Source organism: Copidosoma floridanum, unplaced genomic scaffold (assembly GCF_036245765.1).
Source record: "Copidosoma floridanum isolate Cflo_tuat_1 unplaced genomic scaffold, Cflo_Japanese_pri ptg000031l, whole genome shotgun sequence".
NCBI classification, from domain to species: domain Eukaryota; kingdom Metazoa; phylum Arthropoda; class Insecta; order Hymenoptera; family Encyrtidae; genus Copidosoma; species Copidosoma floridanum.
This window is the reverse complement of record NW_028321908.1, coordinates 512,390-584,478: the sequence shown is the minus strand read 5'-3', so window position 1 is coordinate 584,478 and position 72,089 is coordinate 512,390. Positions and strand designations below refer to the sequence as shown.

General features: G+C 26.2%; 1 protein-coding gene across 1 annotated transcript; it reads left to right on the top strand.

The window, feature by feature from the left end:
* The first annotated feature begins 33,543 nt into the window (after nucleotides 1–33,543).
* On the top strand, nucleotides 33,544–38,796 carry LOC149373383 (uncharacterized). The gene is made up of 3 exons (XM_089597213.1): nucleotides 33,544–36,378; nucleotides 36,616–37,274; nucleotides 37,419–38,796. The coding sequence occupies exons 1-3, from the start codon at nucleotides 33,544–33,546 to the stop codon at nucleotides 38,794–38,796; spliced, it is 4,872 nt and encodes a 1,623-aa protein (XP_089453339.1).
* Nucleotides 38,797–72,089: the final 33,293 nt, after the last annotated feature.

The following is a 72,089-nucleotide window of genomic DNA, read 5'->3' as shown; positions in this document are numbered from 1 at the left end:
TAATTAATAAAATTAAAGATCCAATTGAGAAAATTATATTTTAACATACATATGAATCAGGATAGTCTCTATTTCGTCGTTGTATTTCACTTAAGCCTAAAAAATGTTGGGAAAATGAAGTTATATTTACTCCTGAGAATATTAAAAAAAACTGAATTTTTAGTATTATTTTATTTATCAAAACTCCAAAAATCAATGGATATCAATAAAAAAATCTTTCAAAAATTGCAAATACTGCTCCTATAGATAGAACATAATAAAAATAAGCTACTACGTAATAAGTAACATGTAGAACAATATCAATAGAAGAATTAGAAAATATGATTCCTGTTAATTCTCCTAAAGTGACTAAAAAAATTAATTTTAATAATAATAAATTTGTAATATTCAATTTAAGTTTTATTTTATTTAATAATGCCAATTATCTAAAAATTATAATTCCAGTAGAAATAGCAATAATTTTTGTTGCAAAAGTTAAATATGCTCGTGCATTTACATCTAGCCCAATAGTTAATATATGATGAGCTGAAACAATAAAATCTAATTGTCCAATAGAGATTATAGCATAAATTATTCCTATAATACCAAATACTTCTTTTTTTATTCTTTCATTACAAATTATATGAGAAATTAAACCAAATCCTAGTAAAATTAAAATATAAACTTCTAAATGACCAAAAAATCAAAATGAATGTCGATATAATACTGGATCTCCCCCTCCAACTGGATCAAAAATAGAAGTATTGAGATTACGATCAAATAATAATATAGTAATTGCTTCTGCTAAAACAGGAAGAGATAATAATAATAAAATTGCTGTTAATAATATTGCTCAAGCAAATAAAAGTGATATTTCTAATTTAAAAATTTTTATATTTAAAATTGTTAAAACAAAATAATTAGATTCTATAATAGATGAAGCTCCTGCAATATGTAAAGAAAAAATTGATAAATCTACTGATGTACCTATATGTAATAAATTAGAAGATAAAGGAGGATAAACAGTTTAACCTGTTCCTATTCCAGATGCAACAAATATTCTAGAAATTAATAGTATAATTCTTGGAGAAAGTAATCAAAATCTTATACTATTTATTCGAGAAAAAGCTATATCAGGAATTCCTATAATTATAGAAATTAAATAATTTCCAAAACCTCCTATTATAACAGGTATAACAAAAAAAAATTATAATAAATGCATGAGCTGTAACTAAAGAATTAAAAATTTTATCATTTGCAATTAAAGATCCAGGATTGTCCAATTTTAATTGAACTAAAATTCTTAGTCTTAAACCTTCAATTCCAGATTATATTTCAAAGATAAAATAAAATATTTCAATAATTTTATGATTATTAGAAAATATTCATGTTTTAATTTATTCATATAGTTTAAATTTTAAAAACATTATATTTTTAAAATAAAAATAAAATTAATTTTTATAAATATTTAAAAATATAAATATTTTCTCAATATTACAATTATTGAATTTTAAAATGTACTATTTGAATTTAAATTATTATTATTAATGAAAGGAATAATCTAATTATCATTATTTAATTTGTTATTTAACTATTAGAATAAATTTAAAAATTAATAAATTTTAAAATTTTAATTATTAAATTTTAAAAGATAAAATTAACTTTTTCTTTATCAATTTAAAAATAATATTTTTCTATTATTTTAAATAAAAAAAAATTTAAATAAAAAAAAAAAAAATATAAAAATATATTTTTTTAAAGAAAAATATTGTAAAATTATTTTTGACATGTTTAAATTTAAATAAATCGAATCATAGAATAATATTATTAAGACATAAAGACAAAAGTTTAATTTTCTTAAATTTTAATAAATAAATTTCTTCAATATTTATAAAAATTATTATAAAAAAATATTTTTTAAATACAATTGAATAAATTATTTAAATTATCAAAAAAAAATTTATAATTTCAGTATCATTACAATTAAAATAATTTATACTGTTAGAATAACTATATTGTTAGAATTAAATTTTATTGATTAACTATTTCATATTTCATGAAAACAGTATCAAAATGAATAAATGTTATAACATGCTCTAAAAAATATTCTTTAAATTAAAATTATTATCATTATTTTTCTTCATCTCAAAATAATTATAACGATTATGATTTCTCTTAATGAATTCAAAAAAATTGGTAAAGCTATATGATTTATACATAATGAAAATCGAAATACTATTATTGATGGTATTTAATACACTATTCCTTTATTTATTATTATATTTCGACTTTTAGATCATTAATAAAAATAATTTACTAAAACAAATATTTTTGATGAACATAACCAATGAGCGACTATTATTAATCCACCGTAAGACCCTTAAATTTTTATTAAAAATAATCCAATTAATATTATTTTTATATGGACGACAAATGAATAAGCAACAATAATTTTTATAACATAATGTTAAAGACATAAAAATCTTGAAAATTTCATTCAAAAAAATTTTAAAATTTTAATTCAATCATTAAAAATTAAAAAATCAATAATCATTATTACAATTATTCGATACAATCCGTATCCTCCTAATTTTGATATAATTCCTGCTAAAATTATAGAACCAATAACAGGAGCTTCTACATGAGCTTCAGGTAATTAATTATAGAATGAAAATATAGGTAATTTTACTAAAAATGCTCTAAATATTAAAAAAAAAATTATTATTCAAAATTAATTTTATAAATTAATTTCTAAAAATATAAAAAATCTTATTGAATTAAATATTTTTCAAAAAATTAATAACAAAATTAATAAAGGAAGAGAAAAAAATTATGTATAAAGTAATATATATAAAGAGGCTTTAAGTCGTTCAGGTTGGTATCCTTATCATATAATTAATAAAAAAGTAGGAATAAGACTGAATTTAGATATAAAACAAATATAAATAAATTAATTTATGTAAATCACATTAATAAAACTAACATTAAAATAATTATTAAAAATGAATAAATTAATATATTAAAATTATTTTTTCTCACTATAATTACTAATTTTATTAATAGTAATGTCAATATATTTATTATCAATCTAATTTTATTAATTATAAAATCAGAAAAAAATTTTCATAAAATAATTATTATAATTAAATAATGAAATTATAAGAAATTAAAACGTAAAAATTTTAATTTTTGAAAATAAATATATGCCAATATAAAAAAAATTATAAGTTAAAATTAATATAATTGAATAAATTAGAAACGTTATTATAAATTTATTAATAAGAATTAAAATCTGTCTCTTTTTTTATTTTAAATTTATAATAATATTAAAGTTAAACCTTAAACTCTTTAACAAACAACAAAAATTTAATAAAATAATATTAATTTTGAAAGATTTATTGTGTTTACTATTAATATTAAAAATATTATTAATCTTAATATTAAAAATTCTAATCTCATTAAATTTAAAATTAAATTTTTATATAAGCAAGAAAATAGTAACAATAGAATAATAAATACAAAAATATTTAAATGATAATTTAAAAAAATAATTAAAAAAAACAAAATTTATCATTAATCTTCAAAATTGATATTTTAAGATTAAACTATTTTTGAATAATTATTAATTTAAGTAAAATATTAATTTTGTTAATTAAATTAATAAAATTTAATTTTACACAATTGAACAAAAAAATTTCTAATCAATATATTTATGATAAATTTATTTTTATCAACTTTGATTTTAATAATCATTGATTTCTTACCTTCTTATTATAAAATATTTTATCCTGTCATTTTAGGGTCAATTTTTCTATTATACAATATAATATGTTTATTACATTTATCAGTTTTTAATAGAAATAATTGATGATCATACATTAGATTTTTGACTATTGTAGGAAGAAAATAATTTTTTTTTATATTCTACTAGATTTATTAATAATATAAATACTTTAATAAAAAAAAATTTTTCTGAAAATTTTATTGTTAAATTAATAATTATATTATTATTTTTCATCATTATGATTTTAAATGTTAATAATTTTTAATTTAATACAATAATTTTAAAGAAATTTTCAGAGTTTTCATATTAAATAAATTTAATTTAATTGATATAAATTCAATACATATACAAACAATATCAATTTAAATTTATTAATTTCTATTATTCATATTTTAATTGTTTTAAAATTAATTGTAAAATAAATTATTTTAAATAAATTTACTTTACGTAAAATATATTAAATGAAAAAATCAAATTTATAATTAAATGAATTATTGAGAATAATTAATTTAATAATTGTAATTTTACCTACTCCTTTAAATATTACTATGATATAAAATTTTGGTTCATTATTAAAATTTGTTCAATTATTTAATTAATTACAGGATTATTACTATCTTTACATTATTGCCCTGATATTTAATTAGCATTTAATAGAATTATTTATATTACGCAAGATGTAAATTATGGGTGATTTTTCCGATCATGCCATATGAATGGGGCTTCAATATTTCTAATTTGTTTGATTATTGATATTAGACGTGGAATTTATTATAATTCATTATCTTTATACAAAACTTGAAATTCAGGAATTTTTATTTTCTCAATTACTATAATAACAGCTTTTTTAGGTTACGTATTACCATGAGGACAAATATCTTTTTGAGGTACAACAGTAATTACAAATTTACTTTCAGTTATTTCTTACATTGAAAATTCTTCAGTTTTATGATTATGAGGAGGGTTTTCAATTAATAATGCTACATTAAAATCGATTTTATTCATTTTATTTCATCATACTATTCTTAGTGTTAGCTTTAGTTATTCTCCATTTAAAATTTCTTAATGAAACTTGTTCTTCTAATTCTTTAGGATTAAATAGAAATTTTTATAAAATTCCTTTTAATCCTTATTTTTCAGTTAAAGATATTTGAGAATTTATTTTATTTTTTTATTATTTTTTTATTACTTTGTTTATCAATACCTAATGGATTATCAGATCCTGAAAATTATAATAAAGCTAACCCTATAATTACTCCCATTCATATCCAACCTGAATGATATTTTTTATTTGCTTATGCAATTCTTCGTTTTATTCCTAACAAATTAGAAGAAGTTATTGCTTTATTATTGTCAATCTTAATTTTAATAACTATACCATTAAAATTCAAATATAAAATGAAATATTTTAAATTTTATTTTTTAAATCAAATTTAATTTTAAAATTTTGTTGGATTATTCATTATCTTAACTTGAATTGGAGCTCGTCCAGTTGAAAATCCATATATTTTTATTGGTCAAATTTCATAAATTTTCTATTTTTTATATATTTTTTTATATATTTTCATATTTCTAAAAAATCTGATTTATATTTAATTAAATAATTATTAAGTTTTCAAAACTATATGTTTTGAATACATACGTAAGAATATATTTTTTCTGATAATTAAAAATTTTAATTAATGAAATAAATATTAAATAATTTATTCTTACAGGTAAATAACTTATTCAAGTTGAATATATTAAATTATTATATCGAAATCGAGGAAATGTTACTTGAATTCAAATTACTAAAATTAAAATTATTGGACAAATTAAATAAAATTTTAATTAAAATAAATTTCCTACTATAAATATAAATATAAATAATACTATTATAAATATAATTATTTTGTATTCTGCAATAATAATTAATGCAAATCTTCCTCTTATATATTCAATGTTAAATCCTGATACTAATTCTGATTCTCCTCCAGAAAAATTAAAAAGTGTTCGATTCATTTCTGCTAATAGTCTAACAAAGAAAATTAAATTTTATGGAAAATTGAGAAAAATAAATCAAGAATATTTTTGTTAATTTATTAAATTAAATAATTAAATTATTTCCCTTAGTAATAAAATTGATAAAATTATTAAAATTATTCTTACTTCATAAGAAATATTTTGAGCAATTCTTCGCAACCCTCCTAAAAATTGATAAATTCCATTAGAAGATCATCCTTCAATTATTAAAGGATAGATTCTTGAACATATAAAACATAAAATTAATATTAAATTTATTTCACTCAAAATTATTATATTTAAGTAAGGAATTAAATATCATTAAACAAATATTAAAAATATTTTTGATAAAGGACTAATAAAATAAAATAAATAATAAGATTTAAAAATTAACGAGATTCCTCTATTAAATAATTCAATTGCATCACTAAAAGGTTTGAATAACCCTATTTTACCAACTTTATTCAGACCTTTTCGAATTTGAATATATCCTAGGACTTTACGTTCTAATAATGTAATAAAAGCTACTCTAAGTAAAACTATTAAAATTATATTTAATCTTCTATTAAAAATATTTAAATATATGTTTATATTTATATAATTATTATTTAAAAAAAATTTTTATTAATAAATTCTAAATTTATCACACTTATCTGTTAAAATTATTATTTTTATTTTTAATTAATTAATTATTAAAATAATTGAGTTATTTCGAACAGATATTTTTTTTAATTATGAAGATAGAATCCAATCTGGCTCACACTAATTTAAACTCAAATCATGTTAGATTTTAAAAGTTGAAAGGACTTAAATTATTAATTTTTTTATTAATAATTTATCTTCATTCGACATTAAGGTCGCAATCTTTTTTACCAATATAAACTTATATAAAAAATAACGCTGTTATCATCAAGGTAATTTATTTCAATTATTAGAATTAAATTTTTTAATATAATTTATTTATAATAAATTAATAAAAAATTTATTTGAATTTTTCTTAATCCCTTATATAATATTTTCAATTTATTAAAATTTTTATTTCCTAATTATAAATTAATAATATAAAATTCTTTGAGTACTTTTCGTTTTTTATAAATATTTAAGTCTTTTTACTTAAATATGGAATTTAATTATTTAATTTTAAAAAGATTTTATTGAATTTATTTTTTTATTCTAGACTTTATTAGAGAGCCAAGTGATTATGCTTCCTTAGTACAAAAAAGCAGCTATTTGAAAAAATTTTTCTAGAGCAGAAATTATTCATTATTATTTAAACATTAATCTATGTTTTTATTAAACAAATGAATAATAATTATTGCCGAATTTATTGAATTAATTTTTAAATTTTAAAATTTTTAATTTAATTTTTACTTATTTAATCATTAATAATTTAATTTTATTTTTAAATTAAATAATTTTATAGTATAACTTTAATAATTTAAATGTAATACAATTTTTGTTTTAAATTATAAGGAAATAATAATTTTTAATTATGTTTTTGAAATTAATTTATATTTATAATTATTAAAATAAGTTTTAAGCTTATCCTTAAAAATTTTTCAAATAAAATATATCCAAAATTTTTAATTAATTTAAATATTAATTTAAAACTAAATTAAATTGAATTATAAAATAATTAGATGGTAATAATTATAAATAACAAATAATTTTCATTAAAATATTTAAAATAATAATTTTTAATAATTTTAATATTTATTTAATTTAATCATTTAAAAAAAAATAAAATTAATTATTTAATTTTAATAAACCCTGATACAAAAAGTAAAAAATAATTAATTTATAAATTATTCAATTAAATCCATTTTCTTTCTCAATACCTAAAATATTTGATTATCTAATTTTTAAAAAATAAAATTACCTACATATTTATTAGCATTTTGAAAAAAGTTTAAACTAAAAATCTTTAAAATCTATTCGATTTATCATTTTAAAATAATATATTTAAATAATTTTTATTAGCAAAATAAATGTTATAAATTCAACTATATTTCTATTACTCAATACACTTTCCAGTATATTTACTCTGTTTAAACTTATTCTATATAATTTTTGAAAGTGACAGGCAAATTGTACATATTTAAAATTGAATTCAAGTAATATAATTTTTTTTTTAAATTTTAAATCTAATTTTAGAATAACAATTTTAATAATTTAAATAAATTTCATTTATTGTATTTTATTCATATTCTTATAAATAATAACATATTTATTAATAATTTTATCTGATAAATATTTCTATTATTGAATTAATTAAAAATAATTTTATTACAAACATACATAAATTTCATAATATAAGTATATTTAATTGTGGAATATTAAATTTAATAACAAAATTCTATTCTAAATTAAAATACCGTCATAATTTTTAATTTTTATTTTTTAATAATCAATAATTCATACAATTGTTTTTAAATAAAATAGTAGGGTATATAATCCTGGTTTTTATTATATTTCAAGAATTATCTTTATTAAATTTAATAAGAATATATTTTTATAAGAATTTAAAATTTTAATCTTAAAATTTTTATTTTAATTATTTATATTAATTAATATTCATTAATTATTTGTTATAAATTTATTCATTTATATGCTTTGTATAACCGAAAATGCTGGCAAAAGTAATTCGATATTAATTTTATATCTATTTATTTATTTATTAATAATTATTAATCCTATATATTAAGTTTAATATAAATTATCTCAATTTACTTATATCATGAAATTTAATACATACAAATTGGAAATCATAAATCTTTAACTTAATTAAAATTTATCAAATTTAATTTTAATATCTTTCTCTTTTATGTAAAGAAAGAATTTATAATAAACTAAAATTTTTATTTAAAAAGAAAATATTTTTATTTTTAAATTATGAATTTAAGGACTGAAACAAGTCTATTTATTAAAATTCAATCATTTAACTAATTAAAAATTAAATAACATGAAAATTTTTTATATATAATCCTGCCTCAACAGTACCTACCTTAGAATATTTTATACGGGTACATTAATGACATACCTTGTAAGAGGAATGATTAATATTTTGCAGTATACACTTCAAAATTTCTTTGTTTCATAATATTTTTTAGATAGAATCCTGCCATAACGGTACCTACCTTAGAATATTTTATACGGGTACATCGATGACATACCTTGTAAGGGGAATGATCAATATTTTGCTGTATACACTTCAAAATTTCTTCGTATACTAATATTTTCAAGATAAAATCCTGCCCCAACGGTACCTACCTTAAAATATTTTATACAGGTACATTGATGACATACCTTGTAAATGGAATAATCAATATTTTGCAGTATACACTTCAAAATTTCTTCGTTTAATAATATTTTTAAGATAGAATCCCGCACTGACGGTACCTACCTTAGAATATTTTATACGGGTACAGTGATGACATACCTTGTTAAAAAAATGATCAATATTTTGCAGTATACACTTAAAAATTTCTTCGTTTAATAATATTTTTAAGATAGAATCCTGCCCCAACGGTACCTACCTTAGAATATTTTATACAGGTTCATTAATGACATACCTTGTAAAAGGAATAATTAATATTTTTCAGTGAACACTTCAAAATCTCTTCGTTTATTAATATTTTTTAAATAGAATCCTGCCCCAATGGTACCTACCTTAGAATATTTTAAACGGGTACATTAAAGACATACCTTGTAAGAGGAATGATTAATATTTTGCTGTATACACTTTAAAATTTTTTCGTCTGATAATATTTCTTAGAGTGAATCCTGCCCCAACAGTACCTACCTTATAATATTTCTTACGTATACATTGATAATATACCTTGTTATAGGAATGATCAATGTTTTGCAGTATACACTTAAAAATTTCTTTGTTTAATAATATTCTTTAGATAGAATCCTGCCTCAACGGTACCGACCTTAGAATGTTTTATACGGGTACATTAATGACATACCTTGTAAGAGGAATAATCAATATTTTATATATATATATATATATATATCATGATAATAATAATTAATAGTAATGATAATAATAATTATAATAATAATAATAATAATAATGATTCTATTAATATCAATTAAATAATTAAAATATAAAAAATAATGATATATAAAATTTAAGATTTTTGTATATTATACATTTTTTATACTAATATTTTTTTTTTTTAAACAAATGTATATTTAATCAATATTTTATTAAATATTTAAATTATTCATTTTTAATTATATAAGTGTTCTTAATAAATGAATATTTTATAATTAATGAATTTATATATATATATACTATTTAACGTGAGAACATAGATTTAGATTTAAAAAAAAAAATTAATAGCTATTGAACTGGAATAGTTTAAATAAGTAATATTTTGTTTGAAAAGTTTATTTGATATAATTTAATAAATTTATAACAATATAAATATTATTTGAATTAAATTTATTTTTTATAATTTAAAAAAAAAAAAAAGATATTTATTATTATATATTATATAAATATTTTTAAATTTATATATGAGATTTATCAAATAAAAAAATTATTAATAATTTATGAATATTTCTAACAAGGTATGTCATCAATGTACCCAAATAAAATATTCTAAGGTAGGTATCGTTGAGGTAGGATTCTATCTAAAAAATATCAAACGAAGAAATTTCAAAGTGTATACTGCAAAATATTGATTACTCCTCTTACAAGGTATGTCATCAATGTACTCGTATAAAATTTTCTAAGGTAGGTACCGTTGGGGCAGGATTCTTTCTAAAAAATAATATTAAACGAAGAAATTTCGAAGTGTACACTGCAAAATATTGATTATTCCTTTTACAAGGTATCTTATTAATGTAATTAAATTTCATTAATTTTAATTAATATAGGTAAAATAAGTTGTATTACTTATTTAATTAAATTTATCAATAAATAAATAAAATTAATATTCAATAAATATATTTAAAACTTTAAAGGTTTTAAGTTAAATTCAACTTAAAATTTTTATACAATCTTATAAATCAAAATTAATATTGATATAAATAATAATATTATATTTACATTTTTAATATTAAATATTTTCAAATCAATAAATTTAAAATTTTAATTTATTGAATAAGAATATATTATAGAAAAATAATAAATGATTTGTCTGTAAAAAATTAAATTAAGTAGAGAAATTATTATTATTAATATTCTTAAATAAATTAATCTTGAATTGAAATAATTATTCGTTAATAATCATGTATTAATAAATCCAGTAAAAGAAGGATTTATTGCTAATGATAAAATTATTAATAATAAAAAATAAAATATAAAATAAAAAAATTCTACAATTTTTATTTTAAAAGTCAAATTTAAATATAAAATATAAGAATATATATATATATTTAAAGTAATAAAAATATAAAATAAAAAAAAATTATTTAAATTTTTTCATTTAAAAATATTAATATTTAAATTAAAAATACTTTTATTACTGAAGAAAAAGATATAATAATTTTTAAAGAATATTCATTAATTCTTATTAAAGGAATTCAAATTAAATTATATATAATTATGAAAAAGTAAATTTTTCTAATATAAATAAATAAAATTATCAAAGGAATAAATTTCGGTTTTAGAGAATTTCAATAAAAAAAATTCAATTTAAATATTTATTTATTTCAATATATTACATATAAAAAGGAGGGAGGCCTATTTTAATTATTATTCTTTTTATTAAAAATAATAATATTTCTTTATTGAGAAAATTTGAATTGATTATAAACAATGATCAAAATAAAAATAAATGAGAATTAAATGTTTGATTGAAAAAATAATTTATTAAAATTTCTATATTTATTTGATTAAATATATAAATAGAAAGAATAAAACATTATAAATATAAATTTATTACTATTTATATGAAAAAAGATAATTTAGGAAAAAAAATTAGAAAATTAGAAAAAAAAATTATAGAAAGAGATAAATAATAATATCTAAAACTTTAATGGAAAGCCTGAATAAAAAATTATTTTGATAGAATAACATATTTAATTATTAATTAATTAATTTTATTAATAATTAAAACCATAATAGAGGTAAATTATTGTTAATAATATTATTTAAATTAAATTTCCAATTAATATTGTAGCTAATTTAAGCGACTAAATTGTAAATTTATTGATAAATTTTATTTTATTATAATTTTATATAAAATTTGTTTTATACATTTAAATTTTTGAAATTCGAGAAAATAATTTATTTTAGTTCACATATTAATTAAGATATCAAGATATTTAAATTTCTCATTTATTATATAAATATAAAATTATTTATATCTTTAAATTTAAATTATTATAAAAATAATTTGTTTGAATTAGCAATTCATTATTTTAAGTATATTATTAGATATTTTTGAATAAATGGATAATATTTATTAAAATTTAAGGTCGAAATTAAAATCCAATTTTTTAGATTCATTTACTTATTTAAATCAAAGTAGAGCCCTTCAAATCATTCTATATATAATTCTTAAATTAAAATAAAAAAACAAAATTAAGTATTAATATTAAATAATAATGATTTAGAAAATTCATAAATAAAAATAGGAGTACAATTGCAATTTCAATATCAAAAATTAAAAAAATAATTAAAATTAAATAAAATTGTTAAGAAAAGGAAAGTCGATTACTTGTAATTTAATTAAAGCCACATTCAAATTTTTATATTTTTTCACGTTCTTTAAATATTTTTTTTGATAAAATAAAATTCAATCTTATTATCATTATAATAAATAGAATAATTAAGAATAAAAATAGAATTATTTTTATTATTATTTACATTAAAATCTAAACTTTTCAATTCAAAATTAAATATACTTATTTATATTATCTAAATTAAATTAATAAGATAAAAAATAAACAAAAATATTTTAAAATAATCAAACTACATCAACAAAATGTCAGTATCAAGCAGCAGCCTCAAATAAAAAATGATGAATTCTTAAAAAATTTTTTATATTTAATCGAAAAAAATTAATCAATAAAAAAATTGTTTCAATTAATACATGAAATCCATAAAATCCTGTAGATATAAAAAAAAATTGATTCGTATACTGAATCTCTAGAAGTAAAATAAGCAAATAAGTACTCTTTTAATTTATATAAAGAAAAAATCACCCCTAGAAAAATAGTAATAATTAATCTTAATTTTCTTTGCTTAAAATTCATATTAATTAATGAATGATAGCATCATGTAATAGAAATTCCTGAAGATAGAAAAATAATTGTATCTAACAAAGGGATTCTATAAGGATTAAATATTATTATATTTTTAAGAGGTCAATTTTCTCTAATCTCAATTCTTGGAGATAAAAATATATAGAAATAACATTAAAAAGTTCTAATAAAGGAAAAAATTTCAGAAATGATAAATAAGAATATTCCTAATTTTAATTCTCTTAATACTTTGAATGTATGATAACCTTGATATATTCTTTTTTGAACTACATCTCGTCATCACTGGTATGAAATAATAATAGATAAAATTAAACTTAAAAAAATTAATTTATATTCTATAAAATTAAATCAATATACATATCTAATTATTAAATTAAAAATTAAAAATAATATCAAAATAGGTCTAGGCCTTAAGGTGACTAAGTAGAAAGATTGGAATAAAATTTTTTTCAAAATTTGATTCTCTTCTATATAAAACTCTTAATACTGAAAATACATAAGCTTGGATTATTGAAACACTTAATTCTAAAATAATTAAGATTCTTTGTCTTATTAATATAATAATTAATAATATTATTCTTAATCAAGATTTAATTGAAGAAATTATGGTTATTAATAAATGTCCAGCAATTATATTAGCTAATAGCTGTACTCTTGTTGTTCCAAATCGAATAATATTTCTTAAGGATTCTACAATTACTATAAAAGGTATTAAAATATTTGGAGTTTCTTGAGGAACTAAATGAATAAATATATGATTAGTATTTTTAACTCATCCAATTAATATAAAAGATAATCATTTTCTTAATAATAATGATATTCTTATTACTAAGTGTCTGGATCTAGAAAAAATATAAGGAAATATTCCTATGAAGTTATTTGATAAAATTATTATAAATAATCTAATTTATATTAATAAATTTAGAAAATTCAATTTCTTATTTAATAATATTTTTAATTTAATATTTAAAATATTAATTACATTATTCAGTGCTCAATTTATTCTAGAAGGGATAAATCAATAAATCATAGAGATAAATAAAAAAATATTAATTCTTCTTATTGAATTTAATGAGTAATTTATAAATAAAGAAGGATCAAAAATTAAAAATAAATTATCTATCATTTATTTAAAAAAATAATTTTAGAATGTTCTTTCCTATTATTATCATTAATAGTATTAGAATTAATAATATAAAAAATAATAATTATCATTACAGCAAATAAAATTAAAAAGTATAAATTTAATGATAATCATATTATTAGTCTTATTTGAGGAATTAAAAATTATTAAATTAAATAATTATTTTAATTTAACAAATTCATGTTATAAGATTAACTAAATTTTTATTTCATTTGGTATCTTAATTTTAAAGAACTGATTTTTTAAATCACAGATAGTAAATATTACTTCAAATGAAATATTAATTATTATTTATTCAATTAATAAAATTTTTAAATGTATTCGATTCCAATACAATTAGTATAAATCTATGATTAACTTCACGAATTTCTGAACATGACCGTAAAATAATCCTGGACGATTTAAATTTATTCTAATTTGATTTAATCGTCCTGGGATTGCATCTACTTTTATCTCTTGTCTCGGAACAGTAAATTAATAAATTACATCCATCGATCTAATTATAAATCATAAATTTAAATTTTATAGAACAATAAATAAATTATCAACATCTAATAATTAAAAATTAAAATTTTCTATATTAGAAATTATGAAAGAATCAAATATTTAATCTTTGAAATCTGAGTATTCATATGATCAATATCATTGATGACCTTAAATTTTAATTGATATGCATGGATTAAAAATTTTATCTACTTAATATAAAATTTTTTAAAGATGGAATAGCTTAGATTAAAAAAAAAAAAATTGGAACGATAGTTCAAATAATTTTAATTAAATGACCTTCAAATATAAATTTATTTAAAAATTCATATAATAATTTAAAAATAAATATAAACATAATAAAAATAATAATCATTACAATAATAATTATTGCATGATCATGAAATATAATTAAATTTTCTATAATAAAAAAAATTGGAATCTTGAAATATAATGTTTGCTCATGAAGAAATCAATTAAAAATTTATTAATAATTTTATAACTTCTAAAAATAAAATAATTTATGTAAATAAATCATAAATTTATTGCACCAATCTGCCATATTAGAAATTTAATTTAAGTAAACAGAAATTTTTGGGATTTCATATAAAGAATAAGATCTAGGAGGATGAGAAAATATTCAATCAATTGAATTATTAGAAATTTTTATAAATAAAATCAAACGTATTCTTATAAATCTTTCTTAGATAATGTAAAAAAATATCAATTTTTTTAATTAATGAAATTAAAGATCCAATTGAGGAAATTATATTTCATTATACATATGAATCAGGATGGTCTCTATTTCGTCGTTGTATTCCACTTAAGCCTAAAAAATGTTGGGAAAATGAAGTTATATTTACTTCTGAGAATATTAAAAAAAACTGAATTTTTAATATTATATTATTTATTAAAACTCAGAAAATCAATGGATATCAATAAAAAAATCTTTTAAAAATTGCAAATACTGCTCCTATAGATAGAACATAATGAAAATGAGCTACTACATAACAAGTATCATGTAGAACAATATTAATAGAAGAATTAGAAAGTATAATTCCTGTTAATCCTCCTAAAGTAAATAAAAAAATAAATCCTAATAACCATAAATATGTAATATTTAATTTTAGTTTTATTTCATTAAATGATGCCAATCATCTAAAAATTTTAATTCCAGTAGGAATAGCAATACTTATTGTTGCAGAAGTAAAATATGCTCGTGTATCTACATCTAGTCCAATGGTAAATATATGATGAGCTTAAACAATAAAACCTAATAGTCCAATAGAGATTATAGCATAAATTATTTCTATAATACCAGATACTTCTTTTTTTATTCTTTTATTACAAATTACATGAGAAATTAAACCAAATCCTGGTAAAATTGAAATATAAACTTCTGGATGACCAAAAAATCAAAATAAATTTTGATATAATACTGAATCTCCCCCTTTACCTAGATCAAAAAAAGAAGTATTAAGATTACGATCAAATAATAATATAGTAATTGCTCCTGCTAAAACAAGAAGAGATAATAATAATAAAATTGCTGTTAATAATATTGCTCAAGCAAATAAAGGTGATATTTCTAATTTAAAAATTTTTATATTTAAAATTGTTGAAATAAAATTCATAGATCCTATAATAGATGAAGCTCCTGCAATATGTGAAGAAAAATTTGATAAATCTACTGATGTACCTATATGTAATAAATTAGAAGATATAGGAGGATAAACAGTTCAACCTGTTCCTGTTCCAGATCCAACAAATATTCTAGAAATCAATAGTATAATTCTTGGAGGAAGTAATCAAAATCTTATATTATTTATTAGAGAAAAAGCTATATCAGGAATTCCTATTATTATAAGAACTAAATAATTTCCAAATCCTCCTATTATAACAGGTATAACAAAAAAAAAATTATAATAAATGCATGAGCTGTAACTAAAGAATTATAAATTTGATCATTTCCAATTAAAGATCCAGGATTTTCTAATTCTAATCGAACTAGAATTCTTAGTCTTAAGCCTACAATTATGTATTGTTACGTACGATATGCTGGGCATATCATACTAACTCACCTTACAAGCCTACGCTAGTAAAGGACACCAATAGGGGAAACGAGCTTATATAAGGCCCTGCGAGACACGAATCGGGGCACTCGAGCGTCTTTTAGGCAAGAGACCGAACGATAAGTTGAAAACACCGCGCAAAACACACACGCCTCTGCCTCTAAGAAGCTAATAAATAATTGACCAACGAGTTGAGTTCTTTTCGTGACGCACCTCCTTACCAGTTTCTTTATCCTACGTAACAGTTTTGGTGCTAAGTGTGGGGTACGGTAAGAGTCGGAATTTTTTTTTCTCGCTTAGTTTACTCGTTTCAAAAAAAAATTCCGCCGAGAAGCACACATAGTGCAGTGCCACGAAAATCGAACTTGAGTGCCGGAACGGACCCAAACAGGACAGAGGTAAACGGGTAGCTGTTCATACGAGCGATTCTCGACATCAACGATCGGGAAGTCTACAAACAGAAGGTCAAAGCAACTTCGGGAAAGACCAGCAAGAAGGTAGCAGTTTTTAGCAGTCACATCTGTATTCCTGACGCTCAACGCCAAAAAGGGGAGTAGTTACCAGGGAAGGATGATATTCAGCACAATTATTCTGGCAATGGGAGTACTGTTGACTTGGTAAGTGAGTTGTTTAAATTTTTATATCGTTTTTTATTTTCCCTGACCCCGGTACAAAATATATAAAACTTTGCGTAACAAACATAAAACAAAGGGATCTTATTAGTGGGCTTGCACAGATATAGGAAATATTCGAAAATAATTATATAATAATAATAACCCGCACCTATATAGATCACTATTTTCAATACCATAATTTTTATTAACAAAAACAGACTACAGATATTCCCAAAAGAATATTTTGTCCTCTTTATCACTAAACAAAGAGAGAGTACAAAATTAAAAGAAACCGAGTAAAAGACACACGCCGCTCCTTTGCTTTCTTGTCTCGCATCTTACTATTCTTTTCGCGCGATTATTATTAAGCCACTCTATACGTAATTAAACGTCACCCTGTAATTAGGAAAATACATAAGCTTTGCAATAATCAAAAATAAAATACGGTTCGTGACACGTACATACAAAAGGAGGGAAAAAGTAGGAAAAAATGATTCATCTTGGCGGCATTACCCATGAGTCAGGGAGCGAGAACGAAGGCTTAGATAACACGATAATCAACACGTGCAGGTAGAACCCTAGTAATAAAAAGCAAAAGAAAAATATGGCGGAACAGATGTTAGGATTAGAATTCGAACCAGAAGGGTGCGAGAAACTAGACGCCCTCGATGAAGGAACGAAGGCAATAGTAATGGGCCTGTTTTCGAAAATTAGTGCAAAGCTAAAGAAGACAGAGGAAGTGGGCGTGCCATTCACAGCGACCGCAGGGCCCATCCGAAATTTGTCACCGACAAATAGGGACTTCGACTACATACAACGCGATGCAGGAGTAAGCATAGGACCTGAAAATAAAGAAGTGAGTCTTATCTCCAGCGAACGGGCCATTGGGAGCAATTTAAGAAGGGCCGAAGAAACACGCGGAGCTCGAACGGATAGAGTAGACACCCTACCGATACAATGGGGCATGCCGGGGAAACCAGAATGGCCGATTTCCGGTGCATCACAGTACGAAAGCGATGAGTCAAGAAAAATCGGGGTAAGCGACTTACACAACCAACAGCTATGGGATAGAATAAAGGATACGAGCGAAGAACTCGAAAAAATGATGAAAGCCGCGCGTATGGCAACGGCACCACCAACAACTAATTATCATACAGATCGGGTAGATTTTTACGCGAATAAGGATATACGATGGGGTGACATAATACCGACCATGACACCATACATAGGGAAGGAACAAGAGACACGCAATTACGATCACCTACGCAGACCGCAGTATACGCACCACAACATTCTGTCCATGCTCAGCAATATGACAAACAACATCCCGTTTTTCGATGGTGACCCGATCAACTTACCGCTGTTCGAAAGAATGGTGCGTATGGTTGCACGTACAATAGGCCCGGAAAACGAACTATTTTTTTTGGGCACCCTCGCAAATAGGCTAAAAGGGAAAGCAGCGGAACATTTTGCCCCGAGACTGACGCAGTTTAGTACAGTCGAAGAGTTCATCAAAGAGCTCTCAAACAGATACTGCAGTATTAATAATGCAGACTCGCTCATGGCAAAATTGAAAATAATAACGCAGCAAGATAGTGAAGCAATAGATGACTACGGGGGACGGGTACAACAATTATACAATAGACTAACAATGCTGTACGATTCAAACCCATACTTTCCCCCAATTCAAAAACAGGCGATGAAGGCAAACCTAGAATCCGAGGCGGTAAAACAATTTATTTACGGATTACTTCCAACTTTTAGTTGGAGGATGACAAGGTTTAACCCAGAAACTCTAGGGGAAGCAATAATTCAGGCGTTGAAAATTGAAAGTGACCTTAGTTTACGGCACGCAATACCGGTAAGCGCACTGCCCACATGCAATAGGACAACAACAGAGTGGGGACCACTCGTAAACCTAGCAATAAAAGAAGAAAAAACAGCAGAAAACACTAAGGGAGTACAAGGAACAGCAGCAGTAAAAGAAAAACGCTGTATATACTGCGACGGCCGAACCGGGCATTCAGTTGAGGAATGCCGAAGACTACTAGCGGTGATAAGTGATAGAAAAACTTCGAAAGAAAACGGAAGGGAACTGAGGGGCAATTGTAATTATTGTTAAAAACCGGGACACTATGCGAGAGACTGCCGCTCGCGCAAGCAAGACAGGGAGGAAGAAGAGAGACAGCGTAATGAGAAGCGTAACCAACCCGCAGATAATACTCCTACTGACAGTAATGCCTATAACTACAGGGGTAGGAATGATAACTATAACCACAATAATTATTATAATAATTACGACAGGGGTTATAACAATGGCCCAGCGGAGCCATACAATAGTAACAACAATCACAATTACAGGTATAATGATTATAACTCCAGAGGTTATAATTATTACGACAACCGTGGCAACGGTGACGCGTACAATAATTATAGCAGGGGCACATTCAACCGCTATGGTAACGGCTACAGAAATCAGGATAGCAGGGATGGCTATAATAGGGATTTAGTTAGGCATGGGCCGCCACAGGAGAGGGGCCCACAGCAGCGAGAAAGCGGCGCATACACTCCGGATAACAAGAGAGACCCTCCCGTAGCTTTAAACTCGCAAGATGTTCGACGTGGTCCCCAAACGTCGAGCATCAACTAGAGAAAGAGATAGAGAAAAGTGTGTCCGGTGAGGAAGAATGTGTGAGAGAGAGGCCACAAAAGGCGGAGAAAGAGATAGTAGAGAAGAAGACGCACAACAACAGTCCGAGTACTTACACAGCGCAAGGAAAAATAGAAAGTAATACGGTAGAGCAAGATGACACTCCGATACAACGGAGCGGAAAACGCACAAGAAAAGGCAGGAGAGCCCGCAAGAAGAGTAATCGGACAAAGGCGCCGGACACACATGTAGATCATGATGAACCCGAGCTTTCAGAGCGCGACGAAGAAATAAAGCAGCTTCCGAAGATAACTATAAAACTCGCGAGAACAGGGCATATGCCACCATCGGTCCAGTTACAGGGACCACAGTTAAAGAATGGAAAGGCGACTTTTTATGCGGATACAGGCGCAGAGATTTCGATTGTAAAGGTTAATTTTTTAAGCACAGACATGCTAATAGACAGTAGGTATCGAGTAGCTATCATTGGCGTGACTCACGGAGCACGCAAAACGTTGGGCACAGTACAGGCTCAGTTGCACGGATTAGAGTGCACATTACATGTAGTCCCCCATGACTTCCCAATTGACGCGGAAGGAATCATAGGGTGGGATATTTTTAAGCGATACCGGGGCCAGATAAGCGCCGCCGAGAATACGATTAAATTGGATAGCGTAGAGATACCGCTGGTAAGGCCGGAATGTTTTAAAATACCTGCGAGATCGAGGCAAATAATTTATGCGCGAATAAGAAAAAGCAAAAATAATTCAGAAAATGGCTGGATACCCCTCCAAGAAATAGAGGAAGGAATACTGTTCGGGAACTTTATAGCTAGGAGTGTTAATGGAAAAATAGTCGCGGAGTGCATTAATACAAGTAACGAAATAAAATATGTGCCTGTTCCGGAAGTAGAGCTGCTAGAATATGAGGAAATTTACCGGAAACGCGCAGAAGACGTCGAAGGGGACGACGTCGAAAGCTTGGGGGAAGCAATGATAAGATTATTTAATAAAGAAAAAAGAGATGACAAGAAAAAAATTGAAATTTTTACGAAAAACAAAGGGGAGCTAGAGAAACAAAAACGGTTGGATAAAATAATGCCACTCGTAGACACAGCTGGTTGCAACGAGGAAGAAAAAAAGCACGTGAGAAAACTAATCGAGTCAAACCCTTACGTATTTGGCCTCGACGGGGAACCCCTTAAGGCAACACACCTGCTGAAGCATCGGATTATTACAACATCAGATAAACCTATTGTGGCGAAAAGATTCAGATACCCTCCGGCAATAAGGGATCAAATGAAAATTGAAATAAAAAAAATGCTGGAGCAAGGAATAATTGAACCCTCCACCTCCCCCTATAGCTCAAACACCTGGATAGTGGCTAAGCAACCAGGGCCGAACAATGAAAAAAGGGTGAGGGTAGTCACAGATTTCCGACTACTTAACGAGGTTACAGTGGGCTCATGTTACCCGCTACCGTTTCAGAGCGATATCTTGGAAAACCTAGCCTCAGCACGGTACATCACGGTAGTGGACCTCAAATCAGGATTCTTTCAGGTAGAAATTCACAAAGACGACGCACACAAGACGGCATTTTCAGGCCCAGACGGGCATTACCAATACAAGAGAATGCCAATGGGGTGCAAGGACTCGCCAAATACTTTTCTGAGGGCGATTGCACTAGCACTCGCAGGGTTACAAGGCCATGAAATAGAAGTATATCTTGACGATATAATGGTCTTTGCCCCCGATCTAGAAGAACACGGAAGACGGTTTACGAAATTACTAAGACGGCTCGCAGCCGCAAACCTCACGATCGAGCCCAAGAAATGTAAATTCTTGAAAAAAGAGGCGAAAGTGCTCGGTCATATTGTAGGCAATGGGCAGATAATGACTGACCCAAAGAAACTCGAAGCGGCCAGAAATTACCCTCGACCGACAAACGCAAAGAAAATAAAACAATTTTTAGGATTCGTAGGCTACTACAGGCGGTTCATTAAAAACTATCCACAAATCGCCCAACCTCTTTCAAGACTTTTAAAAGCAGACACCGCATTTAAATGGGGAGAAGAGGAGGAACAGGCGTTCAATACCCTCGTGGATACACTGTGCAGTGGACCTGTACTCATCGCCCCGAATGTAGAAAAACCCTTTATCGTTACAACGGACGCATCAGATTACGCAATCGGAGCGATCCTTAGTCAGGGAGAAATCGGAAAAGATAGACCGTGCGAGTACGCGTCCCGCTGCCTTAAAGGGAGCGAACTCCGCTATCCGACATACGATAAGGAATTATTGGCGATCGTATTTGCAAAAAAGCAATTTAGACCATATCTATATGGACGCAAGTTTACGGTGGTCACAGACCACGAGCCGCTTAAACACTTTCACTCGTCTAAGAAACCAGACATTCGTTTCAACAGGCTCAAAGTGGAACTGAGAGGATATGAGTTTGAAGTCATATACCGTCCGGGCATAAACAACAGACCACCCGATGCATTATCGCGTAACCCAATACTACAGGAGGGAGAAGAGAATCCTGAACGGCCACGCCAAGAGCTATATCAACTGGCAGACGAACAAGAGAAAGAAGAACTGGCTGATAGCGATGGACCTCCGGCGCGCATCTTTAAGACACGGGCGACACGTAGTAAGCGTATTCAAGGGAACACAAAAAAAAGGAAAATTACCTATGCGGATTCAGAAGATTCAGATGAAAAAGTACAGAAAAAGAAACAAAATTTCAGTGGATGGGATGGAAATATGCGCGATATAAGAACAGACGGCCAAGCCGACGGCGACGGAGACTCCGAATCCGAGGGAAAAGTGGGAATAAGCGAAAAATTAAGCGAGATGAGGAAAACCGTAAAAAAACGGGGTCGCCCAAGGAAGAACATTATATTTAGCGATTTAAAAACGGAAACAGACACGGAAGCAACAGAAGAAATTATTTCGCAAGGGCCGATAAACGACAAATTAGCCTATATGCGAAGGGAGGACCGAATGCAACAAGGAATAAAATCGACGAGCACACCGGCAATCAAGAAAAACAAAATTGGACCAAAAGAACGGAAAACTCGTAAGCGTCAATTAGACACACTTACGAGGAAGCAAGCACCATTCTCTATCACAGAACACAACGAAAGTCCGTCAGGAGATATTATAATTGCAAACTGCGGGACACCAATAATAACAAATGATGATTCAGAAAACCATAGTCCAAAACTTGATGATTGGGGCCGGCAGCTGATACAAGCAAGCCTAGCAGCCGAAGCGGCGGAGAAAAAGAGAGGCAAAGAAGATGCAAGTGATATCCGAAAGCTGACGGAAATAAACGAAACAGCAGAAAAGACCGAGATCACGGAGAAAGGCGTTTTCGAAAGCAGGGAGGTCGAAGTGATGGAGAGAGCCGACCAAGCACGAAGCGAACCAAAGGAAAAAGAGAGCGAAGAGGAGATAGCACGGGATGAGCATGCAATGAATAGGCCGCTCACCGATGGCACCAACATATATAATAGTACTGAACGAGTAAACGGCGCAATCCGACATGACGCACACCTTTACGACCTAATAGATGGCCTTGGTGACGGATTTCGGGCAAAAGTCCTAATTGACGTTAAAAAACAAGCGGTTAAAGGTAAACAAGGATTAAGAATAGACCTATGGAAAGATGAAAATGACAGAGTAGAAAAATTAGAAAGTTCAACGAACGGTAAAAACCAAAAAGGAAATGAGAACACGAAAATTAGGGACGATTCGCCACCAACAAATGAGTTAAGGGAAAATTATGCAACATCGGTCGAAATGAGCGAAGGAGAAGATAGGGAGACTCGTGAATGTGGAGATTCTTGCGCAGAGCCGAATAAGAGGCTCACGTAAGTCGATGTACCCCGGGATGGAAGCTGTCTCTTTCATTGCCTCATACTTTTATACGGATTGGAAATGTCACAGGACAGACTGAGAAAAACACTCCTTAGCTCGGAATAGATAAATAAATGTAAAGACCCAGAGGGCACAAAAAATATTTTAAAGGAGAGCCACGCATTTGGGGACGGAGAATGCGCTTTTGTATTTTCTCAAATACATAAAGTAAACCTATGCATCCACTTTCAATTATCAAGAGAAAGAACAATCTTTCAACATTTTATAGGGAAAAAAGGGGAAACATTTAAACACATACGCCTCAAAAATGATCATTATCAGGCTTTGATAGAATACGATGAAGGCAGCCATCTGACTACAGACCACAAAGAAAATAGTGAAAAGGGCTCAGCTGGCGGGAAAGATTTGAACGATGCTAGAGTCAGCACTAGTGAGCAGGGCAATAGCGAAGAAGGACACGAAACAGGAGATAGTGATGTAAGACGCATGAGCAACGGAGAGAGCTCCAATGATGAGTCAGGAAAAGGAGAGAGACAAACGAGCAGTGAAAATTTCGCACAAAAAGAGGGAGAGAGCGCAACAGAGAAGGTGCACGAGGACAGGGATACACCACCACCCGACCCTCCACCACCACCTGATTCCGACAGCACATCGACAATAGCCTCGGAAAACGAAGAAGAGAGCAGGGGACTCAACCAAGCTCTAGTCGAGGGAAGCGAAAGCGATTCTAAGGAGGGGAGTGATCTCAAGAACTTAAGCGCGCTAGATAAATATAGGGTATGCAGAACCCGACTACCGCGTGATAAGCCACCATGGGTCCCAGGCGATGGATCAAACCCCCCTCCATTTCAAAAAGTAAAGAAAGTAGAAGATCACCCCTTCAGATACCTAGACAATCTAGCCTTCTGTACAGTGGTGGAAAACGTCCCGGATACAGAGACAATTGACGCGCTCTACGAGCGGGGATACATTGATCCAATAATCATGAATCACGAAGTAAGGGCGGTCGAAAATGCCATGCTTTCTAGAAAAAGGAAAGTATCGGTCATGCGCATGTACGTGAAAAAACACTTCGATGACAGGGCGTTAAGGACAGATATCAAGATATGCTTAAAATCACTCCAGGGATTAGTGAAAAGTAATAGTTTAAAAAACATTGGAATAATAAGGGACCTCGCGATTCTAGACATAAACCAATGGATGTATTTGATCGAGCAGCTAGAGGAAATTTTCAAGGAAATGAATATTGTAATTACTTTGTACACAGACACGCTTGTTGTGCCACCAGTAGATCAACGATTCAAAGTTATTAAAGAGTACCATGAGTCAACGGTGGGAGGCCATAGAGGGATCAACAAAACTTATAATAGGATAGCAAAGGATTTTTACTGGAGAAACATGAGACCTGAAGTTAGGCAATTTGTGGTGGGATGCGAATCGTGCCAAACGAAAAAACTGGTAAGAGTAAAAACCAAACAGGCAATGCTTATTACTGACACACTGAGCAGACCGTTTGAGAAAATTTCAATAGATTTTTATGGACCAATAAATAAGCCTTCAGACCATGGTAATACGCATATATTGTCAATCCAGGACTGGCTGACAAAATACATAGTATTAGCGCCGGTACAGCGAGCAACGGCGCAAGACACGGTCAAAGCTCTCTTAAACTACTTTATGGCATATTTTGGAGCCCCAGAAAAATTATTATCAGACAGGGGGACACACTTTATGAACAGAACAATGGAAGAGTTCGCAAGATTGTTCAAAATCAATAAAATCGGCAGCACAGCATTCCACCCACAGAGTAATGGAGCAATAGAAAGGATGCACTATGTGCTGTGCGAGTATCTCAAGGCGTACGTCGACAAAAACGAAAAATGGGATGAATTAATACCTTTATGCATGCTCGCATATAATACATCCGAGCATGAGAGCACAGGGTAAACTCCGTACGAGTTACTCTTCGGACAGAGAGCACGTATCCCCTCGAGCTTTAAACGGGTAGAAGCAGATCAAACGTATAGCAAATACTTTGAGCAAATCACAGATACCCTCACACAAATGCGAACAATAGCAGCGCTGAAACAGGTACAAAGCAAGTATAGATCCAAATATTACTACGACAGGAAACTTAACACCAAATTTTTTATGGAAGGAGAAATGGCGTACATATTAAAAGAGCCGTCGAAAGGGAAATATGATTGCCAGTACGAAGGCCCATACGAAATAACAGGGATTAATTATAAGAGTCATGATGTAAAGTTGCAGAGAAATGACGAAGTAAGGGTGGTGCATGTCGACAAAATCAAGAAAGCATGCGTCTTAAAAACTCAACACGAGGATAATAAGGAGAAAGTCTGAATCGGAGAGATATGGTGCGAGAAAAAAAAAGGGGAGGTAAGGTAACCATGCGGGCTCAACAGTAAACGTGACTCACGCAGTCGCCGAAGCCCATACGCATGTTCAAAACAGGGATATAGCTTCAAGGTCGGAACTCAAACGATGCAGGCTCACGTGGGTACCTACATACAAATACACAATTGTAGGGTTAGGGCATCAGCATGTATAAAATAGTTAGTGGAAACCAACAGTCAAAATAATCAAAGTTCGCCAAAATTTTCGCGGCCCCCGGACGGGCCACAAATATTTTTCTTCCTTTTCTTCCTCTGTCCCTTTTTTTTATCTTTCTCTTTAATACACGAAACAAGAAATTAAAATTTTTCGTTACCGAGTTTAACGCTTACTGATTATACAAAACTCTAACGACAACGGAAGAACGTTGCACCTAATAGCAAAAAAAAGAAGAAAAAAAAAATGAATTAAATAAAGAAATAAATAAACAAATCGAAATAAGGAACAAGAAACCAAAAAAAAAAAAAAGGAAAATTACCTGGATAACCGGTCGGTGATCGAGAGGATAGTTGACGGCGCCTTCCAGGGTGACGTCCACCACTAGCACCAGGATGGTACCATGACAGCTACAGCCGACGGCCAGAGAGTAGGAAGCCCCCCCTACCAAGGTGGGGCAGTGCAGCCACAACACTTTCCCAGTAAAATAGGGGACGGGCGCCCTCTCCTCCTCCCGCACAATCACGAGGAATGGAGTCCCCGAAGGGCATTGCACCTCGCAGGATCCTACCCCTCCTCGATAGGGGTAGCGCAAGGTTGGCAGTGGCATCGCGCCGGAAGGCCACCCCGGTAATAGTAGGGGAACCGGGACACCGAAAAAGGTGAAGGGATCCACTATCAGACGCACCCCAAGCTGAAAAAAAAAAAAAAAAAAAAAAATTGCATTAAGAAAATAGAGGAGCCATAAGAAAAAAAAAATATATGACAAAAGCCAAGAGCACTTACCGAACCATGCTGCTCACAATATATTGGCGCTAGCGCGGTCGACCCGTTTAGCACAACAATGTTTTGCCCAGGGGGCCGTCCCACAGTGGGGACATCCCGGCACGCATACAGTCGCGTAACCTACAATCCAATAAATGAAACACAAAAAAAAAAGAAAAAACTTCGCTTTCATACTTACGCTTTGGCAACCTGGCACGGCGCACGCGGCTTCCTCCTGGAGAACAGCCCCCAACAGTAATCCACACGCACCACCACCAGTGACAACGAAGCGCGTGGATCGCGAGTCACCTAAAGGCAACCGGACAAACCCAATGAGGCGATCAAAGAACTGACTGAAACCGGCCATGACTATCGAAGTTAATTTCAGAGATCGTGCACGTAAGGAGACGTAGAATACACTGACTTAGCAGCAACGATTGAGAAAAAGCAAACGCAGATTCGTACACCTATGTTAGCCCTTTCCCACTTTAGGTGAGTCACTTGAAGGAAATGGAAATAAGGGAAAAGAAGAATAACGTAGCATCAACGTCGGGAAACAGAGGTTTATAATGTAGAACAATAAAATTTTCCCCTTTTTCTTCTCCCTCTCATATCCACACTCGCCTCCGCTGGGAATTAACCGAATGAGTGAATGCGTGTAACGTAGCCTAGTATGTACAAACTTGTAATACACTTAGAGGAAAGGGCATAAGAAATGAAGTGACGAGAGACACGAAAATTGAACGGCATTAGATAAAGCTCAGCAAGGGAAAGTCGCACCCGAACAAATGCACGAGCAAACGTAATAGCATGTATATATACGTACCAATATATAAATTAAGTTATCACTTAAGAGCGCATAGGGAAATCCGTATGTAAAGGGAAAACCACACTCGCAGCTTAAAGCAATTACGCGAACGCGAATTATTAAATAGTCCTAATCACTGAATATAGGGACAAATCACCCGGGTGTATAAGAATGTATCCACATGTGGAAGAAAATGTATATAAAGAGAAGGAACGCAAGAATCATATAGAAAAGTATCCATTTTTTTTGTTGTTGTTTTGTTTTAGGGCAAAGGCCGCACAGGGAAATAAACAACTAGGGGAGGTAGAATTAATCAAGAAAAATCCGGGGATAATTGTAGAAAACCTGGGCTCAATCCAATCAGCCACATCAACGTGGAAAGTCATATGGTACGTAGATTGGAGCCAGCTAATTGTAGAATCGGAACAATTTTTACGGGCGCAGAAGCAAGCAAACTGGAAGTGCACGGTAACATCAAGAAAGAAAAGAGAATGCATGAGACATATTAGTCAGGCCACGTACGAGGTTCTACAAACGAAAGAAAAAGCACAAGAGGCACACAGAGCGGTAGTGGGCCAAGAAATCCTTAGTCAAACCGCAGCTGTGCAAGTAATTAAGGGTCAATTAACAGTAGCGGAAAAAGAAAAAATACTAAAATTGATAGCCTCAAAACCAAGTACCACAATCGACATAAATAAATATTTAGCGGAACAAATGACAGTTACAACGTTCGGTAATCATGAAAAAGAGCTACAAAATATTAAAAAATTTGAAGAAAAAGCGGGAAAAATAACGGAAGAAGGTTTAAAAATATTTGCAGACCTGATTACAGGAGAAGACAAAGTATCAAATATGGTAAAGGAATTTCAACAAATAGCCAACGAACTATCAGAAAAATTTAGGAAAACGGCCGATATAATATATTTGGCAAGTCAGGGCGTGATACACCAACCGGAGGAAGCATCGATAGCTATATCAGAGGCTAAAATATTAGCAGGACAGCTAAGGCCGGACCTCAAACCCCCAGGAGAAAATAATGCAACAACAAGGGAAAATATCGGAGAAGCGTTGGAGATAGCAACCGTAGCATTTAATGGGAAAATAGTATATTACATAGAAATACCCTTGGTAACAAGAGAGGATTTTGATCTTCTCAGAATATCACCACTACCAGTAGAACAGGAAGGGTTCAATATAACAAACATCGTGGCATATCTACAACCAACACACGAGTACGTGGCAGTCAGCATGAGCGCGAAAAGGTTCGCACCAATATCACAGCGAACGGTAGAAAAATGCAAGAAAATAGGACGAACACGCATCTGTACACTGATGGAACCGGCACATGAGATAGAGGAAGACCATCCTTGCGAAATAAAATTGATTTTGGGTTACACAATAAAAAATCCAGAGGAATGCCCAATTATACTAGCCAGATTAAATGGCACTTATTGGACGCGCCTACACGCAAGGAACCAGCACGCGTTTAGTACCATAGTGGAGGAGAAAATACACGTACAATGCGAGCATACAGAGCACGAAACACTGAAAGTTATAGATGCAGGGGTAATAAATTTATCAGATGATTGCATGGCTCAAGCATCAGAAACAAGATTGAGCCCAGGGTCAGAGGAGGGCACGAGCCAAATAGTTAAATTCAAAAACTCAAACTTAAATGTAGAGAAAATAATACAGAGTATAAAAGGAATAAGAACAGACAAGTTACAGGAACTAATAAGCACGATAATAAAAAGGGACGGGTTACAGGAACTCGGTAGTCAAGAACACGGGCCTGAGGAGAACTTAAAAACTGGCACAAAATTAATGGACATAGTCCAACGCGTGCGCGAACTCTTGCAGACACAAAGCGAATTATCCGACTGGAAGGAATACGCGTGGGTGGCAGCAGAGATAACTATAGGCATGGCAGCAGGGTCGTTCGGGTTCCTAAAATGGGGGGGCCCCTTAATATTAAATCTGGCTAGAATGTTCACAGGTAGACAACGCAGAGACAACGCAGAAAGGGAAGGGACTACAGCAACGAGTCCCTCAGCGCCTCAGCCGACATCTCTCGAAATGCAGAAGAGGACACCAAGACACCTTGCTAACATCCCGGTAACCATCACGGGAGCATCCCCCACGGGTCTTGGGCCCACATAAAACATACGACGTAACAAGTGATTCCTACTACAAAAAAAAAAAGAAAAATATATAAAATTAAGGAATATGGAATAACAAGTAAAATATAAGGAAAAATCATTGTAATAACGATAATAACAATAATAATTAAGATTAGGTAATAATAATAATGTATAATTTTATAGACACTATAGTAATAGTAATATCATAAGAATGAGCGCCGGGAGTCGCTCAACTATATCGGAGGGCGCAGTCCGAAGGATGAAACTATGAAACTATGAAAGAATTTTTTTTAAATATGTAGTATCAAAAAATCACTGTAAGTCAAAAAAAAAAAACTGGTAGCTGTAGCTATAATAATAATAATAATAATAATAATAATAATAATAATAATAGTAATATTCTAAAAATAATAACCACAAATAACATTTTAATTTGAAAAAGAGAATGAGCGTCGGGAGTCGCTCGACTATTTCGGAGGGCGCAGTCCGTAGGACGAGACTAAGAGAGAATTTTCTTTTCTCTAAAATATGTAATAACAAGAAAGATGTATTAAGTTTAATTATGTATAAAAAAAAAATGGTCGTTGATCATAATCTACAGTAATTGTAATAATAATAACAATCATGATAGTAAGAGAACGGAAATGAGCGCCGGGAGCCGCTCGGCTATATCGGAGGGCGCAGTCCGTGGGACAAGGATAAAGAATTTTTTTTACAAAATGACAAGTAGTTTGGAAAATAGGTAAAGGAAAAAAAAAGAAAAATCTCTAATGATAGATACTTCAGCGAACACGAACATGTAAAGTATAAATGTATTGATTAAGTACGAAAAACATCATTAAATGTAAACTAGTAGTGATCAGCTGACTAATTCACTAAATTTTTTTAAACAAAAATGTAACAGAAGGCAGAGCGCATACATAAACAGAATTGTCATACACAATTATACTCGAGTACAGGATGAAAAGGATGATTGAATGTGAAAATGTACAAAGAACGGCGGTTTTCTAAAAGTATGAAAGAAGGAGTGAACCACCGTATATGAGAAAAACAACACAAACAACATAACACACGCATTACACACACAATTATAGGTACAACGGCCACCAGACACAATTCAGCGTCGTCGAGGACGAACGACGTCGCGGCCTCGGACGTGTTACGTACGATATGCTGGGCATATCATACTAACTCACCCTACAAGCCTACGCTAGTAAAAGACACCAATAGGGGAAACGAGCTTATATAAGGCCCTGCGAGACACGAATCGGGGCACTCGAGCGTCTTTTAGGCAAGAGACCGAACGATAAGTTGAAAACACTGCGCGAAACACACACGCCTCTGCCTCTAATAAGCTAATAAATAATTGACCAACGAGTTGAGTTCTTCTCGTGGCGCACCTCCTTACCAGTTTCTTTATCCTACGTAACAGTTTCATATTCTAAAAATAAAATACAATATTCCAATATTTTTATGATTAGTAGAAAATATTCATGTTTTTATTCATTTATATAGTTTAAATTTTTAAAACATTATATTTTTAACATAAAAATAAAATTAATTTTTATAAACATTTAAAAATATAAATAATTTCTCAATATTTCCATTATTAAATTTTAAAATGAACTATTTAAATTTAAATTATTATTATTAATGAAATGATTAATCTAATTATCATTATTAAATTTATTATTTAACTATTAGAATAAATTTCAAAATTCATACATTTTAAGATTTTAATAATTAAATTATCAAAGATAAAATTGATTATTCCTTTATCAATTCAAAAATAATATTTTTTTATTATTTTTAATAAAAAAAAATTTAAATTAAAATTAGAATAATGTAAAAAATATAATTTTCAAAAAAAAAATATTGTAGAATTATTTTTAACATGTTTAAATTTAAATAAATCGAATCTCAGAATAATTCAGAAATAGAAATCAGACATAAAAATAAAATTTTAATTTTTTTAAATCTTAATAAATAAATTTCTTTAATATTTATAAAAATTATTATAAAAAAATATTTTTCAAATATAATTGAATTAATGATTAAAATTATCATAGAAAAATTTATAGTTTTAGTATCATTACAATTAAAATAATTTATAAAATTTTTTTTTATTTATTAAATAATAAATTAATTAAATAGAATATATAACTGGTAATAATGTTCTAATAAATAATATAAAATATAAGATAAAAAAAAATAATTCAAAAAAATTTTTTCTAAAATTAAATCTTTAAAATAAAATCCAGAAAAAAATAGCATACCACATAAAGAGAAATTAAAAAATTATCATTATTATGATAGTTATTGGCATTAAATTTATTAAATTTCCTATAAAACGAATATCTTGATAATTATTTATTAAATAAATTATAATTTCTGAACATAAAAATATTATTGATTCAACTATAGCATGAAAAATTAAATAAAAATAAGCTTAAAGATGGAATTTTATTCCATAAATTACTAGTATTTATTCTAATGTGATTATTATAAATCCAATTTTATTAATTATAAAATAAAAATAAATTATTATAAAATAATTATTTTAGTTAAATAATAGAATATTAATAAATTAAAATATAAAAATTGAAATTCTTAAAAATAAATATACATCAATATAAAAAAAATTATAATTTAAAATTAACATAATTAAATAAATTGTAAATTTTATTATAAATTTATTAATAAATCCCGTGGATAAATGTAGTTGAATTCTTTTATTAAAATTATAGTTGTTTGTCGATTTAAGATACGCATCCGACTTCTTATTTCGTCATTGCTTCCCTTTGGATAATCATTCATACCACATTACTAATTAAATCATAATCCTGCTGACGCTCTCTACTCGAGACTTTCTTCAATAAGTTTCGAGTGAGCTAAGCAGTTCAATAAACATTGGTAGCAGAGCTGCAGATACATGGTCTCCTGGAATCTCGTGGCCCCGCATCCATTTTCGACGACGTGGTTTAACACGTCGGCCATCTTTTCTTCGGCAATCGGTTCGGTGGCACGGGGAGGAGAGGAGAGAGGAAAATCTCGTCTACACTAGGCAGCCATTTCATCGTGCTGTCCTTTTCTATTACGTCACATCTGCACCTTCTCTTTCATCACCCCATCGTCGGCTTCGCGGCGGTAAGCGCCTATATCTCGACGATCGAGCGAGGTCGAGCGAGCGGGGGGAGAAGCTCTCTGCAGAAAGGTACTGTAAGTATACACACGTTCTCTCTCTCTCTTGCTCTCACATTCCAGTAGTGCTTTTTCCTTATTTTTTCGAAATCTTATACACCTTCAGGCTTGTTATTACGTTTTTGCTTGTTGTCTTGTTAAACAGTGCTTATCTTTGTTGTTATCCTAAATACATATTGTTCAGTTGTCTAAGTTAACCTTTGTTGGTTTTTGTTGTTCGTCATGGACAAGTTAATGAAAAAGCAGGTTAAGCTGTTCAACAACATAGTTAACTTTCTAGAAAACTCCACCTCTAAAGTAGGTGTTGAGAGACAAACCTTAGAACATTTTGAGACCCGTTTAGATATGCTGGAAAAATACTGGTCTCAGTTTTTCGAATCTCATGACGATCTTGACGAGGTTAACTTAGCAGAACACGTTTATTTCAAATCAATTTGTTACTCAAAAGCGGAAGATAGTTACACCCATGCCAAATCTGTCATTCGTAAGCGAATCAAAGATCTTTCGCCGGTCCCACGGCCAACTATTGACCCTATGCCTAATCCTGCGGTAGTTGATCAGATTTCTCTTCCTGCACTCTCGTTACCTACTTTCTCCGGTAATCACGAAGAGTGGGAATCTTTTAAACAACGCTTTACTTCGCTGGTTCATAACAAAACGAACCTCTCAAATGTCGCGAAACTATCACACCTGTTAGCTTCAGTACAGGGAAAAGCCGCGCACAGGTTGAAGGGTTTAGAAATCACTGATGCTAATTATACCATTGCTTGGGAAAAGCTTACTCGTCGGTACGACAAAATAAGACTCAGGCATTATAACAATATGGAAAAACTTATCCAACTTCCTAACGTTCGTGCACGGAACGCACAAGACCTGAACGATCTCTTAGATCAGGTCGAGGAAACAGTACGAGCTTTATTAGATTTAGAGTGTGAGGTCGCTCAGGCTGATTCTTTTATTGCTCATTGTATCATTCGGAAGTTAGATCCTATCTCACGAGAAAACTGGGAGATTTCACAAGAGGGAAAACAGGGATTCTCTTCAAATATGGATCTAACTAAGTTTCTCGAACGAAGAATTCAAAGTTTGGAGCAGTCGCGTACAACGGCAGAAAAATCCGATGCTCGGTCAGGTTTTCAGTCAGTCAGTAAAAAACAAGCGGCTGTCCATACAGCTCAAACTGTTGATTCTACTCCTAACAAGTCAAACCCGTTTTGCGTGTTGTGCTCTGGTACGCACTGGCTCTTCGGGTGCAAAAAGTTCAAAGACATGTCAATCCAACAAAGGGTTCAGTTTTGCAAGAAGGAGAAGCTCTGTCTGAACTGTCTTCAGGCTTCCCATTTTGCCGATAAATGTTCTTCGGCCAAACGGTGTTTTATATGTCAAGAAAAACATCATACTAGGCTTCATCCAGATAACCCAGGTGCTAACGTCACAAAACCAGGTTGCTCTTCAAAACCTGTGACTGGTTGCACTTCTTCTTCAGAACACAATGACTCGACACAGCAAGCTACGACGTCGTGTTCTGCCACGATCTCATCCATCGTAGCTAACTCAACTTCTGTGGAGAGTATGGTTTTACTAGCTACTGCTCAAGTGATGCTAGTCAACTCCAAGGGGAACTCAGTTTCCGTTCGTGCTTTGATCGATCCTGGCTCACAGCGATCGTTCGTTTCCAAACGAGTTGTTGAGCAACTCTCGTTAAAACCTACTAAGGTGGCTATTTCAGTTGTTGGGCTTGGTGGCGCTGTCACGTCGAAGTCACAAGCTGAAGTGCACCTATCTGTGAAATCCAAAGTCGATTCACAGTTCAGCTTAAACGTCGCGCTTTTAGTCTTGGATGAGTTGACGAAACTCATTCCTTCGAGAAGACTTGTGGTTCAGCTCTGGTCTCACATTCGAGGACTTTCTTTGGCTGACCCTCAGTTTTCTAAACCAGGCAGGGTTAATTGTGTGTTAGGAGCGGACATTTACGCATCAATCATTAAGGATGGTCTAAAGGTAGGACCGATTGGGACACCTGTTGCACAACAATCAGTGTTTGGGTGGCTGCTCACGGGTCAGGCCCATTCGAAAGTATTGTCTGAAACAAATAGATCAATTCAGGTTTTCCATACCTACACGGAACCGTCGATCTCAAGTCTTCTTACAAAATTCTGGGAGATAGAAGAGATTCGGTGCCAAAAGATTCTATCTCCAGAAGAAGAATTCTGTGAGCAACATTTCGTTGATACTCACTATCGTGATGAGCAGGATAGGTTTGTAGTGCGTCTTCCCTTCTCGCAAATACCCAGATTCACCGGCTCTCGAGAAATCGCTCACGCTTGTCTTCTGCGTCTAGAGAAACGGTTAGCGCACAATGAGAGCCTTTCGGACGCCTACAAGGCCTTCATGCTCGACTATTTGGATTCTAATCACATGGAATTGGTATTACCAAATGCCAGATCTCATGAGGGTTATTTCATGCCTCACCATGCCGTCGTCAAGCGAGACGATTCAAAAAAAATTCGCGTTGTATTTAACGCATCCCAGAAGGATTCAACTGGGCTCTCGTTGAATGATGTCCTAATGCCAGGTCCTAAGTTACAAACTGAAATTTCGGCTGTCTTAACTCAATGGTGTTTTTTCAGATATGCTTTTACTACGGACGTAGTCCAAATGTTTCGACAGATCAAGGTCCATCAAGACGACACCAAGTGGCAGTCCATCCTCTGGCGAGCTGAAGATTCACAGCCAGTTCAGGAGTTCAGGACTACGACAGTGACGTACGGGACGGCATCTGCTCCTTTTCTAGCTCTGCGAGTTATGAGGCAGCTTGAACTAGAGGGAGAAAAGACACACCCAGAAGCCGCAGCCATTCTTCAGTATCAGCTCTACGTCGATGATATCTTTGCTGGCTCGGATGATCTGGAAGGAGCTCGTCATATAAGGGATCAGCTCATCTCCCTACTTGCGTCTGCGGGTATGAAACTAAGCAAGTGGGCGTCCAATCAGCCCTACGTACTCGATGGACTCCTGTCAAGCAACACATTGAACGAGGAGGTGAAATTGAACGAGGTGATATCTACTCTTGGGTTGTTTTGGAATACAAAAACAGATCATTTCAATTTTCGGGTGTCAACGCCCAAACATGCAACTGAATCTACAAAACGTACAATGCTTTCTGAAATCGCAAGGTTGTTTGACCCTCTAGGTTTGTTAGCCCCAGTGCTTGTCGTCGCGAAAATACTGTTACAGGAACTTTGGCTTCACAAATTGGACTGGGATGAATCACTACCCGATCCATTGCTTTAGCGCTGGCTGCATTTTCGCGGCGATCTAGCTCAAGTGGCTGAAATTGCTATACCACGGTGGACCGGCTCAACTACCTCTAGCGAGTGGCATCTTCACGGGTTCGCCGACGCATCCAAACAAGCTTATGCAGCTTGCCTCTACTTCGTGCTACCTGGGAATAAAGCGACCCTGCTCATAGCAAAGTCGAAGGTGGCCCCACTAAGAGTAGTTTCGCTGCCAAGGTTAGAGTTGTGTGGAGGCTTACTTCTCACCAGGCTTGCTGCACAGCTTCTGGCAAGTCTACGTCGACCACCAACGACTGTTAATTTTTGGACCGACTTTCAAATCGTCTTGGAGTGGCTTAAGGGTCAGCCTTCCAAGTGGCCGACTTTCATCGCAAATAGGGCAAGCGAGATCATCTCCTCGTTTCCAGACGCCCCTTGGAGGCATGTAAGGTCGGCCCAGAACCCAGCGGACTGCGCAACTCGGGGATTCACAATATCAGAAATCTCAAACTCTGATCTTTGGTGGAATGGTCCTGCGTGGCTCACATCACCCGAGTTAGAGTGGCCACGCTCTCGAATGGACGAGCAAGAAGTTCATGCCCTCCTCGCCAAGGAACTGGTGGACACTCACGAACCTAGTAGACCACTCGAATCTCTTTGCTTACCCTCACTTAAGCAAACCACTAGTTTCTTAAAAATTCTACGAATTCTTGCCTACATCAAACGTTGGCAAATCAATGCCAAACTTTCTCGTGGCCAGAGAAATCACGGACCACCAACGGTGGATGAGATCAACGCTGCATGAATATTTTGCTTCAGAGCGGCTCAAATTTGTCACTTTGCCGATGATAGACGTCGCTTACTCGAGGACAAAGATCTGACCAAACGGAGCAGTTTAAGACGCTCACACCCGTTTATCTGTGAGCAAGGCTTGATCCGAGTTGGAGGTCGGCTTGATCACTCTACTCTAACCTACGGAGAAAAGCACCCGATCATACTCCCAGGAGGCTGTTTGCTGACCAAAAGACTCGTTCAGGAAGCTCATAGTTTAACCATTCATGGAGGCCCTCAGTTGATGCTCTCGGTTCTCAACTCGACGTTCTGGATAATTCGGGGTACGAGAGTCATCACGGCAGTTTTTCACCAGTGTGTCTCTTGCGCACGACACCAAGCCAAGAACGCAAGTCAACTAATGGGACAACTTCCAGCGTATCGTCTAACCCCAACTCGGCCTTTCACAGTTACAGGGCTTGACTACGCGGGGCCCCTGTCAATCCTGTTCTCTAAAGGCAGAGGGGCTAAAAGTACTAAAGGTTACGTGGTAATCTTTATATGTATGGTGGTTAAGCCCATACATATTGAGGTGGTATCAGATTTGACCGTTGACGCTTTCTTGGCAGCGTTTAGCCGTTTTTGTGCACGCAGAGGTACTTGCTCGACTTTAATTTCAGATAACGCCTCAACATTCAAGGGAGCTGCCTCGGAGCTCAACAAATTGTTCAACGAGTCATCTGCATTTGTCGAGGGCGTCAACAGCCAGCTAGCCATGAGAGGGATAAAGTGGACATTCATACCTCCTCGAGCGCCGCACTTTGGCGGCACATGGGAGTCAGCAGTCAAGTCCTTCAAGCACCACTTCAAGAGGGTGGTCAGAACATCAACCTTCACCTTTGAAGAATTGGCAACTTTATGTGCCAAGATAGAGGCCTGCTTGAACTCACGCCCTCTTTGTCCCCTCAGCTCCGACGAAGCTTTAGCTGTCGCTCTGACTCCAGCGCATTTTTTAGTGGGTTCTTCATTACTGGCCTACCCTGAGCCCTACTGTGAGAAGCCAACTTCGTCAAACAGAGTCAGCCGTTGGAGACTACTGACTAACCTCAGAGACTCCTTTTGGGCCAGGTGGAAAAAGGAGGTGCTGCATCACATGCAGCTCCGAAACAAGTGGCTGAAGCCCCAGCCAAATCTACAGGTCGGAGACATCGTTCTCTTAAAGGAGGACAGTATTCTGCCAAGCCATTGGCCATTGGGTCGGGTGACGATAACTCACAAAGGGGATGACAATTTGGTACGTGCAGTAACTGTACAGACGGCCACATCCACCTTTAAGCGACCAGTGGTCAAATTGGTGAAACTACCCACTGAATCGGAGCTTCAACGTTGTTATCAAGATCACTTCAAGAACCAAGCTAGTGACTAAGTGCAGTGAAGGTGACACTAACAGTTGACATATTAAAAGTTCTATAGTTTACTTTGTTTTTTTTTCATGATTCTGACCGTTAGTTTTTTCTACTAATTAGATGTTATTCGTAACTCTTCCCTTAATCATTCTGGATTGAACATTTTTTTTTTTTTTCTTTTCTTTTACATTTAAAGATTCAAATTTGACCTATTATTTCTATTAGCGATAGCTTATCTTTAGTACTTTTGCCTACCAAAGGACTTTTCAACTATTATGTTTACGTAAAATTTAGATAATTTCTTTTATTTTTTTTCTTTCTTACAAGCGAGTTTAATTGTTTTGAGTTGATTCCTCTCGTTTTTGACGCAAGCGGCGTCAAGGCGGGCGGCTATGGTCACGGGAGAATAGGATTGTAACACCAAGCCGACGGTGAGCCCAAGCAGCGGCGCTATTACATTCCTCCGCCCGTGGAGCGGCGGTGGAGAGCTCTCGTGGGTGTTACGAATGTAGTGGTTTGCTTACTACAGTTTCTATTTCCACTTCCAAGTTCCACTGTCCAAACACACATGCTCTCACGAGGGTATCCCCGCCCCGGCTCCTCGAGCGCTCGGGCTTCTCGACGCACTGAGGCCCCGCGCTTGCTCTCTTCGCCTACAGACCGGTGTGCGAGTAACACCTGCGGGAGAGCCTGTTTTCTGCTGCTGAGTCGGGACAGTTTTTGAAGCACACCATGCTATTCAATAATTATGTGCTGCCTCTCTACTTTTGCTGCTTGGGATGTAATTCTTCTCGTCCTCGGCTTGGTGAGCCTAGTTTTACATTCAAGACAGTTCCTCTCTTTATAAATCGAAAATCAGCGTTTTCTAGTTGTATTTAAACATTGATTGTGTTTCTTCCACGCAACTTAACAAAACTAAAGCAATGTAAATCGTATTTCTTTTGGATAAATGTAGTTGAATTCTTTTATTAAAATTATAGTTGTTTGTTGATTTAAGATACGCATCTGACTTCTTATTTCGTCATTGCTTCCCTTTGGATAATCATTCATACCACATTACTAATTAAATCATAATCCTGCTGACGCTCTCTACTCGAGACTTTCTTCAATAAGTTTCGAGTGAGCTAAGCAGTTCAATAAACATTGGTAGCAGAGCGGGCATCACCATACGCTGCTGCACGAGAATCCTGCCACTACAGTGCATCTTGCATCTTCTGCATGGCCTGCTACACTCACGAAAGGGAGTCGCGTATCCTGTCATTGGATGGCATCGCCAGACTCTTCAAACACTACGCTGTTGCCTACTGCGCTCGTCCGAATTCAAGGCCTGGACGGACGCACACTCATCGCTCGTGCCATGCTCGACAACTGCTCTCAGCGATCCTTTGTTGCAAAGAGCCTGCTAAGTAAACTTCGCCAGGAATATGAAGAGGCCAGCATGGAGGTCATTGGCATCGGTGGCATCAAGACTCCACGAGTTCATGGAAAAACTTACCTTACTCTCGCCTCCATGGTTAGCGACGGGAAGCTCACGTGCGAAGCTCTAGTGCTCTCGCTTATATCCAGCTACAGGTCAGGAAACTTCAAGCTTCCAGGCGACTGGAAGTATATACAGGGTTTGGAGCTTGCAGACGACTTTCGAGCTGATCTGACGGAAATTGAGTTGCTGCTAGGAGCTGATGTGCTTCCACGAGTTCTTCAAGAGGGCTTACGCATCGGACTACCTGGGACACCCATGGCCCAGCGCACCATATTCGGCTGGACGCTTTTCGGTCCATTACATTGTTGACATTTTCAAAATACAGACTCTAAGTTTGTTTTACATAAGTGCAGTGCTAATTGTTAATACTCCGTTTACCCCGAACCGTAGTATGGCGGGCAGAATGTTCAGTTTTGTACCTGAATATTTGCCGACAAACCTTTTCTAAATTCAAATTGCGTCACGTTCGTTATTCTAATATTAAAGTTGAAGTAATTTTCCGATCATACGCCTTTATCATCGCGTACATTTGCAATGCCCAAGAGACCGTTTTACCTTTACTCTTGTACCTTTATTTATCAATGTACTAGAATTTCTACTTTAACTTTTGTCTCTATAAATATTGCTCTGCGAGCATAGTATGTTAGTTAGCGCGCCGCGGCGGCAGAGAAAGCTTCTCTCCGCTTGCCTTTACTTGAGCACATTTTCATAACTTAAGCACTGTAAATATATTGTATATATTTTTATTGCACATTTGCGTTACATTTATTTTCCGCCGTAAACCACTTCCACCTCTACACAACTGAACTGGATTGGGAGCAGCATAAAACCCCTTCCCTCGTGAACATTTTTATAAAACATCAATATAAAAAAAATTATAATTTAAAATTAACATAATTAAATAAATTGAAAATTTTATCATAAATTTATTAATAAAAATTTAAATCTCTTTCTTTCTTTTCTTTTAATTAATAATAATAATAAAGTTAAACCTAAAACTCTTTCACAAACAACAAAAATTACATAAAATAATATTGCATTCAAAAGATTTATCAAGCTTACTATTAATATTTAAAATATTAATAATCTTAATATCAAGAATTCTAATCTTATTAAGTTTACTATTAAATTGTTATATAAGCAACAATATAGAAACAATGAAATAATAAATATAATAAAATATAAATGATAATTCAAAAAAATAATTTAAAAAAAAATAAATTAATCATTAATCTTTAAAATTAATATTTTAAGATTAAACTATTTTTAAATAATTATTATTTAAAGTAAAATAATAAATTTGTAAATTAAATTTATTAATTTCAATTTTATATAATGAAATAACAATAAAATTTTTAATCAATATATTTATGATGAATTTATTTTTATTAACTTTGATTTTATCAATTAATTATTCTTTACCTTCTTATTATAAAATGTTTTATCCTGTAATTTTAGGTCAATTTTTTTACTATACAATATGATGTTTATTAAATTAATCAATTTTTAATAAAAATAATTGATGATCATACATTAGATTTTTAATCATTGTAGAAGGAATAATAATTTTATTTTTATATTTTACTAAATTTATTAATAATATAATTACTTCAATAAAAAAAATATTTTTCAAAAATTTTATTATTTAATCAATAATTATATTATTATTTTTCATTATTATAATTTTAAATGGTAATAAATTTTTAATTTGGTACAATAATTTTAACAAAAATTTCAGAGTATTTATATTAAATAAATTAAATTTAATTGATACGAACTCAATATTATATATATATATATATATATACAACATAACTTTAAATTTATTGATTTTTATTGTTTATATTTTAATTGTTTCAAAATTAATTGTAGAATAAATTATTTTAAATAAATTTACTTTACGTAAAATAAATTAAATGAAAAAATCAAATCTAAAATCAAATGAATTATTGAGAATAATTAATTCAATAATTGTAATTTTACCTACTCCTTTAAATATTCCTATGATATGAAATTTTGGTTCATTATTAGGAATTTGTTTAATTATTCAATTAATCACAGGATTATTACTATACTTACATTATTGCCCTAATATCAAATCAGCATTTAATAGAATTATTTTTATTATGCAAGATGTAAATTATGGGTGATTTTTCCGATTATGCCATATAAATGGGGCTTCAATATTTTTAATTTAATTGTTTATTTATATTGGACGTGGAATTTATTATAATTCATTTTCTTTAAATAAAACTTGAAATTCTGAAATTTTTATTTTTTTAATTACTATAATAACAGCTTTTTTAGGTTACGTATTACTATGAGGACAAATATCTTTTTATGGTGCAACAGTAATTACAAATTTACTTTCAGCTATCTCATACATTGGAAATTCTTTAGTTTTCTGATTCTGAGAAGGGTTTTCAATTAATAATGCTACATTAAATCGATTTTATTCATTTTATTTTAGTATACTATTTGTAGTGTTAGCTTTAGTTATTTTCCATTAATTATTCCTTTATAAAACTTGTTCTTCTAATCCTTTAGAATTAAATAGAAATTTTTATAAAATTCCTTTTAAACCTTATTTTTTAGTTAAAGATATTTAAGGATTTATTTTATTTCTTATCATTATTTCATTTATCTGTTTATCAATACCTTATGGATTATCAGATCCTTAAAATTACAATAAAGATAACCCTATAATTACTTCTATTCATATCCAACCTAAATTATATTTTTTAATTGCTTATGCAATTTTTCGTTCTATTCCTAACAAATTAAAGGAAGTTTTTGCTTTATAATTATTAATTTTAATTCTATTAATTATACCATTGAATTTTAAATATAAAATTAAATTATTTAGATTTTATTTCTTAAATCAAATTTTATTTTAAAATTTTGTTGGATTATTTATTATCTTCACTTGAATGGGAGCCCGTCCAGTTAAAAATCCATATATTTTTATTAGAGAAATTTCATCATTTTTTTTTTTTTTATATTTTTATATATGTTTTTATATTTCTAAGAAATCTGATTTATATTAAAAAAGATAATTTTTAAATTTTTCAAATTGTATGATTTGAATACATATGTAAGAAATTGATTTTTCTAATAATTTAAAATATTAATTAATAAAATAAATAATAAATAATTTAATCTTACAGGTAAATAACTTATTCAAGTCAAATATATTAAATTATCATATTAAAATCGAGGAAATGTTCCTTAAATTCAAATAACTAAAAATACAATTATTAAAAAAATTAAATAAAATTTTATTTAAAATAAATTCCCTCCTATAGAAATAAATATAAAAAATATTATTATGAATATAATTATCCCGTATTCTACAATAGAAATTAATGCAAATCTTCCTCTTATATATTCAATGTTGAATCCTGATACTAATTCTGATTCTCCTTCAGAAAAATCGGAAAGTGTTCGATTTAATTCTGCTAATAGTCTAACAAAAAAAATTAATATCAATTGAAAAGTAAAAATAAAAATTAAAAATATTTTTGTTAATTTATCAAATTAAATAATTCAATTATTTTTCTTAACAATAAAATTGATAGAATTATTAAAATTATTCTTACTTCATGAAAAATAGTTTGAGCAATTCTTCGAAACCCTCCTAACGATGAATAAATTCTATTAGATGATCATCCTTCAATTATTAAAGGATATACTCTTAAACATATAAAACATAAAATTAATATTAAATTTATTTTACTTAAAATTATTATATTTAAGTAAGGAATTAAATTTTATAGAACTTATATTAAAAATATTCTTAATAAAGGACTAATTAAATAAAATTAATAATTAGATTAAAAAAATAACAGGATTTCTTTATTAAATAATTTAATTGCATCACTAAAAGGTTAGAATAACCCTATTTTACCAACTTTATTTGGACCTTTTCGAATTAAAATATATCCTAAAACTTTACGTTCTAATAATGTAATTAAAGCTACTCTAATTAAAACTTTAAAAATTATATTTAATCTTCTAATAAAAAAATTTAAATATATATATATGTATATAATTATTATTTTAAAAAAATTTTCATTAATAAATTTTAAATTTATCACACTTATCTGTTTAAATAATTATTTTTATTTTTAAATAAATCAATTATAAAAAAAATAAAGTCTTTTCGTACAGATATTATTTAAAATTATAAAAATAGAATCTAATCTGGCTAACACCGATTTAAACTCGAATCATGTAAGATTTTGAAAGTCGAACGGACTTAATATAATTATTTCTTCATTAATAATTTATCTTAATTTAACATCGAGGTCGCAATCTTTTTTACCAATATGAATTTATATAAAAAATAACGCTGTTATCCCCAAGGTAATTTATTTTAATTATTATAATTAAATTCTTAAATATCATTTATTAATAATAAATTAATAAAAAATTCATTTAAATTTTTTTATATGTCTAATACAATATTTTTAATTCATAAAAATTGTTATTTAATGATAATAGATTAATAATATAAAATTCTATGGGGTCTTCTCGTCTCTCATAAATATTTTAGATTTTTTACTTAAATCTAAAATTTTATTATTTAATTTAATAAAGATTTTATTTAATTTATTTTATCATTCTAGACTTTGTTAAAAAGCCAAGTAATTATGCTACCTTAGTTCAAAAATGCAGCTATTTAAAAAAATTTTAATGGAGCAGAAATTATTTATTATTATTGATACAATAAACTATGTTTTTATTAAGAAAATAAATCATAATTATTGCCGAATTTATATAATTATTTTATAAATTTTAAAATTTTCTTATTTAATTTTTACTAATTTAATTATTATTTATTTAATTTCTTTATTAAATTAAATAATTTTATAGATATTAAAATATAACTTATAAAATTTTTGTGTAATAAATTTATTATTATAAATTATAAGAAAATAAAAATTTTTAATTGTATTTTGAAAATTAATTTATTTTTATAATTATTTAAATAATTTTTAAGCTTATCCCTAAAAATTTTTTTAAAAAAAATATATTCGAAATTTTTAATTTCTTTGAATGTTATTTTTAAACTAAATAAAATTCAATTATAAAATAATTAAATATTAATAATTATAAATAACATATGATTTTTATAAAAATATTAAAAATAATAATTTTTAATAATTTTTATATTCATTTAATTTAATTATTTTCAAAAAAAGAAATTAATTATTTAATTCAAATTAACCCTGATAAAAAAGGTAAATAATAATTAATTTATAATTTATTTAATTGAGTTTATTTTCTTTCTAAATACTTAAAATAATAAATTATTTAATTTTTAATAAATAAATCACCTACATATTTATTATAAATTTAGAAAAAGTTAAAATTAAAAATCTTTAAAATTTATTTGAGTAATTTTTTTTTATTTATTTATTAAAATAATTTTTATCAGCAAAATAAATGTTATAAATTTAACTATATGTCTATTACTAAATACACTTTCCAGTATATTTACTCTGTTTTAACTTATTCTAAATAATTTTTGAAAGTGACAGGAAATCTGTACATATTTAAAATTAAATTCAGGAAAAATAATTTTTTTTTTTACTTTTAAATCTGATTTTGAAATGAAAATTTTATTAATTTGAATGAATTTAATTTATTGTATTTTATTTATATTCTTATATATAATTACATATTGATGGAAAATTTTATTTCATAAATATTTTAATTATTAAATTTTTTAAAATAGTTTTATAACAAACATACATAAATTTTATATTATAGGCTTATTTTATTGTGAAATATTAAATTAAATACCAAAATCCCCTAATAAATTAAAATACAGTCATGATTTTAAATTTTTATTTTTCAAAAATTAATAATTTATACAATTGTTTTTAAATAAAATAGAAGAGTATATAATCCTAGTTTTTATTATATTTTAAAAATTATCTTTATTAAATTAAATAAAAATAATTTTTCATAAAAATTTTAAATTTTATCTTGAAATTTTTAATTAAATAATTTATATTAATTAATATTTATTAATTTATCGTTATGAATTTATTTATTTATATGCTTTGTATAACTGCAAATGCTGGCACAAAGTAATTTCATATTAATTTTATATCTATTCATTAATTTAATAATAATTGAAGATTCTATGTATTAAGTTTAATATAAATTATTTAAATTTTCTTATATCATTAAATTTTATACATACAAATTAAAAACAATAAATTTTTAACTGAATTAAAATTTATCAAATTTAATTGTGATAATTTTCTTTTTTATATAAAAAAAAAAAATTAGATAAACTAAAATTTTTATTTAAGAAAAAAAATGTATTTATTTTAAAATCATAAATTTTAAAACTGAAAATTAGTCTATTTCTGGAAATTTTATTATTTAACTAATCAAAAATTTAATAACATTAAAATTTTTTTAATAGAATTCTGCCGCAACGGTACCTACCTTAGAATATTTTAGATGGGTACATTTATGACATACCTTGTAAGAGAAATTATCAATATTTTGCAATATACACTTCAAAATTTCTTTGTTTAATAATATTTTTTAATTAGAATCCTGCCCCAACGGTACCTACCTTGGAATATTTGATACGGATACATTGATGAGATACCTTGTAAGAGGAATGATCAATATTTTGCAGTATACACTTCAATATTTCTTTGTTTAATAATATTTTTTAGTTAGAATCCTGCTCCAACAGTACCTACCTTGATATATTTTTTACGGGTACATTGATGACATACCTTGTAAGAGGAATGATCAATATTTTGCAGTATACACTTCAAAATTTCTTCGTTAAATAATATTTTTTACATAGAATCCTTTTCCGACGGTACCTACCTTAGAATGTTTTATACTGGTACATTGATGACATACCTTGTACGAGGAATGATCAATATTTTATACATATATATATTTATATCATAATAATAATAATTAATAATAATAATAATAACAATTATAATAATAATGATAGTAACAATAATAATAATAATAAAAAATCTATTTATATTAATAAAATCATTAAAACATAGAAAATAATAATATATAAATTTTAAGATTTCTTTCTATTATGAATTTCTTACGTTAAAATTTTTTTTTTTAACAAATGGATATTTAATCATTATTAAATTAAATTTTTAAATTACTTATTCTTAATTATATTCGTGTTTTTAATAAATTAATATTTTATAATTATTGAATTTATTCATATGTATACTATTAAACGTAATCACATGAATTTAGATTAAAAAAAAAAAAATTAATAGTAATTCAACTAAAATAGTTAAAATCAGTCAAATTTTATTTTAAAAGATAATTTCATAATATTTAGTGAATTTATAAAAATAAGAATAATATTTAGATTAAATTTATTTTTAATAATTTTTCTTTCAAAAAATAGATATTTATTATTATATTATATAAATATTTTCAAAATTATAAATCAAATTTCTTCATTATATAAATAAATAATAAATTATAAATCTTTCTAATAAGGTATGTCATCAATGTACCCGTATAGACTATTCTAAGGATAGTACCGTTGAGGCAGGATTCTATCTAAAAAATATTATTAAACGAAGAAATTTTGAAGCGTATACTGCAAAATATTGATCATATCTCTTACAAGGTATGTCATCAATGTACCCGTATAGACTATTCTAAGGTTAGTTTCGTTGAGGCAGGATTCTATCTAAAAAATATTATTAAACAAAGAAATTTTGAAGCGTATACTGCAAAATATTGATCATATCTCTTACAAGGTATGTTATTAATGTAATTAAATTTTATTAATTTTAATAAATATTACAAGAATTAATTTTATTATTTATTCTATTAAATTTATTAATTAATTTATAAAATTCATATTTATTAAATATATTCAATTTTAAAAGGTTTTTAATTTAATTTAACTTAAAATTTGTATACAATCTTATAAATCAAAATAAATATTAATATAAATAAAAATATTAAATTCAAATCATTAATATTGAATATCTCAAAATTATCAGATTTAAATTTCAAATTTATTAAATAAAAATATATTATAGAAAAATAATGAATGATTTGTCCGTAGAATAATAAATTAGGTAGAAAAAATTATTTTTATTATATTAGTAAATAAATTGATCTTATATTAAAGTAATTATTTATAAATATTTATTTTTAAATAATTCTAGTGAAAGAAGAAATTATTGCTAATGATAAAATTGATAAAAATAAAAAAAAAAATATAAAATCAGAAAATTTCGTATTTCTTATTTCATAAGTAAAATTTAAATTAAAAATTTAAAAATATGTATACATATTTAAAGTCATAAAGTTATAAAAAAAAAAAAATTATTTAAATTCTTCAATTGAAAAATATTAATATAAAAGTTCAAAATACTTGGATTTTTAAAGAAAAAGATATAATAATTTTGAAAAAATATTTATTAATTCTTATTAAAGGAATTCAAATTAAATTATTTATAACTATTTAAAAGTAAATTTCTCTAATATAAATAAATAAAATTATTAAAGGAATGAATTTTTGTACTAAAAAATTTAAATAAAAAAAATTCAATTAATTTATTTATTTATTTTGATATATTACACATAAAAAGGAGGAAGGCCTATTTCAATTATTATTTTTATTGTTAAAAATAATATTTTTTAATTAAGAAGTTAAAATTAATCATAAACAATGATAAAAATAAAAATAAAACAAAATAAAATAATTGCATTAAAAAATAATAGATAAAAATTTGTATATTTATTTGATTAAATATATAAATGAAAAGAATAAAACATAATAAATTTAATTTTATTACTATTTATATAAAAAAAGATGATGTAGAAAAAAAATTAGATAATTAGGAAAAAAAATTATAGGAATAGAAAAATAATAATATCCAAAAATTAAATGGAAATCCCAAATAAAAGATTATTTCAATGAAATAACATATTTAATTATTAATTAGTTGATTTCATTATTAATTAAAACCGAAATAGAGGAAAATTGTTGTTAATAATTTTATTAAACTTTCATTTTTAGTTAATAATGTAGTTAATTAAAGCAAATGAATTGTAAATTTATTGATAAATTTTATTTTATTATTATATTATATAAAATTGTTTTATACATTTAAATTATTAAAACTTAAGAAAATAATTTATTTTATTTTATATATTGATTAAGATATTAAGATATTTAAATTTCTTATTGATTGTATAAATATCAAATTATTTATATCTTTGAATCTAAATTATTTTAAAAATAATGTATTTAAATTTGCAAACTAATATTTTAAATAAATTATTTTATATTTTTTAATGAATAGATGATATTTATCAAAATTTTAAGTCAAAATTAAAATCTTATTCTCAAGATTTATTTATTTATTTAAATCAAAGTAAAGCCGCTTCAAATTATTCTATAAATAATCCTGAAATTAAAATAAAAATAACAAAATTAACTAATAAAATAAAATTATAATGATTAATAAATTTATAAATAAAAATTGGAGTATAATTGCAATTTTAATATCAAAAATTAAAAAAATTATTAACATTAAATAAAATTGTAAAGAAAAAGTTAGTCGATAATTTGTTATTAAATTAAAGCCACATTTAAATTTTGATATTTTTTTACGTTTTTTTAATATTTTTTTTGATAAAATAAAATTTAATCTAAATATGATTATAATATCTCAAATAATTGAAAACGAAAATAAAATTATTTTAATTATTATTTACATTGAATTTTAAACTTTTTAATTGGAAATAAAATATATTTATTTATATTATCTAAATTCAATTAATCAGATGAGAAATAAACTAAAATATATTAAAATAATTAAACTACATTAACGAAATGTCAGTATCAAGCAGCAGCCTCAAATCCAAAATGATGGATTCTTGAAAAATTTTTTATATTTAATCAAAAAAAATTTATTAATAGAAAAATGAAATCCATGAAATCTTGTAGATATGAAAAAAATTGATCCGTATACTGAATCTCTGAAAGTAAAATAAGCAGACAAGTACTCTTTCAATTGAAATAAAGAAAAAATCACCCCTAGAAAAATAGTAGTAATTAATCTTAATTTTCTTTGCTTAAAATTTATATTAATTAATAAATAATGGCATCATGTAATAGAAATCCCTGGAAATAAAAAAATAATTGTATTAAACAAAGGAATTCCATAAGGATTAAATATTATAATTTTTTGAGGAGGTCAATTTACTCTAATCTCAATTCTTGGAGATGTTTATATATAAAAATAACATCAAATAGATCGAATAAAGAAGAAAATTTTAGAAATAGTAAATAAAATTATTCCTAATTTTAATCCTCTTAATACTTTAAATGTATGATAACCTTGATAAATTCTTTTTTGAACTACATCTCGTCATCACTGGTATAAAATAATAGTAGATAAAATTAAACTTAAAAAAATTAATTTATATGCAATAAAATTAAATCAATATACATATCTTATTAATAAATTTAAAATTCAAAATAATATTAAAATAGGTCAGGGCCTTAAAGTGACTAAGTGGAAAGGTTAAAATAATACTTTTTTTATAATTTGATTTTCTTCTATATAAAACTCTTAATACTAAAAATACATAAGCTTTGATTATTAAAAAACTTAATTCTAAAACAACTAATAATCTTTGTGTTACTAATATAATAATTAATATTATTATTCTTAATGAAGATTCAGTTGAGAAAATTAAGGTTATTAATAAATGTCCAGCAATTATATTAGCTGATGGCCGTACTCTTAATGTTCTAAATCGAATAATATTTCTTGAGGATTCTACAATTACTATAAAAGGTATTAAAATATTAGGAGTTTCTTGAGAAACTAAATGAATAAATATATGATTAGTATTTTTAACTCATCCAATAAATATGAAAGATAATCATAATCTTAATGAAAATGATATTCTTATTACTAAGTGTCTTGATCTAGTAAAAACATAAGAAAATATTACTATAAAGTTATTTAATAACATTATTATAAATAATCTAATTAAAATTAATAAATCTATAAATTTTAATTTCCTATTTGATAATATTTCAAATTAAATATTTTAGATATTAATTACATTATTCAGTGCTCAATTTATTTGAGAAGGGTTAAATCAATAAATCATAGGGAAAAATAAAAAAATTTAAATTCTTCTTATTTAATTTAATGAGTAATTTGTAGATGAAGAAGGATCGAAAATTAAAAATAAATCATTTATCATTTATTTTAAAAAATAATTTTAGAATGTTTTTCCCTATTATTATTATTAATACTATTAAAATTAATAATATGAAAAATATTAATTATTATTATAGCAAATAAATTTAAAAAGTATAAATTTAATGATAATTATGTTATTAGTCTTATTTGAGGGATCAAAAATTATTAAATTAAATAATTATTTTTTAATGTCAAATTCATGTTATGAGATTAACTAAATTTTTATTTTATTTGGTATCCTAATTTTAAAGAACTAATTTTTCAAATAACAGATAGTAAATATTACTTCAAATGAAATATTAATTATTATTAATTCAATTTATAAAATTTTTAAATGTATTTGATTGGTATAAATTTATGATTAACTTTACAAATTTCTGAACATTGACCGTAAAATAATTCTAGACGATTTGAATTTATTTTAATTTGATTTAATCGTCCTGGGATTGCATCTACTTTTATCTCTAATCTCGGAACAGTAAATGAATATATTACATTTATCGATCTAATTATGAATCGTGAATTTAAATTTATGAGAACAATTAATCAATTATCAACATCTTATAATCAAAAATTAAAATTTTCTATATTAGAAATTATAAATGAATCAAATATTAAATCTTTGAAATCTGAGTATTCATATGATCAATATCATTGATGACCTTAAATTATAATTGATAAGTATGGATTAAAAATTTTATCTCCTAAATATAGAATTTATGAAGATGGAATAGATAAGAAAAAAAAAAAAAAATTGGAACGATAGTTCAAATAATTTTAATTAAATGACCTTTGAATATAAATTTATTTAAAAATTTATTCAATAATATAAAAATTAATGTATACATAATTAAAATTATAATTCTTACAATAATAATTATTGCATGATCATAAAATATAGTTAAATTTTTTATGATAAAAGAATTAGAATCTTAAAATATAATGTTTGCTCATTAAGAAATTAATTGAAAATTTATTAAAAATTTTGTAACTTCTAAAAATAAAATGATTTATGTTATTAAATCTTAAATTTATTGCACTAATCTGCCATATTAGAAATTTAATTAATTTGAACAGAAATTTTTGGGATTTCATGAAAAGAATGAGATCTAGAAGGATAAGAAAATATTTAATTAACTGAATTATAAGAAATTTTTATACATAAAATTAAACGTATTTTTATAAATCTTTCTAAGGTAATGTAAGAAAATATCAATGTTCTAATAAATAAAATTAAAGATCCAATTGAGGAAATTATATTTTAACATACATATGAATCAGGATAGTCTCTATTTCGTCGTGGTACTCCACTTAAGACTAAAAAATGTTGGGAAAAAAAAATTATATTTACTCCTAAGAATATTAAAAAAAATTAAATTTTTAATATTATTTTATTTATTAAAACTCCAAAACTCAAGGGATATCAATAAAAAAATATTCCAAAAATTGCAAATACTGCTTCTATAGATAGAACATAATGAAAATGAGCTACTACATAATAAGTATCATGTAGAACAATATCAATAGAAGAATTAGAAAGTATAATTCCTGTTAATCCTCCTAAAGTAAATAAAAAAATAAATCCTAATAACCATAAATATGTAATATTTAATTTAAATTTTATTTCATTCAATGATGCCAATCATCTAAAAATTTCAATTTTAGTAGGAATAGCAATAATCATTGTTGCAGAAGTCAAATATGCTCGTGTATCTACATCTAGCCCAATAATAAATATATGATGAGCTCAAACAATAAAACCTAATAGTCCAATAAAGATTATCGCATAAATTATTCCTGTAATACCAAATACTTTTTTTTTTATTCTTTCATTACAAATTATATGAGAAATTAAACCAAATCCTGGTAAAATTAAAATATGAACTTCTGGATGACTAAAAATGAAAAGAAATGTCGATATAATACTGGATCTCCCCCTAAAACTGGATCAAAAAAAGAAGTATTAAGATGACGATTAAAAAATATTATAGTAATTGCTCCTGCTAAAACATGCAGAGATAAATAAAACTGCTGTTAATAATATTGCTCAAGCAAATGAAGGTGATATTTTTAATTTAAAAATTTTTATATTTGAAATTGTTGAAATAAAATTAATAGATCCTATAAAAGATAAAGCTCCTGCAATATGTAAAGAAAAAAATGATAAATCTACTGATGGACCTATACGTGATAAATTAAAAGATAAAGAAGGATAAACAGTTCAACCTGTTCTTGTTATAGAAACAACAAATATTCTAGAAATTAATAGTATAATTCTTGGAGAAAGTAATCAAAATCTCATATTATTTATTCGAGAAAAAGCTATATCAGGAATTCCTATATTTATAAGAATTAAATAACTTCTAAATCCTCTTATTATAACAGGTATAACAAAAAAAAAAAGTTATAATAAATGCATGAGCTGTTACTAAAGAATTATAAATTTGATCATTTCTAATTAAAGATCCAGGATTCCCCAATTCTAATCGAACTAAAATTCTTAGTCTTAAACCTACAATATCAGATCATATCCTAAAAATAAAATATATTATTCCAATATTTTTATAATAAGTAGAAAATATTCATGTTTTCATTCATTCATATAGTTTAAATTTTTAAAACATTATATTTTTAATATAAAAATAAAATTAATTCTTATAAATATTTAAAAATATAAATATTTTCACAACATTTTTTCTATTACATTTTAAAATGAACTATTTGAATTTAAATTATTATTATTAAAAAAATGAAAAATCTAATTATCATTATTAAATATGTTATTCAACTATTAAAATAAATTCAAAAATTAATAAATTTTAAAATTTTAACAATTAAATTTTCAAAGATAAAATTAATCACTCCTTTATCAATTTAAAAATAATATTTTTTTATTTTTTTAAATAAAAAAAAATTCAAATGAAAATTAAAATAATATAAAAATGTATTTTTTCAAAAAAAAATATTGTAAAATTATTTTTGACATGTTTAAATTTAAACAAATTAAATCTTAGAATAATTTAAATCAGTTATAAAGATAAAATTTGAATTTTCTTAAATTTTGATAAATAAATTTTTTCAATATTCATAAAAATTATTAAAAAAAAAATTTTTCAAATACAATTGGATAAATTATTAAAATTATAATAGAAAAATTAATAATTTTAGTATCATTACATTTGAAATAATAATTACTGTTAGAATAACTATATTTATAAAGTTAAATTTTATTAATTTATTATTTCATTTTTCATGACAACAGTATAAAAAAAAAAAAATATTATAACATGCTCCAAAAAATGTTCTTAAAATTAAAATTATCATTATTATTTTTCTTCATCTTCAAATAATTATAACGATTATGATTTCTCTTAATGAATTCAAAAAAATTAGTGAAGCTATATTATTTATACATAATGAGAATCAAAACACTATTATTTATGTTATAACATACACTATTTCTTTATTTATTATTATATTTTGACTTTAAGATCATTAATAAAAATAATTTACTAAAACAAATATTCTTGATGAACATAACCCATGAGCAATAATTATTAATTCACCATAATACCCTTAAATTTTTATTGAAAATAATCCAATTAATATTATTTTTATATGGACGACAGATGAATGAGCTACAATAATTTTTATAACATAATGTTAAAGACATAAAAATCTTAAAAATTTTATACAAAAAAATCTTAAAATTATAATTTATTCAATAAAAATTAAAAAATCAAGAGTCATTATTACAATTATTCGATACAATCCGTATCCTCCTGATTTTTATATAATTCCTGCTAAAATTATACAACCAATAACAGGAGCTTCTACATGAGCTTTAGGTAATCAATTATAGAATAAAAATATAGGTAATTTTACTAAAAATGCTCTCAATATTAAAAAAAAAAATTATTATTCAAAATTTATTTAATAAAATAATTTCTGAAAATATAAAAAATCTTATTGAATTAAATATTTGAAAAAAAATTAATAACAAAATTAATAAAGGAAGAAAAAAAAATTATGTACAAAATAATATATATAAAGATGCTTTAAGTCGTTCAGGTTGGTATCCTTATCCTATAATTAATAAAAAAGTAGGAATAAGACTAAATTTAGATATAAAATAAAATATAAATTAATTAATTAATGTAAATCTTATTGATAAAACTAACATTTAAATAATTATCAAAAATAAATTAATTAATATATTAAAATTATTTTTTCTCACTATAATTACTAATTTTATTAATAGTAATGTCAATATAATTACTATCAATCTTATTTTATTAATTACAAATTTAGAAGAAATTTACATCAAATAATTATTATAATTAAATAATAAAATATTGATAAATTAAAACATAAAAATTAAAATTCTTGAAAATAAATATATATGTCAATATAAAAAAAATTATAAGTTAGAATTAATTTGATTAAATAAATTAGAAATTTCATTATAAATTTATCAGTAATAATTTAAATCCGTTTCTTTCTTTATTTCAAATTTATGATAATAATAAAGTTGAACCTCAAACTCTTAAACAAACAACAAGAATGTTATAAAATAATACTAAATTTAAAAGATTTATTGTGTTTACTATTAATATTAAAAATATTAATAATCTTAATATTAAAAATTCTAATCTCATTAAATGTAATATTAAATTTTTATATAAGCAAGAAAATAGTATTAATAAAATAATAAATATAAAAATATATAAATGATAATTTAAAAAAATAATTAAAAAAAAAACAAATTAATCATTAATCTCCAAAATTAATATTTTAAGATTAAACTATTTTTAAATAATTATAAATTTAAGTTAAATATTAATTTTGTAAATTGAATTGATAAATTTCAATTTTGTACAATAAAACAATTAAATTTCTAATCAATATATTTATAATAAATTTATTTTTATTAATTTTGATTTCATTAATTATTAATTTCTTACTTTCTTATCATAAAATATTTTATTCTGTAATTTAAGGATTAATTTTTCTATTATACAATATTATATGTTTATTAAATTTATCAGTTTTCAATAGAAATAATAGATGATCATACATTAGATTTTTGAATATTGTAGAAGAAATAATTATTTTATTTTTATATTCTACTAGACTTAATAATAATATAAATACTTTAATAAAAAAAATTTTTCTTAAAAATTTTATCATTAAATCAATAATTATATCATTATTTTTCATCATTATGATTTAAAATGATAATAAATTTTAAATTCAATACTATAGTTTTAACGAAATTTTTAGAGTTCTTATATTGAATAAATTAAATTTAATTGATATAAATTCAATATATATAAAAACAATATAAATTTAAATTCATCAATTTCTATTATTTATATTTTAATTGTTTCAAGATTAATTGTAAAATAAATTATTCTAAATAAATTTACTTTACGTAAAATATATTAAATGAAGAAATCAAATTTAAAATTAAATGAATTATAAAAAATAATTGATTCAATAATTGTAATTTTACCTACTCCTTTAAATATTAATATGATATAAAATTTGGGTTCATTATTGAAATTTGTTTAATTATTTAATTAATTACAGGATTATTACTATCTTTACATTATTGCCCTGATATTTAATTAGCATTAAATAGAATTATTGATATTATACAAGATGTAAATTATGAGTGATTTTTCCGATTATGCCATATGAATGGGGCTTCAATATTTTTAATTTGTTTGTTTATTTATATTAGACGTGAAATTTATTATAATTCATTTTCTTTATATAAAACTTGAAATTCAGGAATTTTTATTTTTTTAATTACTATAACAACAGCTTTTTTAGGTTACGTATTACCATGAGGACAAATATCTTTTTGAGGAGCAACAGTAATTTCAGTTATCCTTTACATTGGAAATTCTTTAGTTTTATGATTATGAGGAGGGTTTTCAATGAATAATGCTACATTAAATCGATTTTATTCATTTTATTTTATCATACCATTTGTAGTGTAAGCTTTAGTTATTCTCCATTTAATATTTCTTAATGAAACTTGTTCTTATAATCCTTTAGGATTAAATAGAAATTTTTATAAAATTCCTTTTAATCCTTATTTTTCAGTTAAAAATATTTAAGAATTTTTTTTATTTTTTATTATTTTTTTATTACTTTGTTTATTAATACCTCATGGATTATCAGATCCTAAAAATTACAATAAAGCTAACCCTATAATTACTCCCATTCATATCTAACCTAAATGTTATTTTTCATTTGCTTATGCAATTTTTCGTTTTATTTCTAACAAATTAGGAGGAGTTTTTGCTTTATTATTATTAATTTTAATTTAATTAATTATACCATCGAATTTTAAATATAAAATTAAATTATTTAGATTTAATTTTTTAAATCAAATTTTATTTTAAAATCTTGTTGGATTATTCATTATCTTTACTAAATTGGAAGCCCGTCCATTTGAAAATCCCTATATTTTTTTCGGACAAATTTCATCATTTTTTTTTTTTTATATTTTTATATATGTTTTTATATTTCTAAAAAATCTGATTTATATTAAAATAAATAATTTTTTAGTTTTTCAAATTGTATGATTTGAATACATATGTAAAAAATTAATTTTTCTAATAATTTGAAATATTAATTAATGAAATAAATATTGAATAATTCAATCTTACAGGTAAATAACTTATTCAAGTCAAATATATCAAATTATCATATCAAAATCAAGGAAATGTTCCTCGAATTCAAATTATTAACAATACAATTATCAAAAAAATTAAATGAAATTTTATTCCAAATAAATTTCCCCCTATAAATATGAATATAAATAATATTATTATAAATATAGTCATCCCGTATTCGGCAATAGAAATTAATGCAAATCTTCCTCTTATATATTCAATGTTAAATCCTGATACTAATTCTGATTCTCCTTCAGAAAAATCGAAAAGTGTTCGATTCAATTTTGCTAATAGTCTAACAAAAAAAATTAATATTAATTAAAAAGTAAAAAAAAAAATCAAGAATATTTCTGTTTATTTATCAAATTAAACAATTCAATTATTTTTCTCAATAATAAAATTGATAGAATTATTAATATTATTCTTACTTCATGAAAAATAGTTTGAGCAATTCTTCGAAACCCTCCTAACGATGAATAAATTCAATTAGATGATCATCCTCCAATTATTAAAGGATTGACTCTTAAACAAATAAAACATAAAATCAATATTAAATTTATTTCACTTGAAATTATTATATTTAAGTAAGGAATTAAATTTTATAGAACTTATATCAAAAATATTCTTAATAAAGGACTAATTAAATAAAATTAATAATTAGATTAAAAAAATAACAGGATTTCTTTATTAAATAATTTAATTGCATCACTAAAAGGTTAGAATAACCCTATTTTACCAACTTTATTTGGACCTTTTCGAATTTAAATATATCCTAAAACTTTACGTTCTAATAATGTAATTAAAGCTTCTCTAATTAAAACTATTAAAATTATATTTAATCTTCTAAAAAAAAAAATTTTAATATATATATATGTATATAATTATTATTTAAGAAACATTTTTATTAATAAATTTTTAATTTATTACACTTATCTGTTAAAATAATTATTTTTATTTTAAAATAAATTAATTATAAAAAAAATAAAGTTCTTTCGTACAAATATTATTTAAAATTATAAAGATAGAATCCAATCTGGCTCACACCGATTTAAACTCAAATCATGTGAGATTTTGAAAGTCGAACAGACCTAATATAATTATTTCTCCATTAATATTTACTCTTAATTTAACATCGAGGTCGAAATTTTTTTTACCAATATGAACTTATGTTAAAAATAACGCTGTTATTCCTAAGGTAATTAATAATAATTGTTATAATAAAATTCTTAAATATCATTTATTTATAATAAATTTATGAAAAATTTATTTAAATTTTTTTATATATCCAATACAATATTTTTAATTTATAAAAATTGTTATTTATTGATTATGAATTAATTATATAAAATTCTATGGGGTCTTTTCATTTTTCATAAATATTTAAGATTTTTCACTTGAATATAAAATTTTATTATTTAATTTCATAAAGATTTCATTTCATTCATTTCATCATTCTAGTCTTTGTTAAAAAGCTAAGTAATTATGCTACCTTAGTACAAAAATGCAGCTATTTAAAAAAATTTTTATGGAGCAGAAATTATTTATTATTATTGATACAAAAACTATTTTCCATTAAACAAATAAATAATAATTATCGCCGAATTTATTCAATTAATTTTTAAATTTTATAATTTTCTAATTCAATTTTTACTAATTTAATCATAATTAATTCAATTTTTTTATTAAATTTAATAATTTTATAGATATTAAAATATAACTTAAATAATTTATATCAAATAAATTTATTATTATAAATTATAAGGAAATGAAAATTTTTCATTATATTTTTCAAACTTATTTGTTTTTATAATTGTTAAAATATTTTTTAAGCTCATCCCTAAAAATTTTTTTAAAAAAAATGTATTCGGAATTTTTAATTGATTTGAATTATAGTTTTAAACTAAATTAAATTAAATTATAAAATAATTAAATATAAATAATTATTGATAACATATGATTTTTATAAAAATATTCAAAATAATTTTTAATAATTTTTATAATTATTTAATTTAATTATTTAAAAAAAAAAATAAATTGTTTAATTTAAATTAACCCTGATACAAAAGGTAAAAAATAATAAATTTATAATTTATTTAATTAGGTTCATTTTTTTTCTAAATACTTAAAATAATAAATTATTTAATTTTTAATAAATAAATCACCTACATATTCATTATAAATTAAAAAAAAAATAAAATTAAAAATCTATACGTCTATTACTGAATACACTTTTCAGTATATTTACTCTGTTTTGACTTATTCTGAATAATTTTTAAAAGTGACAGGCTATCTGTACATATTTAAAATTAAATTCAGGAAAAATAACTTTTTTTTTTACTTTTAAATCTAATTTTGGAATAATAATTTTATTAATTTGAATGAATTCAATTTATTGTATTTCATTTATATTCTTATATATAATCACATATTAATTGATAATTTTATTTTATAAATATTTTAATTATTAAATTTCTAAAAAATAATTTTATAACAAACATACATAAATTTTATAATATCAGCTTATTTTATTGTGAAATATCAAATTCAATACCAAAATCCCCTAATAAATTAAAAAACCGTCAAAATTTTAAATTTTTATTTTTTAAAAATTAATAATTTATATAATTGTTTTTTAATTAAAATATAAGGGTATATAATCCTAGTTTTTATTATATTTTAATAATTATCTTTATTAAATTTAATAAAAATAATTTTTCATAAAAATTTAAAATTTTATCTTAAAATTTTTATTTAAATAATTTATATAAATAAGTATTTATCAATCTATCGTTATGAATTTATTCATTTATATGCTTTGTATAACTGCAAATGCTGGCACAAAGTAATTTCATATTAATTTTATATCTATTCATTAATTTAATAATAATCAATAATTTTATATATTAAGTTTAATATAAATTATTTAAATTTTTTTATATCATTAAATTTTATACATACAAATTAAAAACAATATATTTTTAACTAAATTAAAATTTATCACATTTAATTGTGATAATTTTTTTTTTATGTAAAGAAAAAAAATTTGATGAACTAAAATTTTTATTTAAGAAAAAAAATGTATTTATTTTAAACTCATAAATTTTTAGACTAAAAATTAGTCTATTTCTCAAAATTTTATTTAACTAATCAAAAATTTAATAACATTAAAATTTTTCAAATAGGATTCTGCCTCAACGGTACCTACCTTAGAATGTTTTATACTGGTACATTAATGACATACCTTGTACGAGGAATGATCAATATTTTATATATATATATATATGTATTTATATCACAAAAATAATAATTAATAATAATGATAATAATAATAATAATAATCATGATAATAACAATAATAATAATAATAATAAATCTATTAATATTTATAAAATTATTAAAATATAGAAAATAATAATAAATAGATTTTAAGATTTCTTTCTATTATAAATGTTTTATACTAAAAATTTTTTTTTTAACAAATGGATATTTAATCATTATTAAATTGAATTTTCAAATTATTTATTTTGAGTTATATTTGTGTTTTTAATAAATGAATATTTTATAATTTAAAAATTTATTTATATATATACTATTTAACGTAATCACATGAATTTAGATTAAAAAAAAAAGAAAATTAATAGTAATTTAACTAAAACAGTTAAAATCAATAAAATTTTATTTTAAAAGTAAATTTAATAATATTCAGTGAATTTATGAAAATAAGAATAATATTTAAATTAAAATTATTTTTAATAATTTATCTTCTGAAAAGTAGATATTCATTATTATGTTATATTTATTTATTTATTTATTTATTTATAAATTTACGGGACCAAGTCCCATTACATGTAATTGTATAACTTAAACAATAAAGTAATGTAAGGCGAGAGATCAATATTAAAATAAGTGCTATGATGGACAGTGCTCGGGTATCGCAGTATGAATAGTACAAAAAAGTCAACATAATATACCACTGTCATCAGGCAACATAAAAACGCCATTTCAATAGAGAAAATGAAAAATGACAACTTAAAATTATAAATTAAGAAACAAAAAAAAAAAAAAAAAAAAAATTAGAAATTATAAATTATAAATTAATACGTAGTAATCACAGCTTTGGGCCGCTACATGAATTTTAGCATAAGTGGGGCGATAAATGACTTGAACCGGTAAACATTATCGAACACACCGAGGCCACAGCATAATGACGCGATATAGTTCCATACTCTTCTCAGTCTTGCAGTAGGTGTGAAAAATGAAAAATTGTTAGCGTAGGTACGCTCAACGACCGGCGCATAGTGTCTCAAATTATATGGGATTGATCGTGCGGCGAAGAGACATGTCAGATTGGGGCAATTAACGAGGTCGCGTGCAATTTTATAAATAAAACAACAGTCAATGAGATCATGACCAGACTTTACAGAACACACATTCAACATTGACGCAATAGCAGTGTAGTCATGACTCAGATACGACATCGGACACCGTAACTTATAAGACATGAATCTTAAAAAACGATGATTGACTCTTTCCAAGACTTCTACACGATTTTGGTAATGGGGGGTCCATACGACCGAACAGTAATTTACAATAGGCAGAACCGACGTTTTGTATAAGTATATCAGCGTCCTGGGGTCCCTGAAGTCGGACGTATTTCTAATCAAGAAATCCAAACTATTGTAAGCCCTAGACGTGACCTTAACCAAGTGCTCGTCAAAAGAGAGCTTGTCATTCAGGGTTACACCCAGATCGCCGATAGACTTAACTGTATTTATAACACTACCATTGAAGTTGTAATCGTAAACAAATGGGTCTCTATGTTTACAAAATCTAACAATATTGCACTTGCGTATATTCAACGGCAAATTATTAATTAAAGCCCATTTATTGAAAGAGTTTAGATCATATTGAAGTCTGAAAGAGTCAAATGGTGACTTAATTGTGGTAAATAGCTTAACGTCGTCTGCGTAAATCAAAAACTGTGCAAAGCTCAAGTAGCGGGGTAAGTCATTTATGAATAAAACAAACAGTATTGGGCCAATATGTGAGCCCTGCGGGACGCCAGACAGCGCCTCAATGGGTCCGGACAAAGCATCACGGTAACGAACAAACTGAACCCTACCCATAAGGTACGACGAGAGCCACGCATGCAACCTGCCCCTGATCCCGAGGTTCCACAGCTTGCAGAGCAAAAGCTCATGGTTAATCTTATCGAAGGCCTCAGAAAAATCCGTAAATACAGCGTCAACTTGATAAGAATCATTAAGTGATCCGGAGACATAATTGACAAAAGACAAAAGATTCGTAGTGGTCGATCTAGCCCTCACGAAGCCGTGCTGCTGCTCTATGATTACAGTACTAAAGCAGTCAGAGATCCTACTTGCAACTATGGCATCAAGGACCTTAGGGATCGCACTTATAACAGATATGGGTCGATAATTCAAAATATCACTCTTAATGCCTCCCTTGTGAATAGGCTGAACATACGAATCCTTCCAACAGTCAGGGAAGACACCCGTGCTAACAGATTGATTATATAACAGAACAAGTGGATCGCATAAAAACATGTGGCAATTTTTTAGAAAGGCTGAGGGGATCCCGTCGGGGCCCGGACACACAGCGCTCTTCAAACGAGAGATAGCTCTCTCAGCATCCCCGACCTCAATATGAATGACATTCATGCGGTCGATATTATCAAAACTATAATTACAAACACAACTAGAATCACTGTACACCGAACCGAAATACTGTGCAAAAGCATTAGCAATTAAGTGGGGATCACTGAGAGAGCTACCATTCAATATCATAGTGCCCGAATCAGTTCTGTCTTTACGCAGTCCATTAACATAAGACCAAAAAGCTTTAACATTACGCAACGCAGATTTTTCGACACTAATAATATAATTTTTATAACACGACTTTAAGTGGCGCAAACACACTGCACGTAGTCTCTTAAATTCAATATAGTCATACAACTGACTCGAGGCCTTATACCTAGCATGTGCTAGCTTTTTATCCAATATAAGCTGTTTGAGCTCAGAGCTGTACCACCTTGGAAATACGCCAGAATGTGGAACACCGAAGGGAACAAAAAGATCAACACACTCATTTGAAACATTATAAAATACACTCGCATTAGCGTTCACATCACCATGCACAAGACGGGCCTTCCAGTCGATCCCTGACAAATAAGATGATATAGCCGTATAGTCTGCTCTACCGAAGTTCCTCACAGCCGGGCCAGCCCCAACGGACACTGGCAGTTCGAGCTTCACTTCAAAGACCGCGGCAACATGATGAGCATCACTCGACAACAGCACGTCGAAGTTGTCGATCAAGCAGACAATATCGTAATTGCCGAAGAGAAGGTCCAGGGTGTAGTTTTTATGAGGGTGCACAGGAAAAAGCTGGGTCAGACCGTGGAAGGAGAATACTTCAGTTATTACAGATGCAGCACTCAATAAACTCGGCGGCACATAATCCAAAGCAGTGAAACCAAGGGGGTCAGACGCCCAGTCCAGGTTCCTCAAGTTAAAATCACCAACGTAGATCAACTCAGCATGCATGTTCGACGCCATCACTCTATCAAGATTTATAAGAGCATCACTATAAACCGCACACGACGCATCGGGGGGGATGTAGGAAGCCCCAAGTATCACTGCACCAGACGAACAAAATATCTTCAGTATTATCTGGTCAATCACGTCGTCACAGTGACACAACGTTGAACGAAGACGCGAGTGAACGGCGATCAGTACTCCTCCACCCCGAGATAGGCCAGTGTGTTGCGCATTACGATCCGAGCGATATACAGTATAGTCAAGCAGGCCAAGCTCCGTGTCCAGAATGCAGGGTCTGAGCCAAGTCTCAGTCAGAACAATGATGTCATATGGGGGACTGACACTACTCACACCACTCCGAAACAGACTCAGCTTTCTAGCACCCCCAATGCTCCTCACATTCTGGTAGTAGATTGTGATGGAGGATCGTTTTTTGAACCCCTGGGCCGTCCCCGTCCCCTCTTGTGCAGTGGCTCAGTGCCGCACCTAGGCACGACAGCCTGAGCTTTACGTTTTTTTATATAAATATTTTTAAAATTATAAATCAAATTTATTTAATAAATAAATAAATAATAAATTTAAAAATTTTCTAACAAGGTATGTCATCAATGTACCCGTATAGAATATTCTAAGGTTGGTACTGTTGAGGCAGGATTCTATCTAAAAAATATTATTAAACGAAGAAATTTTGAAGTGTTTACTGCAAAATATTGATCATATCTTTTACAAGGTGTCATCAATGTACCTGTATTAAATATTTTAAGGTCGGTACCGTTGGGGCAGGATTGTATCTGAAAAATATTGAACGAAAAAATTTTTTAAATGTATACAGCAAAATATTGATCATTTCTCTTACAAGGTATGTTATTAATGTAATTAAATTTTATTAATTTTAATGAATATTACAAGAATTAATTTTATTATTGATTTTATTAAATTTATTAATTAATTTATGAAATTTATAATATTTATATTATTTATTAAATATACTTAACTTTTAAAAGGTTTTAAATTAGATTCAATTAAAAATTTTTATAAAATCTCATTAATCAAAATAAATATTAATATAAATAAAAATATTAAATTCAAATTATTGATATTAAATATTTCAAAATTTTTAGATTTTAAATATAAATTTATTAAATAAGAATATATTATAGAAAAATAATGAATGATTTGTCTGTAAAATAATAAATTAATTAAAAAAAATTATTTTTATAATTATTAGTGAATGAATTGATCTTATATTAAAGTAATTATTTATTATTATTTATTTTTTTAAAATTCCAGTGAAAGGAGAAATTATTGCTAATGATAAAATTGATAATAATAAAAAATAAAATATACAATTAGAAAATTTCGTATTTCTCATTTCAAAAGTAAAATTTAAATTAAAAATTCTAAAATATATATACATACATAAGGTCATAAAATTATAAAAAAAAAAAATTATTTAAATTCTTTAATTAAAAAATATGAATATAAAAATTAAAAATACTTGAATTTTCAAAGAAAAAGATATAATAATTTTAAAAGAATATTTATTAATTCTTAATAAAGGAATTGAAATTAAATTATTTATAGTTATTAAAAAGTGAATTTTTCTAATATTAATCAATAAAATTATTAAAGGAATAAATTTTTGTACTGAAGAATTTAAATACACAAAATTCAATTTATATATCTATTTATTTATATATATTACACATAAATAGGAGGAAGGCCTGTTTTAATTATTATTTTTATTATTAAAAATAAAATTTTTTTTTTAAGCAGTTTAAATTAATTATAAACAATAATAAAAATAGAAATAAATAAGAATTATATGATTGAATTAAAAAATAATGGATAAAAATTTCTATATTTATTTAATTAAATATATAAATAGAAAAAATAAAACATGATGAATTTCATTTTATTACTATTTATACAGAAAAAGATAATTTAGAAAAAAAAACTAGACAATTAGGAAAAAAAATTATAGGAATAGAAAAATAATAATATCTAAAAATTAAATGGGAATCACAAATAAAGGATTATTTTAATAGAATAACATATTTAAATATTAATTAATTGATTTGATTGTTAATTAAAACTAAAATAGAGGTAAATTGTTGTTATTAATTTTATGAAACTTTAATTTTTATTTATTAATGTAGCTAATTAAAGCAAATAAATTGTAAATTTATTGATAAATTTTATTTTATTATTATTTCATATAAAATTGTTTTATACATTAAAATTTTTTAAATTTAAGAAAATAATTTATTTTATTTTATATATTAATTAAGATATTAAGATATTTAAATTTCTTATTTATTATATAAATATCAAATTATTTATATCTTTGAATCTAAATTATTATAAAAATAATTTATTCAAATTTGCAATTCAATATTTTTAATAAATTATTATATATTTTAAAATAAATGGATAATATTTATTAAAATTTTAAGTTGAAATTCAAATCTAATTCTTAAGATTTATTTATTTATTTGAATCAAAGTAAAGCCCCTTTAAATTATTCTATATATAATCCTAAAATTAAAAAAAAAAAAAAAAAAATTAACTAATGAAATTTAATACTTATAATTTGAAAATTCATAAAAAAAAATGGGAGTACAATTGCAATTTCAATATTCAAAATTGAAAAAATTATTGAAATTAAATAAAATTGTAAAGAAAAGAGTAGTCGATTATTTGTAATTGGATTAAAGCCACATTTAAATTTTGATATTTTTTTACATTTTTTTAATATTTTTTATGATAAAATAAATTTTAATCTTAATATGATGATAATAATTAGAATAATTGAAAATAAAAATAAAATTATTTTTATTATTATTTACATTAAATTTTAAACTTTTTAATTGGAAATTAAGAATACTTATTTATATTATTTAAATTCAATTGATAAAATGAAAAATAAACTAAAATATATTAAAATAATTAAACTACATTAACAAAATGTCAGTATCAAGCAGCAGCCTCAAATCCAAAATGATGGATTCTTGAAGAATTTTTTATATTCAATCGAAAAAAATTAATTAATAAAAAAATTGTTCCAATTGATACATGAAATCCATTAAATCCTGTAGATATGAAATAAATTGATCCGTATACTGAATCTCTAAGAGCAAAATAAGCAGACAAGTACTCTTTCAATTGGAATAAAGAAAAAATCACCCCTAGAAAAATAGTAATAATTAATCTTAATGTTCTTTGCTTGAAATTTATATTTATTAATGAATGATTGCATTATGTAATAGAAATCCCTTAAGATAAAAGAATAATTGTATTTAACAAAGAGATTCTATAGGGATTAAATATTATAATATTTTGAGGAGGTCAATTTTCTTTAATCTCAATTCTTGAAGTTAAAAATATATGAAAATAACATCAAATAGATCTAATAATGAAAAAAATTTCCAAAATAATGAATAAAATTATTCCTTATTTTAATCCTCTTAATACTTTGAATGTATGATAACCTTGATATATTCTTTTTTCAACTACATCTCGTCATCACTGGTATGAAATAATAATAGATAAAATTAAACTTAAAAAAATTAATTTATATTCTATAAAATTAAATCAATATACATATCTAATTATGAAATTAAAAATTTAAAATAATATCAAAATAGGTCAAGGCCTTAAGGTGACTGAGTGGAAAGGTTGGAATAATATTTTTTTCATAATTTGATTCTCTTCTATATTAAACTCTTAATACTGAAAATACATAAGCTTTGATTATTAAAACACTTTATTCTAAAATAATTATTTATCTTTGTCTTATTAACATAATAATTAATATTATTATTTTTAATGAAGATTTGATTGGAGAAATTAAGCTTATTAAAAAATGTCTAGCAATTATATCAGCTGATAGCCGTACTCTTGATGTTCCAAATCGAATAATATTTCTTGAGGATTTTACAATTACTATAAAAGGTATTAAAATATTAGGAGTTCCTTGAGGAACTAAATGAATAAATATATGATTAGTATTTTTAACTCATCTAATTAATATAAAAGATAATCATAATTTTAATAATAATGATATTTTCATTACAAAGTGTCTTGATCTAGTAAAAATACAAGGAAATATTCCTATAAAGTTGTTTAATAAAATTATTATAAATAATCTAATTAAAATAAGGAAACTTATAAAATTCAATTTCATATTTAATAATATTTTAAATTAAATATTTAAAATATTAATTACATTATTCAAAGCTTTATTTATTCTAAAAGGAATGAATCAATAAATCATAGGAATAAATAAAAAAATATAAATTTTTCTTATACAATATAATAAGTTAATCATAGATAAAAAAAGATCAAAAATTAAAAATAAATTATTTATCATTCATTTAAGAAAATAATTTTAGAATGTTTTTCCTTATTATTATGATTAATAGTATTAAAATTAATAATATAAAAAATAATAATCATTATTATAGCAAATTAAATTTAAAAAGTATAAATTTAATGATAATCATATTATTGGTCTTATTTGAGGAATTAAAGATTATTAAATTAAATAATTATTTGAATTTGACAAATTTATGTAATAAGATTAACTAAATTTTTATTTTATTTGGTATCTTAATTTTAAAGAACTGATTTTTCAAATCACAGATAGTAAATATTATTTTAAATGAAATATTGATAATTATTAATTCAATTTATAAAATTTTTAAATGTATTTGATTCTAATACAATTGATATACATCTATGATTAACTCCACAAATTTCTGAACATTGACTGTAAAAGAATCCTGGACGATTTAAATTTATTTTAATTTGATTTAATCGTCCTGCGATTGCATCTACTTTTATCTCTCATCTCGAAACAGTAAATGAATGAATTACATTTATCGATTTAATTTTAAATCGTAAATTTAAATTTATAAGAACAATTAATAAATCATCAACATGTTGTAATCGAAAAATAAAATTTTCTATATTAGAAATTATAAATGAATCAAATATTCAATCTTTGAAATCTGAGTATTTATATGATCAATATCATTGATGACCTTAAATTTTCATTGATAAGTATGGATTCGAAATTTTATCTTTTAAATATAAAATTTTTGAAGATGGAATAGCTTAGAAAAAAAAAAAAAAAGGACTATAGTTCAAATAATTTCAATTACATGACCTCCAAATATAAATTTATTTAAAAATTTATTTTATAATATGAACATTAATATATACATAATTAAAATTATGATTATTACAATAATAATTATTGCATGATCATCAAAAATAATTAATTTTTTTATAATAAAAGAATCAGAATCTTATAATATAATGTTTGCTCATAAAGAAATCAATTAAAAATTTATTTAAAATTTTATAACTTCTAAAAATAAAATAATTTATGTTTTTAGATCTTAAATTCATTGCACTAATCTGCCATATTAGAAATTTAATTTAATCAAACGGAAATTTTTGAGATTTCATAACAAGAATGAGATCTAGGAGGATAAAAAAATATTCAATCAATTGAATTATTAGAAATTATTATAAATAAAATCAAACGTATTCTTATAAATCTTTCTAAGATAATGTAAAAAAATATCAATTTTCTAATCAATGAAATTAAAGATTCAATTGAGGAAATTATATTTTAACATATATATAAATCAGGATAGTCTCTATTTTGTCGTGGTATTCCACTTAAGCCTAAAAAATGTTGGGGAAAAAAAGTTATGTTTACTCCTAAGAATATTAAAAAAATTGAATTTCCTAACATTATTTTATTTATTGAAACTCCAAAAATCAATGAATATAAATAAAAAAGTTTCCGAAAAATTGCAAATACTGCTTCTATAGATAGAACATAATGAAAATGAGCTACTACATAATAAGTATCATGTAGAACAATATCAATAGAAAAATTAGAAAGTATAATTCCTGTTAATTCTCCTAAAGTGAAAAAAAAAAAAAATCCTTATAATCATAAATTTGTAATATTTAATTTAAGTTTTATTCCATATAATGATGCCATTTATCTAAAAATTTTAATTCCAGTAGAAATAGCAATAATTATTGTTGCAGAAGTAAAATACGCTCGTGTATCTACATCCAGCCCAATAGTAAATATATAATGAGCTTAAACAATAAAAACTAATAGTCCAATAGAGATTATAGCATAAATTATTCCTATAATACTAAATACTTTTTTTTTATTCTTTCATTACAAATTATATGAGAAATTAAACCAAATCCTGGTAAAATTTAAATATAAACTCCTAGATGACCAAAAATCAAAATAAATGTCGATATAATACTGGATCTCCCCCTCCAACTGGATCAAAAAGAGAAGTATTGAGATAACGATTAAATAATAATATAGTAATTGCCCCTGCTAAAACAGGAAGAGATAATAATAATAAAACTGCTGGTTATAATATTGCTCAAGCAAATAAAGGTAATATTTCTAATTTGAAAATTTTTATATATAAAATTGTTGAAATAAAATAAATAGATCCTATAATAGATAAAGCTCCTGCAATATGTAAAGAAAAAATTGATAAATCTACTGATGGACCTATATGTAATAAACTAAAAGATGAAGATGGATAAACAGTTCAACCTGTTCCTGTTCCAGATCAAACAAATATTCTAGAAATTAATACTATAGACCTTGGAGAAAGTAATCAAAATCTTATATTATTTATTTGAGAAAAAGCTATATCAAAAATTCCTATAATTATAGGAATTAGATGATTCCCAAATTCTCCTATTATAACAGGTATAACGAAAAAAAAATTATAATAAATGCATGAGCTGTAACTAAAAAATCATAAATTTGATCACTTCCAAATAAAGATCCAGGATTTCCCAATTCTAATCGAACTAAAATTCTTAGTCTAAAACCTACAATTCCAGATCATATTTCAAAGATAAAATATAATATTCCAATATTTTTATGATAAGTAGAAAATATTTGTTTTCAGTTATTTATATAGTTTTTATTTTTAAAACATTATATTTTAAATATAAAAATAAAATTAATTTTTATAAATATTTAATAGTATAAATATTTTATAAATATTTTTATTATTAAATTTTAAAATAAACTATTAAAATTTAAATAATTATTATTAATAAAATAAATAATCTAATTATTATAACTGAATTTATTATTTAACTATGAGAATAAATTTTAAAATTTATAAATTTTAGAATTTCAACATTTAAATTTTTAAAAATAAAATTAATTTCTCCTTTATTAATTTGAAAATAATATTTTTTATTATTTTTAATTAAAAAAAATTTAAATGAAAATTAAAATAATAT

Bases quoted from the DNA above. Each gene is read 5' to 3' on its own strand.
- LOC149373383 (XM_089597213.1), top strand. From the start codon at position 33,544: ATGGACAAGTTAATGAAAAAGCAGGTTAAGCTGTTCAACAACATAGTT. The intron at 36,379-36,615 runs GTGATATCTACT...CCATTGCTTTAG, and splicing joins AGGAGGTGAAATTGAACGAG to CGCTGGCTGCATTTTCGCGG. The intron at 37,275-37,418 runs GCAAACCACTAG...ATTTTGCTTCAG, and splicing joins CTTTGCTTACCCTCACTTAA to AGCGGCTCAAATTTGTCACT.